At 39.5% G+C, this 72,089-nt stretch overlaps 1 protein-coding gene across 1 annotated transcript; it reads right to left on the bottom strand.

The window, feature by feature from the left end:
• Window positions 1–17,310: 17,310 nt before the first annotated feature.
• LOC128666936 (cytochrome P450 2F3) lies at window positions 17,311–68,863 on the bottom strand. The gene is made up of 9 exons (XM_053721757.1): window positions 68,655–68,863; window positions 67,175–67,337; window positions 66,697–66,846; window positions 62,222–62,382; window positions 61,718–61,894; window positions 61,067–61,208; window positions 24,949–25,136; window positions 21,679–21,820; window positions 17,311–17,644 (listed from the first exon to the last, which is right to left on the bottom strand). The coding sequence occupies exons 1-9, from the start codon at window positions 68,826–68,828 to the stop codon at window positions 17,463–17,465; spliced, it is 1,479 nt and encodes a 492-aa protein (XP_053577732.1). The 5' UTR covers window positions 68,829–68,863; the 3' UTR covers window positions 17,311–17,462.
• Window positions 68,864–72,089: the final 3,226 nt, after the last annotated feature.

Below are 72,089 nucleotides of genomic sequence, written 5' to 3'. Positions count from 1 at the left end.
ATGATGTGGTATGCGTCATATGACCGAGCTGTGCGTATTTCTCGCGAGATCGAGTGTTAGGTGAAAAAAGCGTGTTTGTTTGCTTTTCCATTGATCTCTATGGGAGACTGTCTAACGCGGGCATGATTCCGCGTGTGAAATACACGCGTTAGGAGTATCGTTAGAAGGTATTGTTGGAACTCTAAATACCGGAGTCAAACAATGCCGTGCGTTAGACATAAACCACGCGTAGCGTTAGCAACCCATCTACCGCCAAACTCCAAATCTAGCCGTTAGGATTTATTTTTATTTTACAGGCAAATTTCAATTTATTTTAACTAGGTACAATAGCTATTAAATAGTTATTAACTATTTAATAGCTACCTAGTTAAAATAAAGACAAATTTACCTGTAAAATAAAAAGTAACCTAAGTTACAATTACACCTAACACTACACTATCATTAAATAAATTATTCCTTTTTAAAACTAAATACTTACCTGTAAAATAAACCCTAAGATAGCTACAATGTAATTAATAATTACATTGTAGCTATTTTAGGATTTATATTTATTTTACAGGTAACTTTGTATTTATTTTAGCTAGTTAGAATAGTTATTAAATAGTTATTAACTATTAATTTAGTTAATAACTAACTAGCTAAAAGAAATACAAAATTACCTTTAAAATAAATCCTAACCTAAGTTACAATTAAACCTAACACTACACTATCATTAAATTAATTAAATAAGGCCTAGATTTGGAGTTTGGCGTTAGCCGTGAAAACCAGCGTTAGAGGCTCCTAACGCTGGTTTTAGGCTAACTCCGGTATTTGGAGTCACTCAAAAAAGGGTCTAACGCTCACTTTTCAGCCGCAACTTTTCCATACCACAGATCCCCTTACGTCATTTGCGTATCCTATCTTTTCAAAGGGATCTTCCTAACTCCGGTATTTAGAGTCGTGTCTGAAGTGAGCGTTAGAAATCTAACGACAAAACTCCAGCCGCAGAAAAAAGTCAGTAGTCTAGAGCTTTTTGGGCTAACGCCGGTTCATAAAGCTCTTAACTACTGTACTCTAAAGTACACTAACACCCATAAACTACCTATGTACCCCTAAACCGAGGTCCCCCCACATCGCCGCCACTCGATTCAATTTTTGTAACCCCTAATCTGCCGACCGCCACCTACGTTATACTTATGTACCCTAATCTGCTGCCCCTAACACCGCCGACCCCTATATTATATTTATTAACCCCTAACCTGCCCCCCACAACGTCGCCACCAACTACCTACACTTATTAACCCCTAATCTGCCGACCGCAAAGCGCCGCCACCTACATTATAGCTATGTACCCCTAATCTGCTGCCCCTAACACCGCCGACCCCTATATTATATTTATTAACCCCTAATCTGCCCCCCTCAACGTCGCCTCCACCTGCCTACACTTATTAACCCCTAATCTGCCGAGCGGACCGCACCGCTACTATAATAAAGTTATTAACCCCTAATCCGCCTCACTAACCCTATAATAAATAGTATTAACCCCTAATCTGCCCTCCCTAACATCGCCGACACCTAACTTCAATTATTAACCCCTAATCTGCCGACCGGAGCTCACCGCTATTCTAATAAATGTATTAACCCCTAAAGCTAAGTCTAACCCTAACACTAACACCCCCCTAAATTAAATATAATTTTAATCTAACAAAATTAATTAACTCTTATTAAATAAATTATTCCTATTTAAAGCTAAATACTTACCTGTAAAATAAATCCTAATATAGCTACAATATAAATTATAATTACATTGTAGCTATTTTAGGATTAATATTTATTTTATAGGCAACTTTGTAATTATTTTAACCAGGTACAATAGCTATTAAATAGTTAAGAACTATTTAATAGTTACCTAGTTAAAATAATTACAAAATTACCTGTAAAATAAATCCTAACCTAAGTTACAATTAAACCTAACACTATACTATCATTAAATTAATTAAATAAAATACCTACAATTACCTACAATTAAACCTAACACTACACTATCAATACATTAATTAAATACAATACCTACAATTAAACCTAACACTACACTATCAATAAATTATTTAAATACAATACCTACAAATAAATACAATGAAATAAACTAACTAAAGTACAAAAAATAAAAAAGAACTAAGTTACAAAAAAATAAAAAAATATTTACAAACATTAGAAAAATATTACAACAATTTTAAACTAATTACACCTACTCTAAGCCCCCTAATAAAATAACAAAGACCCCCAAAATAACAAAATGCCCTACCCTATTCTAAATTACTAAAGTTCAAAGCTCTTTTACCTTACCAGCCCTGAACAGGGCCCTTTGCGGGGCATGCCCCAAGAAGTTCAGCTCTTTTGCCTGTAAAAAAAAACATACAATACCCCCCCCCCAACATTACAACCCACCACCCACATACCCCTAATCTAACCCAAACCCCCCTTAAATAAACCTAACACTAAGCCCCTGAAGATCTTCCTACCTTATCTTCACCATACCAGGTTCACCGATCCGTCATGAAGAGCTCTCCCGATGTCCTGATCCAAGCCCAAGCGGGGGGCTGAAGATGTCCATGATCCGGTAGAAGTCTTCATCCAAGCGGGGCAGAAGAGGTCTTCCATCCGATTGAAGTCTTCATCCAAGCGGGGCAGAAGAGGTCTTCCATCCGATTGAAGTCTTCATCCAGGCGGCATCTTCTATAGACATCCATCTGGAGCGGAGCGGCAGCATCCTGAAGACCTCCGACGCGGAACATCCATCCTGGCCGACGACTGAACGACGAATGACGGTTCCTTTAAATGACGTCATCCAAGATGGCGTCCCTCGAATTCCGATTGGCTGATAGGATTCTATCAGCCAATCGGAATTAAGGTAGGAATATTCTGATTGGCTGATGGAATCAGCCAATCAGAATCAAGTTCAATCCGATTGGCTGATCCAATCAGCCAATCAGATTGAGCTCGCATTCTATTGGCTGTTCCGATCAGCCAATAGATAGGGGTTAATAAGTGTAGGCAGGTGGAGGCGACGTTGTGGGGAGCAGATTAGGGGTTAATAAATATAATATAGGGGTCGGCGGTGTTAGGGGCAGCAGATTAGGGGTACATAGGGATAATGTAAGTAGCGGCGGTTTACGGAGCGGCAGATTAGGGGTTAAAAATAATATGCAGGGGTCAGCGATAGCGGGGGCGGCAGATTAGGGGTTAATAAGTGTAAGGTTAGGGGTGTTTAGACTCGGGGTACATGTTAGGGTGTTAGGTGCAGACGTAGGAAGTGTTTACGCATAGCAAACAATGGGGCTGCGTTAGGAGCTGAACGCGGCTTTTTTGCAGGTGTTAGGTTTTTTTTCAGCTCAAACAGCCCCATTGTTTCCTATGGGGGAATCGTGCACGAGCACGTTTTTGAGGCTGGCCGCGTCCGTAAGCAACTCTGGTATCGAGAGTTGAAGCTGCGTTAAATATGCTCTACGCTCCTTTTTTGGAGCCTAACGCAGCCTTTATGTGGACTCTCAATACCAGAGTTATTTTTATGGTGCGGCCAGAAAAAAGCCGGCGTTAGCTACGCGGGTCGTTACCGACAAAACTCTAAATCTAGCCGTTAATTAGCTACAAATAACTACAATTAAATTCAATTAAATAAACTAACTAAAGTACAAAAAATAAAAAAAGCTAAGTTACAAAAAATAAAAAAAATAAGTTACAAACATTTCAAAAATATTACAACAATTTTAAGCTACTTACACCTAATCTAAGCCCCCTAATAAAATAACAAAGCCCCCCAAAATAAAAAAAATGCCCTACCCTATTCTACATTAAAAAGTTACCAGCTCTATTACCTTACCAGCTCTTAAAAGGGCCTTTTGCGGGGCATGCCCCAAAGAAAACAGCTCTTTTGCCTGTAAAATAAAAATACACCCCCCCAACATTAAAACCCACCACCCACATACCCCTACTCTAACCCAAACCTATCAGCCAATCGGAATTAAGGTAGGAAAATTCCGATCAGCCAATAGAATGCGAGCTCAATCTGATTGGCTGATTGGATCAGCCAATCGGATTGAACTTCAATTTGATTGGCTGATTAAATCAGCCAATAAGATTTTTCCTACCTTAATTCCGATTGGCTGATAGAATCCTATCAGCCAATCGGAATTGAAGGGACGCCATCTTGGATGACGTCGCTTAAAGGTACCGTCATTCGTCGTTAGTCGTCGGGAAGAAGAGGATGGCTCCACGTCGGCTCGTCTGAAGATGGCTCCGCTCCGCTCCGGATGGATGAAGATTGAAGACGCCGCTTGGATGAAGACTTCAATTGGATGGAAGACCTCTTCAGCGCCCCTTGGATGATAACTTCAATCGGATGGAAGACTTCTTCAGCGCCCCTTGGATGATGACTTCTGCCGCTCCAGATCTCCTCTTCGGTTCCATCGGTGGTCGGCTGGCTGAAGACGGCTAAAGGTAGGATGATCTTCAGGGGGGTAGTGTTAGGTTTATTTAAGGGGGGTTTGGGTTAGAGTAGGGGTATGTGGGTGGTGGGTTTTAATGTTGGGGGGGTTGTATTTTTATTTTACAGGCAAAAGAGCTGTTTTCTTTGGGGCATGCCCAGCAAAAGGCCCTTTAAGGGCTGGTAAGGTAATAGAGCTGGTAACTTTTTAATGTAGAATAGGGTAGGGCATTTTTTTATTTTGGGGGGCTTTGTTATTTTATTAGGGGGCTTAGATTAGGTGTAAGTAGCTTAAAATTGTTGTGATATTTTTGAAATGTTTGTAACTTATTTTTTTTATTTTTTGTAACTTTGCTTTTTTATTTTTTGTACTTTAGTTAGTTTATTTAATTGAATTTAATTGTAGTTATTTGTAGATAATTAATTTAATTAATTTAATGATAGTGTAGTGTTAGGTTTAATTGTAACTATTTTAGGATTTATATTTATTTTACAGGTAATTTTGTATTTCTTTTAGCTAGGTAGTTATTAAATAGTTAATAACTATTTAATAACTATTCTAACTAGCTAAAATAAATACAAAGTTACCTGTAAAATAAATATAAATCCTAAAATAGCTACAATGTAATTATTAATTACATTGTAGCTATCTTAGGGTTTATTTTACAGGTAAGTATTTAGTTTTAAATAGGAATAATTTATTTAATTATAGTGTAGTGTTAGGTGTAATTGTAACTTAGGTTAGTTTTTATTTTACAGGTAAATTTCTCTTTATTTTAACTAGGTAGCTATTAAATAGTTAATAACTATTTAATAGCTATTGTACCTAGTTAAAATAAATTGAAAGTTGCCTGTAAAATAAAAATAAATCCTAAAATAGCTACAATATAATTATTAGTTAGATTGTAGCTATATTAGGGTTTATTTTAAAGGTAAGTATTTAGTTTTAAATAGGATTAATTTAGTTAATAAGAGAAATATTATTTAGATTTATTTAATTAGTATTTAAGTTAGGGGGGTGTTAGGGTTAGTGTTAGACTTAGGTTTAGGGGTTTATAATTTTATTACAGTACCGGCGGTGTAGGGGGGGGCAGGATAGGGGTTAATAAATTTATTATAGGTGGTGATGGTGTAGGGGGGGCAGGATAGGGGTTGATAAATTTATTATAGGTGGCGACGTTGTAGGGGGGCAGATTAGGGGTTAATAAGTTTAATATAGCTTGCGGCGGGGTCCGGGAGCGGCGGTTTAGGGGTTAAACAATTTATTTAGTTGCAGCGAGGTCCGGGATCCGCAGGATAGGGGTTAATAACTTTATTGTAGGTGGCGGCGGTATAGGGGGGGCAGGATAGGGGTTACTAGGTATAATGTAGGTGGCGGCGGTGTCCGTGAGCGGCGGTTTAGGGGTTAATACATTTTTAAGAGTTGCGGCGGGGTCTAGGAGCGGCAGTTTAGGGGTTAATAACTTTATTTAGTTGCGGGGGGCTCCGGGGGCACCGGTATAGGGGGTAGAACAGTGTAGTTTAGTGTGGGTGCTTAGTGACAGCTTATCAATAAAGATGTAAAAAAGCCGAAGAGCAGCGAGATCAGATGAGTGATAACTATCACAATCCGCTGCTCATCGCCCCGTACTTGGTGCACGGCTTTTAGACAGCTTTATTGATAACTTTGGCGAGATTATTCAGGTCCGCGGCGGCGATGGTAGGCGAGCTTAGGCAGGCGTATTGGGGCTGGCGAAGGCAGGTAAGTAGATGGTTGATAACTAGAGGCCCATGGGTTAATATGTGTATTTTGGTGGCGGCAATGTTAGGGGCAGCAGATTAGGCGTTAATAACTGTATGTAGGTGGCGGCGATATCGGGAGCGGCAGATTAGGAGTTAATAGTTTTATTTAGGTGGCGGAGATGTTAAGGGTGGCAGATTAGGGGTTAATAACATTATGTAGGTTGTGTAGATGTTGGGGGCAGCAGATTAGGGCTGTTTAGGCGTGGTTTTTATGTTAGGGTGTTTAAAAGTAACTTTTTATTTCCCCATAGACATTAATGGGACTGCGTTACGGAGCTTTTGTTTCCGCGATTGCAGGTGTTAGGCTTTTTTTTGCCGGCTCTCCCCATTGATGTCTATGGGGAAATCGTGCACGAGCATGTCAAAGCAGCGCTTGTATTTGGGTGAAGCATGGAGCTCAAAGGGACACTGAACCCAAATTTTTTCTTTCGTGATTCAGATAGAGCATGACATTTTAAGCAACTTTCTAATTTACTCATATTATCAAATTTTCTTCATTCTCTTGCTATCTTTAATTAAAATGCAAGAATGTAAGTTTAGATGCCGGCCCATTTTTGGTGAACAACCTGGGTTGTCCTTGCTGATTGGTGGATAAATTCATCCACCAATAAAAAAGTGCTGTCCACAGTACTGAACCCAAAAAAAAAGTTTATATGCCTTCTTTTTCAAATAAAGATAGCAAGAGAACAAAGAAAAAGTGATAATAGGAGTAAATTAGAAAGTTGCTTAAAATTGTGTGCTCTATCTGAATCATGAAAGAAAAAATTTGGGTTCAGTGTCCCTTTAACGCCACCATATCGCCCGCACAAGCCGGGTTTTTTCAAACCTGTAATAGCAGCGCTATGAAAGGTGAGCGATGAAAATAACGTACACGAAATTAGCGAGCAGCCATAACTTGTAATCAAGCCTTTTGACTTTCCTATCGTATATTATAAAAGACAAGTGTTTGTCTGAAGCCGTCATGCGCAGTACAGACAAACACTTGGCCTTAGAAAGCGCACAGCTGATCGCACGCGCACCCACCCGACCTCGCACGCGCACCCCTGCAGGTGAAAACAGCAGCGCGAGGACCGGGCAAGTGAAAGAGCACAGCTGATCGCACGCGCACCCCTGCAGGTGAAAACAGCAGCGCGAGGACCGGGCAAGTGAAAGAGCACAGCTGATCGCACGCACACCCCTGCAGGTGAAAACAGCAGCACGAGGACCGGCAAGTGAAGGCGCACAGCTGATCAGACGCGCATCCCTGAAGAGAGAGAGAGAGAGAGAGAGAGAGAGAGAGAGATTAAATATGAAACAAATAACACGGCCCGTGTGAACGGGCTTTAGGACTAGTACCTTTAATAATAAACCAAGGAATTCTAGAAATGCTTTCAAGTTTACATTTGAAATTAATCTGTCCCTTGAAATTACATGTGATTATAATATTGTTATTTTACATTTTCTTTAGATAAGGAACGTGCACGTTTAACCACAGAGGAGCTGACCATTGCACTGAGGGAGATGCGAGAAACTCTCTACAACGACACAGAGCTTCATCCCCGATGTTTCCCCTTTGTCCTGGAAGTTTGGGGTATGCCTGTTCGGCTTAGAATCTTAGCGGCTCTGTCGTGCCCTAGCTCCTTTGGAGTTGGACCTTTGTCAGGGGTGTTCTCTTCCCTTTACAGGTTATTTTTATCCCTTGTGGTATTGTTTGTCTAAACAATTCTGGGGCTCGGGCCTTTGTCTGGATCATTCTGGGCCTAAGCCGGCTGCTCTGATTGGTGGTTAGCCCCATGGTTTAGCTAGCTGGATCCCGCTGTGGTGCGGGTACTTTTTCTTCATGGCATTATCTGGTGTTTTTTTAGATTTATAGATCCTGTGGCTGGTTCGGGAGCTCAAGTTCAGGACGTAGTGGGAGACATCCTATCTCAACAATCAGAGGAGCAGATTTTGACTAGCAAAGAAACACTTTAGAATCAAAAACAGAGTCAAGTGTGCAATAAAGAAAATTTATTTTACAGTATTTTTTTAATGTTATATTTTTGATATGTTTCAAACAAGTTTGAAAGTAAAAATTGCAGCACCCCAAAAGAAACATCTTTTGGATGAATGCAATAAACAAATATAACATGAAAACAATAAACTTATGTACAATACTCAATATTTAGATGATTATGATTATTGGCCAAATACTGCCTATATATGCTAATATAGTCAGCTCTAGCTGATGGGTGAAAAATTATTATCATACTCAGAAACATCCAAGTTATCAATTTCTAAATTTGGCATGGTGATGGCAATATTGTGAAGCATGCAACATATAAGAAAAATCAGTGACACTTTCTGTGGGGCATATTACAAACTGCGGAATCTGCTCTTCAATACCCCAAATATGCACTCTATGACACATCTAGTTGATATGTGAGCCTCATTATAGCACACTTGTTTGTCAGTTGTGGGATTATTGACTGGTGTGAACAACCATGGAAGACAGGAATAGCCAGAATCTCCTGCGTGCAAGAAATAGACAATTGATATTAGCAAGATGAATAAATTAATCCTATAATATAAATATATGAATATTTATAAGAGACATTTACCTAGTAGAATACCCTCTGGCATTTGTCCCTCCTGAAAACGATCATATATGGCCGAATTCCTCAGGATGATGGAGTCGTGAGAAGAACCGGGGAATAATTCTTAATTTTGCATCACAGATGACCTGGATATTCAGGGAGTGGTTCTGCTTTCTGTCCAGATATGCCTCCTCTCTTGCCTTGAGAGGCTGCATCAATATATGTGTGCAATCTATTGCACCTAATATGTTGGGCATCCCAGCAATTTTGTAGAACTGTAGTTTTAAATTATGCCACTCCCCCAGTGTTTGGGTGAAATTGACTTTCACGCCGCGCCGCTCTAGCCGTTGCTCGGGGCGCAGTGTCTCCTTCCCTGCTCGTTGCCTAGGGCTGTGTCGGGTCTGAAGGCGTGCAGAGCTGACGTCATCGCTTCACGCTCCTCTCCCTCTCTGATGCTGGTCAGATGCTTGTGGCGTGAATCCTGTGCCTATGTAAGTGTTCCTTGTATGATCTATCACTGCCCAAGTATAGGGGTTACTTTGTGTGCTCCTGGGTGTGATAGATCATACTTTTCTTACTTCCTTATTGTTATACCGCTGCTGAACTCTTCCTGTCTGACTACTCTGCCTCTAAACCCCTAAAATTGCTGGATTGATTATTGCTGCTGAACTTTGCCTGTTTGACTACTCTGCCTCTTAACCCCTAAATTGCTGTACTGCTTTACTGTTGCCAAATCCTGCCTGCCTGACCATTCTAGTAGTTTGCCCTTGGACTGCTTTACTGTTGCCAAATCCTGCCTGCCTGACCATTCTAGTGGTGTGCCTTTGGACTGTTTTGCTGTTGCCAAACCCTGCCTGCCTGCCTGACCATTCTAGTGGTTTTTCCTTGGACCGCTCTGTTGTTGCCGCTGGGGACTGCCCTGCCTGTGGTGAGTGCCACCTTCCTCATCTTACTAACTTTCTCTGCTCTGGGATATTCCCTATCTTTCCAGCTCAATGCCAGGATAACAAGACTACTGGCCGAGTTCGGTCTGATAGAGGAATATCCCACGAGCATTACATTGACATAATGTACTAGCCGCTGGTGCAAGGCATTAAGAACCACCTTTAAATGTCGGGAGAAGGTTGCCTGGCTCATCCCAACGACTAGGCTTTTCACTGCCTGGAAGAATCCTGCTGCCAGGAAATAGAGGACAGACAGGAGTTTCAGCATCCCAGGGATTGCCCTTGTCCTAGTTGTAAGGGGTTCTAGGGACTCTCTATAGAAACCCTATTGATCCAGATTCTACGAATAACCTCCCTATCACTGAGGGCATGGAGGCCAATTCTGGGTAAGAATACCCTGGGTACTCTTACGCATCTTTGTTGACGCTCTTGTGCAGCTTGGTTCATCAACCTCCTTCTTCTGCGTCAATGAAGGATCGCAAAATGAATGATATTCAGCATCTCCATCGTTGAGAACTATCTCCGAATCCAAACTTCATATAACTAAACCTTTCTGTGTTGTCAACCACACCCTTTTATAATGCAGTAACATCCCTTTCCATAGACAAGAATGACAAGTTCACCAGCTGTAAATGCAGGCGGACACACCATATTGATTGCTGCAATTAAAGTACTTCTGGCCACAAATTACAATTCAAATATAGAACAATTTAAAATCGCTATTTACCTCATCACGTAATTCTGCATTTCTATATAAAGAATGGTGTAAAATTCATTACTGTGTGTTTTTTTGTAAGGAGTTTGATTACTGCGTCGTGGAAGGAGCAGAACGTTGCTTGTTAAAAAGTGTTTGATTGATTCTGGTCATTGATATGTCTGTGAATGTAATCTGTACTTTTATTGAAATGCTAACATCCATATGACTTAGAATATACATTTTATATATATACTGTATATATATATATATATATATATATTTACTTTTTTTTTATAGTGGAGGTAACTCATCGTATGGAACCACCTACAACATCATCTATATTCTCTCAAGGTAACAAAATCAAGAAAACACTTTTATATTTTAAAATGTGCTCCCTTAAAGGGACAGTCTAGGCCAAAATAAACTTTCATGATTCAGATAGAGCATGTAATTTTAAACAATTTTCCAATTTACTTTTATCACCAATTTTGCTTTGTTCTCTTGGTATTCATAGTTGAAAGCTTAACCTAGGAGGTTCATATGCTAATTTCTTAGACCTTGAAGCCCACCTCTTTCAGATTGCATTTTAACAGTTTTTCACCACTAGAGGGTGTTAGTTCACATATTTCATATAGATAACACTGTGCTCGTGCATGTGAAGTTATCTGGGAGCAGTCACTGATTGGCTAGACTGCAAGTCTGTCAAAAGAACTGAAAAAATGGGCAGTTTGCAGAGGCTTAGATACAAGATAATCACAGAGGTAAAAAGTGTATTAATATAACTGTGTTGGTTATGCAAAACTGGGAAATGGGTAATAAAGGGATTATCCATCTTTTAAAACAATGAAAATTCTGGTGTAGACTGTCCCTTTAAAGGTACAGTCAATGTTATATTTGAATTTTCTTACAAACATCACTGTATTAAAGAACAATGTTGTTTATTAACATTCCCAAACATGATTTAGAAAGTAATCAACTTTCTAATTTAATTTTAATATCTAATATCCTTCATTCTCTTGATATCCTTTGCTGAAAAATGTCTAGGAATCAGGGTGTGCCCTACACATAATATTTTCAGACATCTAATACTGTACCATGAGAACAGCAGTTAACCATGTTAATATATTTTTGTATCACAAAAGGTCAAAGGGACATGAAACATTTTTATTATACTTCAAGATTCAGATGGTTTATCCTTCTTCTGCGTCAAAAAAGTATTGCAAATGTAAACATTTGCTGCATGTTCATTGTTAACTGTCTGCAAAGACAAACAGCATCGAACATAATCTTTCTGTGTTTTCAGACTCCCATTGATTTCGTGGTCTCAAAGGTGCCAGTTTGAACGATAGGTATGCTGCGTCGGAATAGACGCGAGCATAACTGTTGAATGTTTGATAACTTGGCAAGAGGGTCAAATAGAGTAAAATATAAGGGCGGATCATCAGTATTATGCTTGAATGACGCAAGCATCAATTTGCATCGGATTGATCTCACTGGAGCGTATATTACGTTGAACATTTCAACATTTGACAATGTTGACTCTGTGTTAACTACGGCGGATCAAATTGGTGTCCAGCATATTATCAATTGAAACATAGATTATTAATCAGCCCCTAAATCTATTAATCCTCAGTTTAGATTCATGCAGATCTCAAATATTATTGTATTCTATTTACTGTTTTTTCACCACTCCCTAATTGATAGCATGTAACCCACATCTGCAATATCTTTTGTAAAAGATTTATTATTTGAGTATCCAGCTTTTATCTAAAACCAAACCTTTCTATCTTCCAATGTCCTTAATCCTTTAACATATTTGAAGGGTTTTATTAAAAACTCTCATATAGATATGACTGGACTAAATTTACCTGCTCATGAACACTTGCATATTCAATAAAAACCATAAAATATGTTAAAGGATTAGTATATGAGGAGATAGAAATATCTCGGTTTAGTAGAAAGCTGGATACTCAAATAATACATCTAATGAGTAAACTTCTAAAAGCGCATGCTTATCTCATAGTTTCTGTCTCACAGTCCATTAGCACTAGGGTGGTCTTGTGAGAGTATCTTATCTTTGTACATGTGATTTTTTTTTTACTGGTGATAATACTCCATTGGATTGGCCTAATATCGCCAACATTTTTTGGTAATATTAGCAAAGCCTGGCTCCTCTCATTCATAGTGGGCATATATCCCTATTAGTAGTACCGGAAAATGACAGACTAACTGACCTTCCTTCCTTCCACAAGTTGACAGTGCACGCGGTTTCCTCAGCCATGTTGGGAAGGTGCACGTGACCAACCTCTAACAGCCACTCTAGTAGTGCACAGCTGCAGGCAGCTTCAGAAATTGCCTGAATTTCAGATAGTCACATACTAACTAGCTCAGCCTTACTCTGTACATAAATTTGACAGGCGCTGCTACAGCTGATACCCGCTGTGCACTCTTTAAAATAGAGTGCACAGCGGAAACACACTTACAATGTCTGTCTGTCAAGCCGCTCTGCCTGCATACCCTGAGAGGCCGTTGCTGTCTGAGCGGGCTGTGCAGCACAGTCACTTCCCATAAAACAAAAAAAACAGAAACACACTTACACTGTCTGTCTGTGAAGCCGCTCTGCCCGCATACACTGAGAGACCGTTGCTGTCTGAGCGGGCTGTGCAGCAGCCATCTTTCTTCAGGTCAAAGCTATTAATCTACTATGGAGAGTGAGGGCAGAGCTGTGCAGAAAAGGCAGATATGGAGCAGAGACACAGGCGCCCCACTATGGAAGTCAACTGTAGGCACATGCCTACTCTGCCTAATTGTTAATCCATCTCTGATGAAACGCCGTTCAGGCATAAAATGCGTCAGCTAAGTGGACGCTAAGTACTGTGTGTGTTGTGCCCTGTGATAAACTTTTTTTTTTTATCTACGAGGATCAAATAAAGTAACCTTTTAACTTTTTGAAGTTCTGACGTCACACTCTCTTTTTTCACTTTTTATGCTGTCTTCTGGAAAGTTTGCTAATTGTATATCCAGCCCTGTGTACAGAGCTTTCCCAAACCTCACAGGTCTCTTTATTCACATTTACAGAGCTTTCCTTACCTCACAGGTCTCTTTATTCACATTTACAGAGCTTTCCTTACCTCACAGGTCTCTTCTTCACATGTACAGAGCTTTCCTTACCTCACAGGTCTCTTCTTCACATGTACAGAGCTTTCCTTACCTCACAGGTCTCTTCTTCACATGTACAGAGCTTTCCTAACCTCACAGGTCTCTTCTTCACATGTACAGAGCTTTCCCAAACCTCACACGTCTCTTTTTCACATGTACAGAGCTTTCCTAACCTCACAGGTCTCTCCTTCACATGTACAGAACTTTCCCAAACCTCACAGGTCTCTTCTTCACATGTACAGAGCTTTCCTAACCTCACAGGTCTCTCCTTCACATGTACAGAACTTTCCAAAACCTCACAGGTCTCTTCTTCACATGTACAATGCTTTCCTAAACCTCACACGTCTCTTCTTCACATGCAGAGACCCTTCCTAACTTCACAGGTCTCTTCTTCACATGTACAGGGCTTCTCAAAACTCACAGGTCTCTTTTTCACATGTACAGAGCTTCCCAAACCTCACAGGTCTCTTCTTCACATGTACAGAGCTTACTAAACCTCACAGGTCTCTTCTTCATATGTACAGAGCGTTCCTATCCTCACAGGTCTCTTCTTCATATGTACAGAGTTTGCTAAACTTCACAGATCTCTTTTTACATGAACATAGCCTCCCAAACCTCACAGGTCTATTCTTCACATGTACAGAGCTTTCCTTAACTCACAGGTCTCTTCTTCACATGTACAGAGCTTCCCAAACCTCATAGATCTCTTCTTCACATGTACAGAGCTTTCCTAACCTCACAGAAGATACAGAAGATCTCTTCTTCACATGCACAGAGCTTTCCTAACCTCACAGGTATCTTCTTCACATGTACAGAGCTTTCCTAACCTCACAAGTCTCTTCTTCACGTGTACAGAGTGCTTGTAAACCTTACTTTACAGATCTCTTTTTCACATTTATAAAGCTTTCCTAAACATCACACATATCTTATTTTACCTCTTAAAGTAAAAATTCAACTTTTATGATTCAGAGAGGGCACGCAATTTTAAACAACTTTCTAATTTACTTTTTATAAAATTTGCTTTGTTCCCTTGGCATCCTTTGTTGAAAAGCATACCTAGGTAGGTTCATAAGCAGAAATGTACTACTGGAAGCTAACTGCAGATTGATGGCTACACATATATGCCTCCTATTCAGCTTGCTCCCAGTAGTGCATTGGTGTTCTTTCAACAAAGAGAATGAAGCAAATTTGATGATAGAAGTAAACTGGAAAGCTGTTTAAAATTGTATATTCTATTTAAATCACAAAACAAGCACAACATATGGGCTTCATGTCCCTTTAATAAAGTTTGTGGGTCGCCTAAATAAGTGGATTATCTTTTGTAAAATATTGTCTTATATTTTTGGATTAAAAACAAATGACCACCATCCCCCCAAGAAAAAAACAACAAAAACCTGTATGATAAAAAGGCAAGGGAAACATAACATAATACTCATGAATCACAAAGATAATACAAATAAATAAATAAATAAATGTACTGAAAGCTTAATACAATGTTAAGAGTCATGTTTAATGGATTTAATAGTCAGACAAATGTTAGAGCAAAATTATTCAACAATAGTGCTGTTTAATAAAGAGACAATCCCATAAAGTAACTTAATGACAGTGGTAAGTTTAATGGATCAAAGGGTAAGTCACATATAGGAATAAAGTGACTTAATAACAGTGGCATGTTTTTGTTTTTTTGTAGTCTTTATTTATATCACTATCCAGAACAAGCAATGACATTGTTTTAATAACAAGATTCCTATATCAGAATAATAAAATACAATCTAGTACGAGTTTAAGATAACAGTCTCTAATTTTCATTCTTTACCAGGTATAAAGAAAAATATTAAACAAAAGAAAAGCAAATAAAGAAAAAGAATGAACAATAAACAATGTGACAGTGCCTCCCCAGGGGTCCCCCCAAAACCTGCAGATCAGATATAGAGGTAGATTTATTAAGCAGCAGATGCTGCAATCTACCCCCGAAGTTTCCGGCACGCTGAAAACAGAAGGTAAGAAGCAGCGGCCCCCATGTCTTAGTTTGTCGTATCTATTAAGAAAAACAGTGACACGTTTTATGGTATAAAGCAGGGTTCTTCAAAAATGTTTTGCCTAGACCCCGTGCCATGATACCACATACCTGTGTGACCCTATTTTTGTGCTTGGTCTGAAAATATATGATATCTGACATTTTTGGCAAAGTGACTAAAATGTGTGTGTACTTTATTTCTGATTGTACTCAAACTTGAAAGTGTTGTAAACGGTAATAACACACACAGACCTCTAATACAAAATACGCACACCACACACTCTCATACAACACACACACACTCTCATATAACACACATCACACACTCATATAACACACACACACTCTCATACAACACACACTATCATAAAACACACACCACAAACACTCCCGTATATAACACACACTCTCAGTCAACACACACATAGCCATACAACACTCACAACACATACACTGTCATACAACGCATACAAACACCAAACACACTGTTATACAACACACATCCCTCATTTAACACACCACACCCTCTCATACAATACACACACACAGTCATACAACACATACACAGACCAAAAGCACTGCTATACAACACACATCCTTCATATAACACACCACACCCTCTCATACAATACACACACACAGTCATACAACACATACACAGACCAAAAGCACTGCTATACAACACACATCCCTCATTTAACACACCACACACTCTCATACAATACACACACACAGTCATACAACACATACACAGACCAAAAGCACTGCTATACAACACACATCCCTCATTTAACACACCACACACTCTCATACAATACACACACACAGTCATACAACACATACACAGACCAAACACACTGCTATACAACACACATCCCTCATTTAACACACCACACACTCTCATACAATACACACACACAGTCATACAACACATACACAGACCAAAAGCACTGCTATACAACACACATCCTTCATATAACACACCACACACTCTCATACAATACACACACACAGTCATACAACACATACACAGACCAAACACACTGTTATACAATACACATCCTTCATATAACACACCACACACTCTCATACAACACAAACACCACACACAATCATACAACACACATGACACACACACTGTCATACAACACATACACAGACCAAACACACTGTTATACAACACACATTCTTCATATAACACACAGCACACTCTCATACAAAACACACACACCACACACAGTCATACAACACACAAACACCACACACACTGTCATACAACACATACACACACCAAACACACTGTTATACAACACACATCCCTCATATAACACACCACACACAGTCATACAACACACACACACCACACACAGTCATACAACACACAAACACCACACACACTGTCATACAACACATACACACACCAAACACACTGTTATACAACACACATCCCTCATATAACACACCACACACAGTCATACAACACACACCCACCACACACACTCTCATTCAACACACACACCACACACACTCTCCTACAACACACACAAACCCCACACACTCTCCTATAACACAAACATACCACACACACACTTCTACAACACAAACACAAGTTGTCCCATGTAGGAGCAAAGTAACCTATAATAGTGAGATGTTTAATTAAGGTGACAGTTGAATTTAGGAATGAAGGGACATAATGACAGTGGCATGTTTAATGAATGAAATAAACAGTTTCATACATATCTAATATTATCAGGCACCCTGCTGCAATTTTAAAACCACCCAATAGAAAGAAATGAAAACAATTCCATATGATTTTTATTCAACTCCAGGTTCACCCAACTCATCGTTAACGAGGTATGAAGCATATTTTGTATGGCCGGGGGATGTTCCCTAATCCACTACTCTCAGGAGTGATGTCAATGTCTTTTGGATCCACAATTGGCTTAGTTTTGAAATTCTGGAGTATCGTGGTGAGGAAGATAAATAATTCCATTTGTGCAAGACCCTCACCAAGGCAGATCCGCTTCCCTGGGAATAAAAGATAAACTAATTAATCAGTTTATTTACAAGAAACACTCCTGTCTCAATAAAGTATGTACTGGGACCGATTCACTAACAACCTCTGCAGTCTTTTAAAGGTCCTATGTTATTGTATGCAGCCTTACACAACATTTGACAGTATTCTCAATTCTTTAGTGAGTGCAGTGTTCCCTCTAAGTCCAGTTCTGTGTGCGGCCCAGCAGTGAAACAGTTAATTAGGTAACCACACCCTGCAATTAGCAAACACTGCACAATGCAGGTGGAAAGGTATGGTTCTCTTGTTAACTGTTTCAGCCTGCACACAAAACTGTCCTTAGAGGGAACACTGAGTGAGTGTGATAAAAAAGGAAAAAAAAAGATATGCTTCTCAGCGATTGTGAATTATCCTCCCCCCTTGGTTCATCCACAACAGAAGATATGCCCTTGCACAGCCGTACTGCACAAATATGGTGGCAAGCTTTCCTTTATTACCACATTGTAGAGACTTTTTCTTAAACCCTGCCACCCTATTTGTGAAGGTAAATCCATACACTTACCTTATGCTGCTGTGAGCACTGTTTTGCTGGGAGGACACACAGAGGAGCCAGGCATAATGAATGTGGAGCCCTTCTTTAGTGAAACCAATACTGATAGCAGGGCCAGATGGGCCCTATAGTTTTTTCCACCCTCTCCAACTTCTTTTGTCACTACAGCTTCATCAATCCCTGTTATTTTTTTTCCAGATGATTCATCAAAGCTCCTTCCAGCCTCTAAATCTTCAAAGGCTTCACCAGTTCATATGTGAATATATCCATGGGATTCTTTAAAGCTCACTCCAACCTCTCTTTAACATCTCTAACAGTTCCTATGCTGTTCTAAGCACCTGATTCATCAAATCATTTTCCGGTCTCTCGAGCTTCAACAACCTCAAAAGTCTCTCTAGCTTTATCAGTCCTCAGCAACCTCTCCCCACTTACCAGACCCCATGTTAATTCTACATTGCAGGCTCACTACATATTTAGTACAGAATGAAGAGACTAGAGGGAGCTTTAGTTAACCAGCTGCATAGAATAACATTATAACTGGTGGAACTGGAGAGGCTAGTAGTGAATATACTCCCACAGTTTCTTTGAAGCCACAATTAAGGTTGGAGGAAAGGAGATTTAATCTACTGCAACAGAAACGTTTTTTCACTGTAAAATCAATAAAACTGGTCTTACAATAAAGATACATTTAAAAATTGTTTGGATACATTTCAGGCTCGAAACACAATTCATGGATACGATTGCTTGTTTTAAATGGGTCACCTTTTAGTGGAATTAATTTAAGCTCAACTTGAGCTTTTTTGTAAGTATATTAGATTTGTATAGGTTTAATTCGATAAACTTCTGTCTATTTTCAACCTCATCTACTATGTTACTATGTTAAAAAAGGGGTAAATATTGGCTTTAGATCATTCCACCAGGGAAATACTAGCGAGAATTATTTAATAATCTAAGCACAGAGACCTTTAGGTCCTCGGATCTAAGATTGCTAGCCATAGTTTTTATTGCCCGTGGAAAAAGCAAAACTGTGTACATTATGTATTAAAAACTTAAAAGAGCATTCTACAGGGGAGAACAGCAAATAAAGGCTGCCTTGCAACCTTACCTATATCCAATGTAATTTTTTAGGGAGTATACTATTATTTGAGTCATTGTTTAATAGTCATAAATTTAATATGCGGCTATTAAGGCTTTCACACTACGCGTCACCCATGTGCTAGGAAGTTGGCCATCACCGGTGTAGATGGTTTCTAAAAAGGGAGACACTAAATGGAATATAGTCACAGGGAACCCAAGTGCCGACAAATGAAGAGGATTCATTCCAGGATTAAAAATAAGATACCATTAAAAGCTAAACATGTAGAAAGCTCAAATAAAATGCTCAACATGTTTCAGGGATAAAACTTTCTTTTTCAAGAGCAAATACAATTTCAATGCAAGAGCTATAAATCTGTCTACTACAATCTCAATATATAGCTGTAAAGCTCTTGCTTACTGACTCCACATCTTTCATTTTGGAATCTGAAAAGAGCGGCCGGCAATATTAGTGATTCATGCAGTGGAAATTTTTGAATTAATTAAATAAAAAAATATTAAAAGTATAATGCTCTATTACGGGGTAGATTTATAAAGCAGCGGATGCTGCAATCTACCCCGAAGTTTCCAGCTCACTGGAAACTTAAGTTAAGACCGCTACTCCTTAACTTCTCCGCCACCTCTGAGGCAGCGGACTGCAATCATCCCGATCAGATATGCTTGTGCAATGTTAAATGCTGACAGCGTATGCTGTCGGCATTTAGCGATGTCGGGAGGACATGATTCGCTACAGCGACATGATTCGCTACAGCATAATTCCTTTTTTGTCATGAAACTTTTCAATAAAAATAATTAAAAACAAACAAAAAAAAATAATGAAAATAACTTAATTAAAACTTTTTCCATGGCAACCAAACATATATTCATTATTAAACCAATCATTATACATCTCTAAATTCAAATGAACAGAATACAAAATTGGCCCCTACATGTCATGTATAATTTAATTTATTTATAATAGGATATGAAAAGCTGGAGAGGCTGGAGGGATCTTTAGTGTATCAGATGGACACAGTAATATATATATATTAGGGATACCGGAAGGCTGATATTAAATTGAATAACATAGGAACTATCAAGACTAGAAATGTTGGTTAGGCCTGCTGGTAAACTTGACCCATGTCACTTAAGAGATCGGGGCCTAGTTATCAAGCCGTCAACCTCAAATACGCTGGAATTCCGCAGCGTATTTGTGGCGAGGCTGATTCGCCTTAGTTATCAAAGGCTAGAGACCGGCAAAAGTAGAATTTTGTGACGTAAACTTCGATCCGCCGGACTCAGTCCGACACAGATCGATTCTTACGTCACTCCAGATGTTCCGCACACAAGTGCGGCACAATCTGACTACTTTTGCTAGTTATCAAAAAACTAGCAGGTACGCTCGGCACTTTTCCGGCGCAGCGTACCTGGTTTTCAAACCGCCACCCTGGAGGACGTAATTATTAATTACATTGTAGCTATCTTAGGGTTTATTTTACAGGTAAGTATTTAGTTTTAAATAGGAATAATTTATTAAAGTATAGTGTAGTGTTAGGTGTAATTGTAACTTAGGTTAGTTTTTATTTTACAGGTAAATTTCTCTTTATTTTAGCTAGGTAAGCTATTAAATAGTTAATAACTATTTAATAGCTATTGTACCTAGTTAAAATAAATTGAAAGTTGCCTGTAAAATAAAAATAAATCCTAAGATAGCTACAATAAAATTATTATTTATATTGTAGCTATATTAGGGTTTATTTTATAGGTAAGTATTTAGTTTTAAATAGGATTCATTTAGTTAATAATAGAAATATTATTTAGATTTATTTAATTAATATTTAAGTTAGGGGGGATGTTAGGGTTAGTGTTAGACTTAGGTTTAGGGGTTAATAAATTTATTACAGTGGCAGCGGTGTAGTGGGGGGCAGGATAGGGGTTAATAAATGTATTATAGGTGGCGATGGTGTAGGGGGGGCAGATTAGGAGTTAATAAATTTAATATAGGTTGCGGCAGGGTCCGGGAGCGACGGTTTAGGGGTTAGTAACTTTATTGAGTTGCGGGGGGCGCCGGTATAGGGGGTAGAACAGTGTAGTTTAGTGTGGGTGCTTAGTGACAGGCTAGCAATAAAGCTGTGAAAAAGCCGAAGAGCAGCGAGATCGGATGAGTGATAACTCTCACAGTCCGCTGCTCATCGCCCCGTACTTGGTGCGCGGCTTTTTGACAGATTTATTGATAACTTAGGCGTATTTTTTCAGGTCCGCGGCGGCGAAGGTAGGCGAGCTTAAGCGGGCGTATTGGGCCGGCGAAGGCAGGAAAGTTGACACGTTGATAACTACCCCCATCATCTCTATGAAGTCTGTCTTCTTTATTGCTCACAGTTTCTCCACTAAAAAGAAGCTCCCACAACTATAAGATTATAATACCTGCTGAGAAGGCCATAAAACCCTCATTCTTCTTAAAGTTATCTTTCTCGTCCAGGAAGTGTGTTGGATCAAACGAGTATGGATTCTTAAACTTGGTGGGATCATACTGGGATGTGCAGATTAGTGGCATGATGTTCAGACCCTAAGAAAAAGAGGTTGCAGGAATTATAGCACCTTAAAGGGACAGTATACTATAAAATAGCTTTTCTCTTACTGTGTTTCCAATTACTTTTTTACCAGCTGCTGAGTATAAAATGTATGATATTTGCTGTTTAAGGTTTATTTGTGAATATTAATAAGCTGGTTTTGTGTTTTGAGGCCACAACCTAATAAAATGGGTTACGCTTGTTGGTATAATCAGATCTCATTACTTTATCACATTGTGTACATATACCTGCTTTTTATCTTATATATGTTCGTAAACCAATCACCAATATTTGGAGAGAACAATGGAAAATTAACATTTTATTACCTTATCTCTTCCATACCCCACTGGAAGTTACATTTCCTCTGCTGGCTGAGTTTACACAGCTTGGCCTTAAGGCCAAAAACTTTCATGATAGGTGGGGATACCACAGGATAAATCAACTAGTTCAAATGCCAACATCAGGGTAATGGAAATACTTGTAAATACACTCCAGCAGGTAAAGTGGGTCATTAGGAACAAATTAAAGGGGAGAATTTGTTTTAGTAAACTGTCCCTTTAACTTATTCACAGCAAATTTCTTATGAAAAATAGGATTGTAAGTAATTCGTGCTCAAACTGTCCAGTATTTCACCAGTAGAATTTGTACAAAAATATTAGACACTCTCCATTTAATGCTTTTTGTGTTACTGGAAGGCAAAAAACACACTGTTTTTTTGCGTGTTATGTGGAGCCACTGGGGTAAAAATCTATGCTCTTTGTTTTGTTTTTTTCAACCATTGTGGTGTATAAACATAGCTCTGTGCGTGCCACTGGCAGTTATGCTGGCCAGATCATTGTTATGTATGTATTAGTGACAGTGGCGGTTCTAGAACTTTAAATTTGCTGAGGCTAACAAAGTTGTGAACAAGTTGAAAGACTCAACACACATAAGATTGGAGCCCGTTGCACCTCAACAGGGGTTCTACACATGCATTTAGATGTGCAAAGCAACCTCCAGCACACCATGGGATAGAACCCTCACTGTTTAGAAATAAAAAATATATTATATGTGTGTTACTGACATCCAATGAAAAAAAACCATTGCAAATAAGTAGAGGGTCAAATATGGGGAAAAAGTAAAGCTTTGGGGGACTCCACCTACCATGGACAATGGACTTCTGTCTTTTTTTTAACCTCATCTACTATGTTACCACCCTTGCCTGGTCACTGGTAGGTTGACTAGTATTAATATGGAGGAGAGCTGGCAGCTCTAATTACAAAGTAGGTAACAGGTATACACTGATAACTGGAAGTGTCTACCTATAACACAGAGATCATCAGTCTTTATTGTCTTCAGAACACGTTGTCCATAATAAACTTTATTTGTTATGACGTGTTTGTTTGCAAAGTTATAGAGATGCAAACCCTGGCTTATGATAATTATATTTACACTGGATGTAATAAGTGTTTAAAGGACCATTTAACACAGTAGAATAGCATAATAAACAAATGCATAATAAAAAGATAATAGAAAAGCACTTGGTTTAAGTACTGCAGGAAGTCTGCCCGTATAAAAATAAAACGTTTTTTTGGCGGTCTGCCTACTGGTACTCCCAGTTTACAGGAAATTAGGCTTATTTTTTTTTAAAAAAAAATAATAAAATAACATTTTTTTTCTGTAGTGTAGCTGACCCCTCATCCCCCTCCCAGATCCCTTTACCGAAACACTATTACCCTCCCCCTCCTTCCTACTCACTAACTTCTGTAGGGTAGCGTAGCAGTCCCACCTAATCCAGCCCCTCCCACCCTCTCCCGCCCCTTTCATGCCCCCTCCCGCCCCTGGCACACCTCCTTCCTGCCCCTCCCACACCTATCCCCTCCCACGCCACCAACGATCAGCACCATCGCTGGCATATATGGCTTTTGGCATTGACAGAGTGGCCCTCTCTGCATAGTTTACTGCCTAAAGGATATTGCAGGAAGCCTCAATATTGAGGCATCGCTGCAATACCCTGAGAGCGGCTGGAAGTGATCCTTCCTGCGCTCATTTTGACTGAGGATGTGCTATGTACATCATTGGTCGTTAACGGATGATTTTTTGAGGACGTACATAGCGTGTCCTTGGTCATTAAGGGGTTAAGCAACCTCAGTGCAAAACACAAGTCTTCAAAAAATAATGTAACATTTACAAGCTTTTGAAAATAAAGAGCAGGGATAAACCATGTTCCTGGTCTTTTTTGCCGAGGCCAATAATGGACAGGTGTAAATGAGGTTGTGCTCTGCGGTAATAACGGTTCCGAATGTTGTAGGCTATGATACATTTCCCCATATTTAAAAAGACATGAAACCAAATCATTTCTTTCATGATTCAGGCAGATCATGTAATTTAAAAAAAACAAATAAACAAACAACTTTTCAGTTTACTTCTATTATCTAACTTGCTCATTCTTTTGGTATCTTTTATTGAAAAGCATACCTAGGTAGGCTCAGGAGCAGCAATGCACTACTAGGACTTTGGTGTGTTCACCTAACTCCTAGTAGTGCATTACTTCAACAAAGGATATTAAGAGGATGAAACAACATTTTACAAAAGTAAATTAGAAACTTGTATAAATGCTCTGTCTGAATCATGAATAAAAAAGTTTGAGTTTCATATCCTAAAATGGAGGCTCTCCAACCTCTTTTCAAGAAAGTGGAACAAGCACATTTGAAGTATTTACAAGTATTTTGCAATATTGTTTTATTTTTCTTAATCAAACACAGTGGGGCATATTTATCAATGTGCGAGCGGACATGATACGAAGTCCGCTGCACATCGATAAATGCCGACAACATAAGCTGTCGGCATTTATCATTGCAATAGCAGTTCTTGTGAACCGCTGGTTCAATGCCACCCCCTGCAGATTCGCGGCCAAATGGCCGCTAGCAGAGGGTGTCAATCAACCCGATCTTATTCGATCGGGTTGAATTCTGTCCGCGTCCTCAGAGCAGGTGAACAAGTTATGGAGCAGTGGTCTTTAAATACGGAGCTTACGGAGCATACAGAGCATATGGAGCTTGATAAATATGCCCCAGTAAGTTTAGATGTCAAATTTATACTCTCATTAAAGTCTTACTTCTTCTATTAAATACAAAAGATTTACCTCTGGAAGGTCATATCCTCGGAATTTGATATTCCTTGTTACAGTGTGAGGAACACTCATGGGAACAATGTCTGCAAACCTTAGAATTTCATAAAGGACCGCCTCGGTATATGGCATTTTGTTTCGGTCCTCCATGCATGGGCTTCGGTCCCGGCCAATCACATTGTCTATTTCCTGGTGAATTTTTTCTGAAACGATCAGATGGTTATTTTCACAGTCATATATATTCAAATCCCAGTTCAAGTAACAAGACTTACTTTGACCAACAGCAATCAGTAAACTTAAATTACGTGAAACTCAAATATTTTCTTTTTCGAAAAAAAAATCCCCTTCATTCCTACTGTATTCTTTTTTGAGAGATATCTAGGTAAGTAACATACACGTCTGTAGCACTACATGGCAGGAAAAAGCGCGGCCATCTAGTGATCTTGCAAATGAATAGCATACTTGCAAAACTGCTGCCATATAGTGTTGCAGGTATGTGCACACTCCTAAGCGGACCTCCCTGCTTTTCAAAAAAGGACACCAAGTGAACGAAAAGAAAAACTGATAAAAGAAGTACATTGAAAAGTTGTTTAAAATTACATTATCTATCTGAATCATGAAATAAATTTGGGTTTTATATCCCTTTAACTTCATATTTTATGAATAAAGACTGCTCTTTAGGCTCATTATATCAGAAAAGTTTCCAAAGAAATAAAGACATACTCAAGTTTAATGGTTCTATGGTATCAAATATTATTCAACCTTTTTGTAGTAAGTACACCAACAGGCATACATTTTTGTCCTAAAAACCGCAACTGTAACACATAACTTTTATTACATTAAAAAATGATATGCAAGCATGTGCATCCCAGAATGTAACACATAGGTATTAGACATAGTTTTCTATTTTATCGGCTAGATTACGAGTCTTACGTTAAGCTGAAAAAGCAGCGTTAACAGGTCCAAACGCTGCTTTTTCACTACTGCTGCTATTACGAGTCTTGCAGGTTTGGCCTTACCGCAAAACGACTTACGTAAACTTTGTAAACGCTTTTTTCTATGGGACTTCCATAGTGCTGGAATTACGAGTCTGTCCTGGGAGGCCAAAAAGTGAGCGGTATACCCTCTACCTCCAAGATCAGTAACGCATTCTAAAGTCAGTAGTTATGAGTTTTACATTACAACGCCGTAGCATAAAACTCATAACTAAAGTGCTAAAAAGTACACTAACACCCATAAACTACCTATTAACCCCTAAACCGAGGCCCTCCCGCATCGCAAACACTATAATAACATTTTTAACCCCTAATCTCTCGCTCCGGACATCGTCGCCACTAGAAGAAACATATTAACCCCTAAACCGCCGCACTCCCACCTCGCAAACACTAGTTAAATATTATTAACCCCTAATCTGCCGCCACCTACATTATACTTATTAACCCCTAAATCTAAGTCTAACCCTAACCCTAACACCCCCAACTTAAATATTATTTAAATAAATCTAAAGAAAATTACTATAATTAACTACATTATTCCTATTTAAAACTAAATACTTACCTATAAAATAAACCCTAAGATAGCTACAATATAACTAATAGTTACATTGTAGCTATCTTAGGGTTTATTTTTATTTTATAGACAATTTTGTATTTATTTTAACTAGGTAGAATAGTTATTAAATAGTTATTAACTATTTAATAACTACCTAGCTAAAATAAATACAAATTGACCTGTAAAATAAAACCTAACCTAAGTTACAATAACACCTAACCTTACACTACAATTAAATAAATTAACTAAATTAAAAACAATTAAATAAATTAAATTAGCTAAATCACAAAAAAACCCACTAAATTACAGAAAATAAAAAAACAAATTACAGATCTTTAAATTAATTACACCTAATCTAATAGCCCTATCAAAATAAAAAAAGCCCCCCAAATAAAAAAAAACCTAGCCTAAACTAAACTATCATTAGCCCTTAAAAAGGCCTTTTGTGGAGCATTGCCCCAAAGTAATCAGCTCTTTTACCTGTAAAAAAAAATACAAACAACCCCCCAACAGTAAAACCCACCACCCACACAACCAACCCTCCAAATAAAATACTAACTAAAAAAACCTAAGCTCCCTATTGCCCTGAAAAGGGCATTTGGATGGGCATTGCCCTTAAAAGGGCAGTTAGCTCTTTTGTGGCCCAAAGCCGTAACCTAAAAATAAAACCCACCCCATACACCCTTAAAAAAAACCTAACACTAACCCCCTGAAGATCGACTTACTGTTCTGAAAACCGTAAATCCATCCTCAAGGAAGCGGCAGAAGTCTTCATCCAACTGGGCCGAAGTCCTCAACAAAGACGGGAGAAGTCTTCATCCAAGGCAGACGAAGTGGTCCTCCAGACGGGCAGAAGTCTTCATCCAGACGGCATCCTCTATCTTCATACATCCGACGCAGAGCGGGTCCATTTTTAAGACATCCGACGCGGAGCATCCTCTTCATCCGGAGTCTTCTTAATGAATGAAGGTTCCTATAAATGATGTCATCCAAGATGGCGTCCCTTAGATTCCGATTGGCTGATAGAATTCTATCAGCCAATCGGAATTAAGGTAGAAAAAATCCTATTGGCTGATGCAATCAGCCAATAGGATTAAAGTTCAATCCTATTGCCTGATCCAATCAGCCAATAGGATTAAGCTTGCAATCTATTGGCTGATTGGAACAGTTAGGGGGTGTTAGGGTTAGGGTTAGACTTAGGTTTAGGGGTTAATACATTTAGAATAGTGGTGGCGACGTTGGGGGCGGCAGATTAGGGGTTAATAAATGAAGGTAGGTGGTGGCGATGTTAGGGATGGCAGATTAGGGGTTAATAATATTTAACTATTGTTTGCGAGGCGGGAGTGTAGCGGTTTAGGGGTTAATATGTTTATTATAGTGGCGGCGATGTCCGGAGCGGTAGATTAGGGGTTAAAAAATATAATGTAGGTGGCAACGATGTCGGGGGTGGCAGATTAGGGGTTAATAAGTGTAAGATTAGGGGTGTTTAGACTCAGGGTTCATGTTAGGGTGTTAGGTGTATACATACATTTTATTTCTCCATAGGAATCAATGGGGCTGCGTTACTGAGCTTTACGCTGCTTTTTGGCAGGTGTTAGACTTTTTCTCATCCGGCTCTCCCCATTGATGTCTGTGGGGAAATCGTGCATGAGCATGTACGACCAGCTCACCGCTGACTTAAGCAGCGCTGGTATTGGAGTGCGGTAAGGAGCACAATTTTGCTCAACGCTCACTTCTTGCCTTTTAACGCCGGGTTTGTAAAACCCGTAATACCAGCGCTGCAGGTAAGTGAGCGGTGAGAGAAACTGCTCGTTAGCACTGCACAGCTTCTAACGAAAAACTCGTAATCTGGCCATTGGAAATTTATTTTAAATGTAGTTTCAATTTTGGAAAAATTAGAACAGCAAATAATAAAGAAAGCAAGTTTAAGGGGCCTATCTATCAAGCTTCGTATGGGGCTTGAAGCCCCGTGTTTCTGGCGAGCCTTCAGGCTCCCCAGAAACACCAGTTATGAAGCAGCGGTCTAATGACCGCTGCTCCATAACCTGTCCGCCTGCTCTGAGGATGCGGGCAGAGATTGCGAGAAATCAACCCGATCGAATACAATCGGGTTGATTGACACCACCCTGCTAGCGGCTGATTGGCCGTGAATCTGCAGGGGGCGGCGTTGCACCAGCAGTTCACAAGAGCTGCTGGGTCAATGCTGAATCCGGAGAGCTTATTGCTCTCCGCATTCAGCGAGGTCTGTCGGACATGATTCGCAATGTTGGATCATGTCCGATAGGCCTTTCATAAATAGGCCCCATAGAGAAAAGACAAACACAACACCCATATAGTTCACTTACACTTGAAAATAATTATAATGAAGTAAATAATATTTTTTGTAACCACATTTCTGTGTCTAACTTCATCACATAACATAACATAAGCTCAGGCTTATAGAACACTTTACCTGGCACATTTTACATTGGTAGTGTAAAGCAGCTTGTCCACCGAAGTGAAATTAAGGGCCTTGCCCCATCTGAAAATCAGTGTATATTGAGGCAACTTTTTTCCAAGTTAAGGGGAGGACTTGTACTTGCTTTATTTAAATTCAGGGAGTTTGTTCTCTGCCTCTTTCTCCTTGGATCCTCTCCTGTGAGTTTACCCTACCTCCCTCCCTTTGTTTTGTTCTCTTTCAGGTTGGTGAGGGTCAGCTGTCAGCTTAATGGGTTGGTTATGAATACCCCATGATTGAGATGCTAAGGGGTTAACTTTCTGAAGTTTTGTGCTAAAAACAGTTGTTTGTTTTTTAAGAAGAACTGTCTTGCTGTGTTTATGTGGGCATACGATTTCCCTTTGATATGCCAGACCCCTCATAAATACTTTGTAGTATACACAGAAGAGACCTTTATGGCTCAAACTGTCAGCAGAGGGCATAATGGAACACAGAGCCTCAAACCAGGAACTACACTGGGATCAGTGATAGGACAGCCAGCTCTGTAAATAAGAGCTGTTATCAGAAATAATGTTTCAAGATCATAAAGAATGAAAAATATATGGTGCTTGGTATGAAAATACGCCTCACCATATACCTAAGGGATTGCCTCTCTGTATACATGCACTATATTTATCTAGCAGAATTTATAATGTGTTCTATCCTTTCAGGCAAAGACTTAGGGGGATATTTATCAAAGACTCAACTATGCTGCATTCGCCGGCACCAATACTTACATCGCCTAACATCGCCTAACATTGTGGCCGCGGACCTGAATACGATCTCCATATTTATAAAAAAAAGCCGGAAAAAGCCGCGCACCAAGTACGGGGCGATGAGCATTGGGCTGTTGTTAACTAGCAGTCATCGTTCTCGCTGCTATTCGGCTTTTTACCAACTTTATCTATACCCTGTCACTAAACGCTGCCACTATACTAAATTGTTTAACCCCTATCCCACTGCTCCCGGACCCCACTGCAACCTAAATAAAGTTATTAACCCCTATCCCACCACCCCAGGACCCCGCCATCACTAAATAAAGTTATAAACCCCTATCCCGCCGCTCCCGGACCCCGCCGCCACTAAATAAAGTTATTAACCCCTAAACCTCTGGCCTCCCACATAACTACCATTAAATAAACCTATTAACCCTAAACCGCCAGCCCCCCACATCGCCATAAACTGAATGAAGCTATTAACCCCTAAACCTAACAACCCGCTAACTTTACATTAAAATTGCAACATCCCTATCTTTTAAATAAATTAAAACTTACCTGTAGAATTAAAATAAACTTTATTAAACTATTTTTAATTAACCTACCCTAACTATTATAATAAAATTACATTAAACTAGCAATTAACTATATTATATATTAAAAAACCCTAGCCCTACTCAAATTATTTAAATCTACAATTAAAAATTACTAAATTACAAAAAAATAAATGCTAAGTTACAAACCCCCCCACTAAATTACGAAAAAAACTAACCACAGTATCAAAAATAAAAACAAAATTACACCTAATCCAATAGCCCTATCAAAATAAAAAAAAACTAGCCTACAATAAACTACCAATGGCCATTAAAAGGGCCTTTTGTGGGGCATTGCCCCAAATAAATCAACTTTTTACCTGTAAAAAAAAAAAATACAAACACCCCCTAACAGTAAAACCCACCAAACCAACCCCCCCAAATAAAAAGCCTATCTAAAAAACCTAAGCTCCCCATTGCCCTGAAAAGGGCATTTGTATGGGCATTGCCCTTAAAAGGGCATTTAGCTCTTTTACCTGTCCAGACCCTACTCTAAAAATAAAACCCACCCAAAAAAAACCCAACCAGCAAGAAGTCTTCATCTGTGCGGCAAGAAGACTTCATGGTCTCTTCCATCTTCATCCATCTGGCAAAGTCTTCATCCATGCGGCCTCTTCTATTTTCATCCATCCGGCGCGGAGCGGGTCCATCCTGAAGACATCCGGCGCAGAGCTCCTCTTCAATACGCCACCGTAAACTGGAACTTGAATGCAAGTGATGTCATCCAAGATGGCGTCCCTTGCATTCCTATTGGCTGAAAGGTTCCAATAAGCCAATAGGATTAGAGCTGCTAAAATCCTATTGGCTGTTCCAATCAGCCAATAGGATTTGAGCAGCTCTCATCCTTTTGGCTGTTCCAATCAGCCAATAGGATTGAGCTCTCATAACGGCGGCAACCGTATTAAAGAGGCGCTCCGCGCCGGATGTCCTCAGGATGGACCCGCTCCGCGCCAGATGGATGAAGATAGAAGAGGCCGTATGGATGAAGACTTTGGCGGATGGATGAAGATGGAAGAGGCCGCCCAGATGAAGACTTCTTGCCAGCTGGATAGATCCTTCAAGCGGAACTTCAAAAACTGTAAGTTGATCATCGGGGGTTAGTGTTTGGTTTATATAAGGGTTTTTTGGGTTGGATTTATTTTTAGAGTAGGGTCTGGGCAGGTAAAAGAGCTCAATGCCCCTTTAAGGGCAATGCCCATACAAATGCCCTTTTTATGGCAATGGGGAGCTTAGGTTTTTTAGGTAAAAGGGATATTGTATATCTGTCCTGAACAGAAGGGAATAATGCACAAAACGTTCTTTCCCAAAAACAGTTAAAAAGTAAATGCTGATTCCCAGTAGTAATTATATGTGTGCATACACATAATATATATATCCAATGGATTTGTCAATACTCTGCTGTAAATAGAGTTAATGTAGGGTAAATAACTTCATAAAAAGAGTTAATGTGTTAGAAGTACACAACTATAAGATATAGGTGAATAACTTAAAAATACACAAGACTTCGATTAATGTATAAACTGGATAAAAAATGTATTACAAAGTGTGGCTTTTTGGCCCATATGCAGATAATGACAAATAATTAATGGCATATAATGACACCAGTGTCAATGATGCAACAGATCCGTCTTGATAAAGCCAACCGGCGAAACGCGTAGACGTAACCTATACAGCTCATATATCCCCTGCAGGATCTCAATCATCATTTGAGTACAGGGGAAGAAGAAAAGAAGCTTAAAACAAACGGCCGTTTGTACACTGAGTATCGGAGGAGCCGCCAAACACGCCGGAGCGTGTAGCGCAAGTACTTACCTGACTCGAAAGCCTGCTGCCAAAACTGACAGCCAAAGATATCCCGAACAGAAGGTACTGCACCATCAGAGCCACACAGACCAAAACAGGCTCCAAAGAACCAAGCTTACAGGCTAATCTTGTATCGTACAAGATTGGAGAGAGAAAAGGCATAAATATCTTCCTGGTAAGATAAACAAACAAACCGCCAGACACAGCAGGTGTCAGAAGACCCGGTAAGCTCATTAGAAATACTTGTTACAAATTGCATAAAAAAGACTGAAGTGTTACAAGGTTATCCCTCTAAGAAATAACGGAAGATTATTGGATTACAAAATATTTTTATACTGGAACTCTGCATATTGCTACAAAAGTTAGAAAAAGACTTTTAAACATCAAAGCATTTTTTATGAACATTTTAATCTGACAATTGGTCAAGAAAATATCTTTTTAAAGATACATTTTTAGATGTATATATAAGGTGGATTAAGGTGGTATACATAGCAATCATTAATTATTATAATAAATTAGCATGTTGTAATATTTAAGACATAAAGGTTAAGATACACGAGAAATTAAACCATTATAAAGTATATTGAATAAAAAGGGAGACGTCCCAAACCATAGTATATTAGCACAATTTTATTCAGATTATTCTGTCATCCAACCCTAGACTGATTATCTTGCTTACATTATTGTTTTTATGTATCTTTGATTTATATATGTTTTTAGATTGTCTACTAGCAATAAATATATGTGAAAATTATAATCTCCATATTGTCCTTCAAGCTTTTTTTAGCGCTCCCAAACTTCAATAATTGACTCTTGTTTGGTTTATACTAGAAAGTGGTAATCATAGGGAAGATTACCTGTGAGGGAGCTAAAGGATAATAACTTGGCACTTATCTTAAATTAACCCACACAATGATGCAACAGATACCATGCAAAATAATTGCTAAAACACTTGAAAAATATACTTTAAAAAAAATATATATATATAATCGGTATCCTGACCGATATGAGTATAGTAGGATGTATGAATAAAAACTTACGTGAAATCTAAACAAGATGCATTTGTTGAATAAATTTGAACTTCACTGATGTGTGTAAAAAATGAATGGTGTTCTGTTACCATATGTTTCAAAAATGTATCGGATGTTTAAATGACTCTCCGTAAAAATGTATCCAAATGTTCATCAAATAGTGTTGTTTTATAGATATGTGAAGCACATTTGGCTCAAATGCTCATTTGAGCTTGATTCAGCGTTAATGTGGATGTAATACGTACAATTCAATATAGACTGTCCATATAGAATGTGAATCAATGGATGCAACAGATGCAATAATATCCTATTGTGTATAGGTGTTAGGGTTTTTTCCCTGTTGTGTTTGCCATGTGCTGCTGGCAGACATTTTACTCACCTCTCTTCCTGACTTGGTGCATTGTGGGGGATGCTGCTCATTGCCTGCACTTCCTTTTATGGCCAGACTGTTGTTCATCATCCATGTGAGACAGGATGCAGTCTCAGAATTGTGATGTCATCACTTATTATTTAAAGGGCCGCTGTTCAGTATGCTTTGCCTTTGCATTGTCTCAGACCTGTTTGTGAGAGCTCCTGTGTTTTACCTGGCTGTCTGACGTCCTTCCTGGTTCCTGATCCCTGGCTTGTTCCTGACTCTGCTGTTTTCCTTTGTCCTGATTCCGGCTCGTCTGACTATTCACTTTGGCTCCTGACTCGGCTCGTCTGACTACCAGCTCTGGTTTTGACTCCTGGCTTGTTATTTGACTTGTGGACTTTTTATTATTTTTTGCTATTAATAAAGGTGTGATTATTTTTACACTTCTCGTCTCAGTCTGATTCCTGGCACCCTGACATTACGCAAAGGCCATTAATCCTGATGGTGCTAATAATCCACCTTTACCTGCCATCATTTCCAGGATGGATGAACAGGATCACCGTTTGGATCAATTTGCACTAGCCCTGCAAACCCTGCTGACTCACACTGCACATTTGGACCAAAGTGTCCCGCAAGTTATGGCTGCTCCTGTTTCCGCTGCTGCACCTATGCCTACCAGGAGCATGTCCGGTTCTGCACCTCTACCTCAGCGATATGGAGGCGATCCTATTCAGTGCAGAGGGTTTTTGAACCAGGTGGGCATTTACTTTGAGATGTTACCTCAGGCGTTTCCCTCTGACAGAGCTAAGGTGGGATTTCTCATCTCGTTACTCTCTGACACAGCTCTTACCTGGGCTAATCCCTTGTGGGAGACTAATAAACCTGTGATTTCAAATTACCCTGGATTTGTGGCCTCCTTTTGAAGGGTATTTGATGTTCCGGCTCGCTCCTCCTCTGCTGCTAAACGACTCATGTCCATTCAGCAAGGTACACGATCTGTTGCTCAGTATGCTATTGAGTTCCGTATGCTTGCCGCAGAGGTAGGTTGGAACAATGAAGCCCTTGTTGCCGCCTTCTTTCATGGGCTCTCTGATGCGATCAAAGACGAAGTTGCTGCCAGAGATTTACCAGAGGATCTCGAGGCATTGGTGTCTATTTTGATCCTAATTGACATCAGACTCAGAGAGAGGCCCTCTTTCAAGGAGCACTTGTTTGACAAGGTGCGTGCCGGTACGTTGCCTCCTCACCAGTCTTACGATTGTGCCATAGACCTGCAACCCGGAGCCATTCCTCCTCAGGGACGGGTGTACCCTCTGTCTGTTGCAGAGAATTGTGCTATGGAGGAGTATGTTGCCGATGCTCTGTCGCGGGGGATCATCTGCAAATCCTGCTCTCCTGCAGGGGCTGGCTTCTTCTTTGTGAAGAAAAAGGGTGGCGAGTTAAGGCCATGTATCGATTATAGGGGTCTTAATCGTTTTACCATTAAGAATGCTTACCCTATTCCGCTTATTAGGGAACTCTTTGACCGCCTCAAGGGAGCTACTGTCTTTACTAAACTTGATTTGAGAGGGGCATGATTAAGGAGGGCCAGGAATGGAAAACAGCATTTAACACCAGGAGTGGGCATTATGAGTATCTTGTAATGCCCTTTGGCCTATGTAATGCTCCTGCTGTTTTCCAGGAATTTATTAATGATGTCCTACGAGATATGTTGCAACAGTGTGTTGTGGTGTACTTAGACGACATCCTCCTACACTCACCCACACTTGAGGTTCATCGTTCGATGTTACACGGGTACTTCAGAGACTACGTGAGAACGGCCTGTTTTGTAAACTCGAGAAATGTGAGTTTTATCAGACTCAAGTAACCTTCCTAGGTTATGTTATCTCTGTTGCAGGGTTCTCCATGGATCCTGACAAGTTATCTGCAGTTCTGCAGTGACTTCGCCCAGTTGGTCTTCGGTTTATTCAACGTTTTTTGGGGTTCGCCAATTACTATAGAAAGTTTATTAAAAACTTTTCTTCCTTGGTCAAACCTATCACAGACATGACCCGTAAAGAGAATGATCCACTCCATTGGTCACCTACTGCCATTAAGGCTTTTGATAGTCTTAAGACTGCCTTTGCTGCTGCTCCAGTTCTGGCTCATCCTAACCCTGTCCTGCCTTTCGTTCTTGAGGTTGATGCATCTGAGACTGGAGTGAAAGTGTCTTAGTAAATGGAGTTCATTCAACAGAGGGGGCTGTTACTAGTGGTGTTCCTCAGGGATCAGTTCTGGGGCCTGTTTTGTTTAACATATTTATCTGCGATATCAGCAAAGGGCTACAGGGGAAAGTATGTCTCTTTGCAGATGATACAAAAATTTGCAACAGAGTGGATGTTCCAGGGGGGGTAGACAAAATGAGAAGTGATATACAACAATTGGAGGATTGGACAAACGACTGGGATCTAAAGTTTAACACAGCAAAGTGTAAAATAATGCATTTAGGGAAGAAAAATCCAAATGTTAATTACAGACTCAATGACACTTTACTGACTGTTACAGATGAGGAACAGGACTTGGGAATTATTATTTCAGATGATTTAAAACTTAGTAAACAATGTAGTAATGCAGCGAGTAAGGCTAGCAGAATGCTTGGATGTATTGGTAGAGTTATTTGCAGCAGAAATAGTAAGGTTCTTATGCCACTTTATAGATCATTAGTTAGGCCTCATCTTGAGTATTGTGTGCAGTTCTGGAGGCCATATCTTCAGAAGGATATTAACAAACTTGAATCTGTGCAAAGGAGGGCTACCAAAATGGTACATGGTCTAAAAAATAAAACTTACCAGGATAGGCTCAATGACCTAAATATGTATAGCTTAGAGGAGAGAAGGGAAAGAGGTGATATGATAGCAACTTTCAAGTACATTAAAGGGTTTAGTAAAACTGAGGCTGTGGGTATTTTACATAAAATGGAAAATTCAAGAACAAGGGGTCATGAGCTCAAGCTAAAGGGTAGTAGATTCAGGAGTAATTTGAGGAAGCACTTCTTTACAGAAAGAGTGATTGATTTATGGAATAAACTTCCTCAAGAGGTAGTAGCAACAAACACTGTGGGGGACTTTAAAAATGCATGGGACAAGCATAAGGCTATCCTACGAACTAGATAAGTTTATACTGTTAGGTAAGGTCGGGCAGACTTGCTGGGCCTATGGCTCTTATCTGCCATCAATATCTATGTTTCTATGTTTCTATGAGTAGTTGCCCTCTTGTCTCAACGTCCTATGCCTGATGGTTCTTTGCATCCGTGTGGTTTCTTCTCTAGGAAATTGTCTCCAGCGGAGTGCAATTATGAAATTGGCGACAGGGAATTACTGGCTATAATTTTGGCACTTAAGGAATGGAGGCATCTTCTCGAGGGTACTAGCGTGCCAGTGCTCATTCTTACTGACCACAAGAATTTAACTTATCTATCTGAAGCAAAACATTTGTTGCTCCGACAGGCCAGATGGGCACTATTTTTGTCTCGGTTTAATTATGTGGTCTCCTACCTGCCTGGTAGTAAGAATGTTAGGGCTGATGCCCTCTCTCAACAATTTTCACCTCTTTCCAAGGAGGAGTCTGTACCTACTCCTTTTATACCTCCTGACCATATTTTTGGCTACCATACGTACTAATTTGACTTCTCCCTTGGGGGAGGAGATCCTGGCTGCACAAACCAATTCACCTCCTGAGAAACCTAGTGGTAAGTGTTTTGTTCCTGAGAATCTTCAAACTAAACTTTTGCATATTTACCACTATCCTAAAGCCGCAGGTCACCCAGGCAAGAACCAAATGATTTGGTCTGTCACTCGACAATTCTGGTGGCCAGGTCTTCGTTCTGATGTTGCTGTGTATGTTGCCTCCTGCTCAGTTTGTGCACAGAATAAGACTCCTCAACGTCTTCCTGTGGGTCTTCTTCAACCTATTGCTAATGGTGAGCGTCCTTGGACACATCTTTCCATGGATTTCATTGTCAAGCTCCCTGTTTCCAATGGCAATACTGTTATCCTTATGGTGGTTGACCGTTTTTCTAAAATGTCACATTGCATTCCCTTGATGAAGCTGCCTACCGCTCAGGAGCTTGCTTCAATTTTTGCCCAGGAGGACTTCCGTTTACATGGGTTACCCAAGGAGATAGTGTCGGACTGGGGTAGCCAGTTTGTCTCCAGATTTTGGCGTTCCTTTTGTGCTCAAATGGGGATCCAGCTTTCCTTCTCTTCTGCATATCACCCTCAATCCAATGGGGCTGCGGAACGGTCTAATCAAGCTCTGGAACAGTTCCTCCATTGCTATGTCTCAGATCACCACAATAAATGGTCTGAACTGTTACCTTGGGCAGAGATTGCTCGTAATAATGCTATTAATGCTTCCTCCAAGTTATCCCCGTTCATGGCGAATTATGGGTTTCAACCATCCTTGTTGCCCGATTCATTCATGTCTCAGGGTATTCCGGCTTTGTGGGTGCAGATTAAGGATTGCCTTCATCGTTCTATGCAGCGCCAAAAGTTCCAGGCTGATCGTAGGCGTCTCCCCGCACCTTCCTACCAGGTTGGTGAGAGAGTTTGGCTGTCCTCCCGCAACTTGAACCTTTGTGTGCCTTCCAATAAATTGGCTCCCCATTATGTTGGTCCTTTTTGAATACTCCGACGGGTTTATCCTGTGGCCTACGCTCTAGACCTTCCTCCTGCTTTGCGCATCTCCAATGTTTTTCATGTCTCCCTCTTGAAACCATTGGTTTGTAATCGGTTTACCACTGTGTTGCCTCATCCCTGTCCTATCCTTGTTGACAACCATGAGGAGTATGAGGTCAGCAGCATTATTGACTCTCATATGTCCAGGGGCCGTGTACAGTATTTGGTTCACTGGAGTGGCTACGGTCCGGAGGAGCGCTCTTGCGTTCCCTCCTCTGATGTTCATGCTCCTGCCCTCCTCCGTGCCTTCCATGCCCGTTTCCCCAATAAGCCTTTTGTCCTCCCGCGGGGGAGGGGTCGTTGAGGGGAGGGTACTGTCAGGGTTTTTTCCCTGTTGTGTTTGCCATGTGCTGCTGGCAGCCATTTTACTCACCTCTCTTCCTGACTTGGTGCATTGTGGGGGATGCTGCTCATTGCCTGCACTTCCTTTTATGGCCAGACTGATGTGTGTAAAAAATGAATGGTGTTCTGTTACCATATGTTTCAAAAATGTATCGGATGTTTAAATGACTCTCCGTAAAAATGTATCCAAATGTTCATCAAATAGTGTTGTTTTATAGATATGTGAAGCACATTTGGCTCAAATGCTCATTTGAGCTTGATTCAGCGTTAATGTGGATGTAATACGTACAATTCAATATAGACTGTCCATATAGAATGTGAATCAATGGATGCAACAGATGCAATAATATCCTATTGTGTATAGGTGTTAGGGTTTTTTCCCTGTTGTGTTTGCCATGTGCTGCTGGCAGACATTTTACTCACCTCTCTTCCTGACTTGGTGCATTGTGGGGGATGCTGCTCATTGCCTGCACTTCATTTTATGGCCAGACTGTTGTGCATCATCCATGTGAGACAGGATGCAGTCTCAGAATTGTGATGTCATCACTTATTATTTAAAGGGCCGCTGTTCAGTATGCTTTGCCTTTGCATTGTCTCAGACCTGTTTGTGAGAGCTCCTGTGTTTTACCTGGCTGCCTGACGTCCTTCCTGGTTCCTGATCCCTGGCTTGTTCCTGACTCTGCTGTTTTCCTTTGTCCTGCTCTGACTATTCGCTTTTGTTCCTGACTCGGCTCGTCTGACTACCAGCTCTGGTTTTGACTCCTGGCTTGTTATTTGACTTGTGGACTTTTTTATTATTTTTTGCTATTAATAAAGGTGTGATTATTTTTGCACTTCTCGTCTCATTCTGATTCCTGGCACCCTGACAATAAGTAATCTTCGGCCGATTGGCCCAAAAAAAAAGTACCTGGATTTTGATATTGGTTGTTATTCCGTGTTGAATACTCACAGTGCACTGTGGTGGTGTGCCAGAATATACTCTGGTTCCTTAAATGTCCCGATATGATGTGCCAGTATTGGCCTCTGATGAAATTATGTCTTTTATTCCTTTGCTTCTGTTATCAGTGATAACGATCAATATAAATATTGGTAAAATGCTTTCTTGTTAGCCTCCGGATCCTCCTTGGAGTGCTCTTCAATTCAGCCTTCGGTTCTTCTGTGAAGTACTATTATTTCAGCCTCCAGTATCACAGGGCGATATTACACTCTGCTCTCCTTGTAATCCAATGTTCAATCGATCAGTCTCTCAGGTTTTACGTGTTTCGGCTGGAAGCCTTTTTCAAGATACCTGATAGAGTTGTCTCTTAGCTTTTTAAAGCCCATTTGATGTACACCCATTTTTTCTTAACCCTTTCGATACTTGGTTGAATCTGTTCAATAATATGGCTTATTATTATTTGATTCTTTAATTTTGTTTTTATGTTCATAAATATGTCCAATTTTCTTGCATGAGTTCTTGCATGAGTTCATATATAGAAGGCATTTATATTTTAATAATTTCCAAAAAAAATTCAGATTATGTTATTTTTCAGATTTGTTTAGCATCTTCTTGTGCATAGTATTAATACAATTCTCACGTGACTTATGATTTGGAAATAAACATATGCAGTTAATATTAGTTAATATAGTTATTCACCCATATCTTATAGTTGCGTACTTCTAACACATTAACTCTTTTTATGAAGTTGTTTACCCTACATTAACTCTATTTACGGCAGAGTATTGACAAATCCAGTGGATATATATATTAGGTGTATGCACACATATAATTACTACTGGGAATCAGCATCTGTTTGCGCCACCTATAGCCTGTGGAAATATTAGCTTTGTTTTTTTTAGATAGGCTTTTTATTTTGGGGGGTTGGTTAGGTGGTGGGTTTTACTGTTGGGGGGTGTTTGTAATTTTTTTACAGGTAAAAGAGCTGATTACTTTGTGGAAATGCCCCGCAAAAGGCCCTTTTAAGGGCCATTCATAGTTTATTGTAGGCTAGGGTTTTTTTATTTTGGGGGGGCTTTTTTATTTTGATAGGGCCATTAGATTAGGTGAAATTCATTTTTATTTTTGACACTGTGGTTTGTTTGTTTTCATAATTTAGTGTTTGTTTTTTTTGTAACTTAGCATTTTTTTTGTAATTTAGTAATTTTTTATAGTAGATTTAAATAATTTGAGTAGGGTTAGGGTTTTTTAATATGTAATATAGTTAATTTAATTGCTAGTTTAATGTAATTTTAGTATAATAGGGTAGGTTAATTAACAACCCTATACATAGCAAGTGTATTTTTAATGTCTGTACAATTGCCTGAGGAAACAGCCACTTTTAGGCTGAGAAACGCGTCGCTTTGGAATAAAGATTACTTTTATTATATACTTGCTTCATCGTTACTTTATATTGGTCTGTATGGTGTTTAACACTAATACATCACTGGATCTGGGCCTTTTTGGAACAAGTTTGTAGCTGCCTGCTGCTTGCTGGATCTGGGCCTTTTTGGAACAAGTTTGTAGCTGCCTGCTGCTTGCTGGTGTGATCAGTCAGCTGGGCATCTGTGAAGTCCCAGTCTGCTGTTATTGCACCTGGAGGTGCTTTACTTCTGGTAAGTGCAACCAACACATTTCCTTTTACCCTTGTCTCTATGTTACTTGTGCTATGGTGTTTGCTTTTTATTTCCACATAGGTGCTAAGAAGGCTTCCCCAAGGGATTTCTGACCGGACACCATTGTTGGTTCTATTAAGTGAGCTGGACCACTGTGAAGTTCCAGTCTGCCCTATTAGCACCATTGGGTGCTTCACCTTTGTGAGTATTATTCTGACATCTTGCAACATTATCATACTGTGTCGGTGGTACTAGGCCATAGTGGTGCCTCTGTTCCTCTTTTTTCTTTAGATCACCGTACATTCACATTTGACCATCCTCTGACAGAGTGCTGCCGCCTTTTGGATAACATTGGACATTTGTGTTCGGCTGGTGCATGGTTTTTATATATATATACACTATTATTATATATATTTTATATTTCAATGTTTATTTATAGTTTTTATTGTTTGTAGATCTAGGATTGGGGAGCGCCCCCTTTGGGCTTGTGTATACCTAGGTACACTCATACCTTTTTTTTCTTATAGGTTAATTAATAGTTTAATATAGTTTATTTAATTCTACAGGTAAGTTTTAATTTATTATAATATAGGGATGTTGTAATTTTAATGTATAATAAATAATTCAGTTATTAAGTTTTTGCATTTGTCTAATATTTGAACCACATTACTGAAAGAGACTGGTAGTATTGGTATTCAGTTATTACGTTTTTGCATTTGTCTAATATTTTAACCACGTTACTGAAAGAGTTCTGGTAGTATTAGTACTGTGATTTTAGGTTATTTTTTGCTAAATTGTAATCTGGGATTTAATTTGTAATTTTCTGGGTTTTCCTTAAGATTTCCCATATATATAATCTTAAGTGGTGGCAGCTAGATATAGCTTTAGTTTAGTGTGGGTGGCATTAAAGGGGATTTTGGGCATTTATTTCACGTCTTGAACAGGCTAGAGAGTGTGGTTAACCCTTGCACCCACTGAACTAAGTCACAGCTACTATTATTTTTAAGGTGCTTTTTAGTAAGATAGGCCAGAGCTGATGTTTTTGCTTATACTTTATCATTGTCTCAATGTTTTGTTTGTCTGTCTTGCCTAATCTTGGGCCAAGGATAACAAACAGTTATTTGTTGTATTTTTCTCTTTGTACCAAAATAGACTAGGTATGCGCATGGTTTCCTGTGAGCTAGGCAAGTATACAGAAACTAAGTCAGATCTATATTATAGCTAATTTACACCTAGATTTAGAGTTCTGCGGCCAAAGGGCTGCGTTAGCTACGCGTGTATTTGTCCCCCCCGCACCTTTTAAATACAGCTGGTATTTAGAGTTCACAGAAGGGCTGCATTAGGCTCCAAAAAGGGAACGTATAGCATAATTTACCGCCACTGCAACTCTCAATACCAGTGGTGCTTACGGCGCAGTCAGCTTAAAAAACGTGCTTGTGCACGATTCCCCCATAGGAAATAATGGGGCCGTTTGAGCTGAAAAAAAACCTAACACCTGCAAAAAAGCAGCGTTCAGCATTTAACGCAGCCCCATTGTTTCCTATGGGGAAACACTTCCTATGTCTGCACCTAACACCCTAACATGTACCCTGAGTCTAAACACCACTAACCTTACACTTATTAAACCCTAATCTGCCGCCCCCGCTATCGCTGACCCCTGCATATTATTTTTAACCCCTAATCTGCCGCTCCGTACACCGCCGCAACCTACGTTATCCCTATGAACCCCTAATCTGCTGCCCCTAACCCCGCCAACCCCTATATTATATTTATTACCCCCTAATCTGCCCCCCCCAACATTGCCGCTACCTACCTACAATTATTAACCCCTAATCTGCCGAACGGACCTCACCGCTACTCTAATAAATGTATTAACCCCTAAAGCTAAGTCTAACCCTAACACTAACACCCCCCTAAGTTAAATATAATTTTTATCTAACGAAATAAAATAAATCTTATTAAATAAATTAATCCTATTTAAAGCTAAATACTTACCTGTAAAATAAACCCTAATATAGCTACAATATAAATAATAATTATATTGTAGCTATTTTAGGATTTATATTTATTTTACAGGCAACTTTGTATTTATTTTAACTAGGTACAATAGCTATTAAATAGTTAATAACTATTTAATAGCTACCTAGTTAAAATAATTACCAAATTACCAGTAAAATAAATCCTAACCTAAGTTACAATTAAACCTAACACTACACTATCATTAAATAAATTAAATACAAATACCTACAAATAAATACAAATAAATACACTAACTAAAGTACAAAAAATAAAAAAAGAACTAAGTTACAAAAAATAAAAAAATAATTTACAAACATTATAAAAATATTACAACAATTTTAAGCTAATTACACCTACTCTAAGCCCCCTAATAAAATAACAAAGCCCCTCAAAATAAAAAAATGCCCTACCCTATTCTACAATAAAAATTGTAAAGCTCTTTTACCTTACCAGCCCTTAAAAGGGCCTTTTGCGGGGCATGCCCCAAAGAATTCTGCTCTTTTGCCTGTAAAAAAAAACATACAATACCCCCCCCCAACATTACAATCCACCACCCACATACCCCTACTCTAACCCAAACCCCCCTTAAATAAACCTAACACTACTCCCCTGAAGATCTTCCTACCTTGAGTCGTCTTCACTCAGCCAAGCCGAATTCTTCATCCAATCCGGGCGATGTCTTCATCCAAGCGGGGGCTGAAGAGGTCCATCATCCAGCTGAAGTCTTCATCCAAGCGGGGGTTGAAGAGGTCCATCATCCGGCTGAAGTCTTCTATCAAGCGGCATCTTCAATCTTCTTTCTTCCGGCTCCATCTTCATCCCGCCGACGCGGAACATCCTCTTCTCCCGACGAATGAAGGTTCCTTTAAGGGACGTCATCCAAGATGGCGTTCCTCGAATTCCGATTGGCTGATAGGATTCTATCAGCCAATCGGAATTAAGGTAGGAAAATTCTGCTTGGCTGATTGAATCAGCCAATCAGATTCAAGTTCAATACGATTGGCTGATTGGATCAGCCAATCAGATTGAGCTCGCATTCTATTGGCTGATCGGAACAGCCAATAGAATGCGAGCTCAATCTGATTGGCTGATTGGATCAGCCAATCGGATTGAACTTGAATCTGATTGGCTGATTCCATCAGCCAATCAGATTATTCCTACCTTAATTCCGATTGGCTGATAGAATCCTATCAGCCAATCGGAATTCGAGGGACGCCATCTTGGATGACGTCCCTTAAAGGAATCTTCATTCGTCGGGAGTTCGTCGTGGAGGAAGGATGTTCCGTGTTGGCGGGATGAAGATTGAGCCGGAAGAAAGAAGATTGAAGATGCCGCTTGATAGAAGACTTCAGCTGGATGATGGACCTCTTCAGCCCCCGCTTGGATGAAGACTTCAGCCGGATGATGGACCTCTTCAGCCCCCGCTTGGATGAAGACTTCAGCCGGATGATGGACCTCTTCAGCCCCCGCTTGGATGAAGACATCGCCCGGATTGGATGAAGAATTCGGCTCGGCTGAGTGAAGACGACTCAAGGTAGGAAGATCTTCAGGGGGGTAATGTTAGGTTTATTTAAGGGGGGTTTGGGTTAGAGTAGGGGTATGTGGGTGGTGGGTTGTAATGTTGGGGGGGGTATTGTATGTTTTTTTTTACAGGCAAAAGAGCAGAATTCTTTGGGGCATGCCCCGCAAAAGGCCCTTTTAAGGGCTGGTAAGGTAAAAGAGCTTTACAATTTTTATTGTAGAATAAGCTTTGTTATTTTATTAGGGGGCTTAGAGTAGGTGTAATTAGCTTAAAATTGTTGTAATATTTTTATAATGTTTGTAAATTATTTTTTTATTTTTTGTAACTTAGTTCTTTTTTTATTTTTTGTACTTTAGTTAGTGTATTTATTTGTATTTACTTGTAGGTATTTGTATTTAATTTATTTAATGATAGTGTAGTGTTAGGTTTAATTGTAACTTAGGTTAGGATTTATTTTACTGGTAATTTTGTATTTCTTTTAGCTAGGTAGTTATTAAATAGTTAATAACTATTTAATTGCTATTGTACCTAGTTAAAATAAATACAAAGTTGCCTTATATATTAATCCTAAAATAGCTACAATATAATTATTATTTATATTGTAGCTATATTAGGGTTTATTTTACAGGTAAGTATTTAGCTTTAAATAGGATTAATTTATTTAATAAGATTTATTTTATTTCGTTAGATAAAAATTATATTTAACTTAGGGGGGGTGTTAGGGTTAGACTTAGCTTTAGGGGTTAATACATTTATTATAGTAGCGGTGAGGTTCGGTCGGCAGATTAGGGGTTAATAATTGTAGGTAGGTAGTGGCGACGTTGGGGGGGCAGATTAGGGGTTAATTAATATTATGTAGGTGTCGGCGGTGTTAGGGGCAGCAGATTAGGGGTACATAGGGATAATGTAGGTGGCGGCGGTGTGCGGTCAGCAGATTAGGGGTTAAAAAAATTTAATAGAGTGGCGGCGATGTGGGGGGGCCTCGGTTTAGGGGTACATAGGTAGTTTATGGGTGTTAGTGTACTTTAGAGCACAGTAGTTAAGAGCTTTATGAACCGGCGTTAGCCCAGAAAGCTCTTAACTCCTAGCTTTTCTCTGCGGCTGGAGTCTTGACGCTCACTTCAGCCAAGACTCTAAATACCGGCGTTAGAAAGATCCCATTGAAAAGATAGGATACGCAATTGGCGTAGGGAGATCTGCGGTATGGAAAAGTCGCGGCTGGAAAGTGAGCGTTAGACCCTTTCCTGACTGACTCTAAATACCAGCGGGCGGCCAAAACCAGCGTTAGGACCCCCTAACGCTGGTTTTGACGGCTAACGCAGAACTCTAAATCTAGGCATTAGAGAGTATGCTATTTTTATAACATTTTGCTTAAATGTAAACTAACTAGCTAAATTGTTCCTTATTCTTGTAAATTGTAACAGGTATAGGAAATCTGTATGTATTAGAACAGATATATTGCCCAGTAAACAGAAAAAATGTATTTGGGGTCAGTTTATTAAATGCCGGGCAGACATATGTTTGCCCGGTATCACTAAATGCAGACAGCATAAGTTGTATGTGTAAACAAAAAGGATCAGCACAACACAGTTCAAAAAGTCATATGATAAACACAAAGAGTCCTGGTGCAACATCTGACAGCCCCCCTTTACTGGGGCCCAGGGTAAACTTCAAATTAGACACATAGGTGGCACTCAGAGTGGGTAACAGAACTTTTTTTTATTAAGGTGAGCAACGTTTTGAGGCTCCTGCCCCTTTCTCAAGCTGAAAACATGTGCATGACAAACAACATTTATAGACAGTAAATGAAACAGAAGTGACTAATCAAATGCTATGCGGAGGGATAAACCAATGATGAGGTCACAACTGACATCATCCAAGGCTAATTACAATTAATTTTTTAACCCATTCCATCCCAATGTAGAGAGTGTCACCTCATTAAAAACAAGTGCAGCAAGTTGCTATATATACCAGGGGAAAGCCCCAAAAAAGACTTACAGTATATAACCTTAATAAATACATATATTAATTCACATATCTTATAAGAATGGGCTCCTATTACTTTAAATAAATGGAAGCACATCAAATTCCCTGTTATGTCCTTTTGGTTACATAGTATCTAAACACCATATCCACCTGGCTTTCCTATTTAAAAGATCTTTGGGCAATGTCACCCCCTCTTATATATTTGGGTGCATGGTTGATAACCATGAATCTAAGCTGACTAGCTTGGTGGCCCTTTTCTAAAAAATGAGCAGGTACTGGGAGGTGTGCACTTTTTCATTTCTGATGGTTGACTTATGCTGCTATACGCAGTAGGCACTTAACATTGCACAAGCATTTCTTGTGAAATGCTTGGGCAATGCTGTCCCCTGCACATTCGCCGCCAATTGGCGACTAGCAGGGGTGTCACTCATCCCAATCATATCTGATCAGGATGATTGCAGTCCCCCACCTAAAAGGTGGCGGACAAGTTAAGGAGCAGCGATTATAGGACTGCTGCTTCTTAACTTCTGTTTCCGGCGAACCGGAAACTACGGGGGTAGATAGCAGCATCCTCTGCTTATTAAATTTACCCCTTTAATTCAAATATTACAGGTGGGCACACAATGCTCACATATTTTTTTATGTTTTTAATTTTCAGTATTTGTTTCTTTATTAACCTGAATATTCAGAATGAAACTTTTGTCTGAAATGACATTTTCTTGGCTGAACATCTCTACTGGTTATGTGGTCAGTGGGAATATAGGTGGTTGCCTATTACGTGGCAAGGTTCCTGTTACTTAGGGAACATTGTCCCAGGATTTTATCCCTCCCAACAGCTGATGGAAATTTGCAACCGCTCCCATAGAGGTGGTCGCACTCATGAAGAATATTACTATGATGGCAACCGTCTAACTGTTAAATCCTCTAAGAGTAAAAAAGTGGTGGCTGAGTTTCTCGCTGCATATAGTACTGGACTTCTGATGTACAAGCTTGATCTATTAGCGATTTGTTAGATGAAGTATTTAATCAAACAAATGCTATAGAATTACTCTCCCAGGAGCAGGTGCAAATTAGGCCATGCAAGATCTTGTATGGCCTAATTCCAGTGTCTTATTTCAAGTTGTTGCTGCAGAAGCTGCATGTCTCAACTACCCCAATCAGGCAACACACATTCTATCCAGTATGAGGATGTGTCATGTGTAAACGGAGAGGAAGAAATGGTGGAACTGTTAGAATTCAATTGCTTAGGGCTATTCAAGTTACTGATATATGATACTTTTTGTCGGCACTCACATAAGTATCAGAGGATGGATACCGGTGATGTAGCTCAGTTGGTAAAGGCCCTGGTTACAAAAAGCCTGTTTCAAAGATCCAAGGGCACAGGTTCAAATCCCGGCAGGGCTGACTCAGCCCTTTATCCTTCCGAGGTCGATAAAATGAGTACCATTAAATTGGGTAATAATAACAACTGTTACTATTCAGCTGCCGATTTGGTTAGTTCCGAGAGGGAGCATTGAAAAAGCACTTTGAGTCCCACTGGGAGAAAGGTGCTATCTAAATACTAGTTATTATTACTGTAAAATAATGGAGGTAGCTACCATTATTTTTGGGGGGCTTTTTAGTCAGCTGATGTTTTGCTTATGCTTTATCATTGTTTCAATGTTTTGTTTGTCTTTCTTCTCTAACCTTGGGTCTAGCAACTATCTGTAGGGTAACAAACAGTTAAATGCTTTATTTTTCTCTTTGTACAAAATTAGACTAGGAATGCGCAAGTCAGGTCCTTATTATAGCTAAGTTAGAGAGTATGCTATTTTTCTAACATTTTGCTCAAATGGAAACTAACTTGCTAAATTGTTCCTTATTCTAGTAAATTGTAACAGGTAAACGGCTAGATTTAGAGTTTTGTCGGTAAGGACCCGCGTAGCTAACGCCGGCTTTTTTCTGGCCGCACCATAAAAATAACTCTGGTATTGAGAGTCCACATAAAGGCTGCGTTAGGCTCCAAAAAAGGAGCGTAGAGCATATTTAACGCAGCTTCAACTCTCGATACCAGAGTTGCTTACGCAAGCGGCTAGCCTCAAAAACGTGCTCGTGCACGATTCCCCCATAGGAAACAATGGGGCTGTTTGAGCTGAAAAAAAACACCTGCAAAAAAGCCGCGTTCAGCTCCTAACGCAGCCCCATTGTTTGCTATGCGTAAACACTTCCTACGTCTGCACCTAACACCCTAACATGTACCCCGAGTCTAAACACCCCAAACCTTACACTTATTAACCCCTAATCTGTCGCCCCCACTATCGCTGACCCCTGTATATTATTATTAACCCCTAATCTACCGCTCCGGACACCGTCGCTACTTACATTATCCCTATTTACCCCTAATCTGCTGCCCTAACATCGCCGACCCCTATATTATATTTATTAACCCCTAATCTGCCCCCCACAACGTCGCCTCCACCTGCCTACACTTATTAACCCCTAATCTGCCGAGCGGACCTGAGCGCTATTATAATAAAGTTATTAACCCCTAATCCGCCTCACCAACCCTATAATAAATAGTATTAACCCCTAATCTGCCCTCCCTAACATCGCCGACACCTAACTTCAATTATTAACCCCTAATCTGCCGACCGGAGCTCACCGCTATTCTAATAAATGTATTAACCCCTAAAGCTAAGTCTAACCCTAACACTAACACCCCCCTAAGTTAAATATAATTTACATCTAACGAAATTAATTAACTCTTATTAAATAAATTATTCCTATTTAAAGCTAAATACTTACCTGTAAAATAAATCCTAATATAGCTACAATATAAATTATAATTACATTGTAGCGCCTCTACCATTATATTGTTTGTCCTCTTTCCACACATTTTTTACAGAGTTAGGGGTACTCTGTTCCAATATAGAGGCAGCACGCTAGATACACACGGGCCGGTCTAATCTACCATACACCCAAAAGACACACATCCTAGATTTTAGCGCAGGTGACCTCTTTCACGTTCACTTTCTACCTAGGTTACTTTTTAGTAACTAACCCTAACCAGCGGCTTATTCTAGGAACATCTTTATTTCATCCAAACCAACCAATCACATATAAATTTCTCCCTTCACTTCCTATTATGGAAACCAATAGTTTTGAATATGGGAACTATTTTGACCCTTCCACTAAAATTAAAAAATTATCTATCAATTTAGAGGAAGACAGTCAAAAATTGTTAGAACAAAGTGCAGACCCCAGGGAAATTTTTGACAAATTGGAAAAATTGAGCAAAAAACAACTCATGAATTGGTATGACAGTATGAATCTTGAAAGATATGTTAAATACAAAATTATCCCTAGGGGTCTGAAACTTTACAAATCCTCAATCTTCGATCAGGAAGATGTAGAGTATTTAACTGAATGGGACACGGCACTAGAAGAAGCCTCCTATACTCTCATACACATAGCGATTAGATACAGAAACTTCAAAGTAGAAAAAATCACATCAGAAATAAAAGAACTTAAGAAAAATCTAGAGTCAAACAAAGGAAACCCAATTTTAAAGGAACTAGATGAAAGAAACAAAGAAAAATTGAAGAAATTTGAACAAACTATAGAACAAAAAAAGAAGAAAAAATTCATCAGGGATTATCTAGATATGCAAGAAATCACAGATGATAATAAAAATGATAATGACACTGACAAAGACAATGAAGTATGGGAAGACATAAAAACTCCAGATCCCTCCACAAGTAATTCTTTCAACTTCACTAACACAGGAAGGAGAAACAGTAATAATGTATCACATAATCAAAACCAGGGTCCTCATCCCAATCACAATTATAAAAACAGATCCAATTATGTACAATCTCATACAAGACCACTTCCACATCATAATAGAACTAGAAGTAGAAACTCAGAAACCTCACAAGTTCCTGATGGCAGACACTATCAAAATAGAGGCCAGCACTATAATCACAATACAAATCAAAATACATGGAATAATGATGGCAGACACTATCAAAATAGAGGCCAGCACTATAATCACAATACAAATCAAAATGCATGGAATAACCAACATAAACAAGTCACATGGGATACCAACACTAACAAGCCCAATAGAAATTTCCAAAATTATAATTCTCACTGGCAAAACTCCAGAAAACGTGGAGACAATAGAAATATGCATCAAAATCAACACAATTCTTCTAATTATAATACAAATCAAAACTTTCGCAACCCTTACTACCAATATCAAGTTGCAGACTCACAACAACAAAGACAGCAATCACATAATTCAATGCATACACTAAAAGCACAAGGAAAACAAGGTAACCCACACCATTTTTTAGAAAAAGGACAGGCAGAAAACCATGCATGAACAAATACACCAAATTCTACAAGGATAAAACCAAATATAGATCTAGAAAGGGAAAACATTATGTTAAGACCACAATGGTCCATAAGAACACCACTAAAAAGAAAAGGACCAGAAGAGGTACCAGAGGAGGAAGAATTTTGGGAGCTAGACGGAAGAGTAGAAGAAAGAATGAGCCCAAAGAGGGGCAGACAGGGAAACAACTTTTAAAAATATTTAATTTATCTTCACACTCATTTACCGATCTAGAATTACAAGTTCTGTCAAGAGGTTTGAACTTTGCACCAACCAGAGGCCCTAACCCCTTCAACCTCTTTATAGACTTTAATAAGTTCATACGTAAACTTACATTATGTAGACATTTTGAAAAATTAAATGCCAAAGATAATGTAGAATTTCTTAAAGACATTTCAGACACAGACCTAGAACTCTTAAACACTCTAGAAGAACTCTACATTGATCATGAAAACAGTGATCAATCTCAGAGAGACAATATCAACCTGAATAGAAAACATTCTAATCTTAAACCGTCATCTATTTTTTTCCCTACCCAGTCCAAAGGCAACGCAATACCAACCTTTCAGGATTTAGTCCAAAAGGACTTACAAAGTCTGTGTGAAAATTATACCATTAAAAATGATAATTTCAAAAGAGATGAAAAAATAGCATTAGACCACATAAAAAATTTGAAGGATATTGTGTTACGTGAGGCTGATAAAGGAGGAGGCCTAGTAATACAAAATAGAAAGGATTATGTATTAGAAGCAAACAAACTACTTGATGATCCTAAGACATACATAAAACTGAAAGGAGATCCAACTAGTACCTTCCAAAAACTCTATGACTCTCTTATAGATACAGCTCATCATCTAAATATTTTATCAATAAATGAACATAAATATTTACGTCATACATACCCGAAAATAGCTACTTTTTACCACCTCCCCAAAATCCATAAGGATCCAATCAATCCCCCAGGACGTCCCATAGTGTCTGGGATCGACTCACTAACCGCCAGAATTTCAGAATATGCAGATTATTTCCTCAAACCCCTAGTATCCAACTTAAAATCATATTTAAGGGACACAACTGACACAATCTGCAAATTAGATAATATTATCTGGCAAGAGAACTACCATTGGATGACACTAGATGCATCATCCTTGTATACAAATATCCCTCACGACCTAGGGATAATGGCCATGAAACAGGTTCTTAACAGTATAGACCTATCTAATGAACACAAAGAATTTCTAGTAGAATGCATTAAATTTGTATTGGAGAAAAATTATTTCAAGTTCTCCAATCAATTTTATTTGCAAATAAGTGGTACTGCAATGGGCACGACCATGGCCCCCAGCTATGCAAATCTTTATATGGGCATCTGGGAAGACACTTATATTTACAACAATAATCCATACAAGGATAATATAGTTTGGTGGGGCAGATACATCGATGATATCATACTTATATGGAATGGGGATGTATCTGCCTCAACCAATTTCGTGGAATATATAAATAATAACACCTTTAATTTAAATTTCACCTCAAAAATAGCCAAGGAAAATATAGAATTCCTTGACCTAATTCTGTTCAATGAGGATCATAAAATATGTACCAAACTATTTCGTAAACCAACTGACTGTAATGGCTATTTACAAGCAGATAGTGGACATTACAAGCCATGGCTCAAAAACATACCCTACGGGCAATTTCAGTGGATTAAAAGAAATTGCTCTAAAGACAGTGACTTCCACAAGGAAGCAGCCCTACTCAAACAAAAATTTGAACAAAAAAAGTACCCTAAAAAATTGATAAATGACTCTCTCATAAAAGTACAAAACATTGAGAGAAAACAACTTTTAATACCAAATAAAGAAAAGACTAAATCAAGTCAAAAAATCAGACAGAACACAATAAGTATGATAACAACATTCAATGAAGCAGCCCCCGAAATAAAGAAAATACTTAGAAAATATTGGCCAATACTAGAACAAGACAAACTCCTTAAAAATAGTATAGGACCCACACCCAAGATTACATTTAGGAAAAATACCTGTTTAAAACAAATTTTGGCTCCAACAAGACTCAAAGAGATAACTCCAACTTCCAATTGGCTCACTACCAATACAAAAGGGTTCTTTAAATGCAATAGAGCAAATTGCAAAGGATGTGAGCACGCATACAATACCAAGCCCACAAAACAAATATTCTCGCACACTTTTCCACACAAAAAGTGTACAATCAATGCCCTGACCAATTGTAAAAGTTCCTTCGTTGTCTACTTATTAGAATGCCCTTGCCACCTACAATACATAGGTCGCACCAAACGCCCATACAAGACAAGGCTATTAGAGCACTTAAAAAACATTGAATCAGGATACAAAGGACACAACTTATCAAAACACTACAAAAAAGTACATAATATGGACCCCAATACAATTAAAGGTACAATTTTGGAACTGGTCTCAGTCCCCAAAAGAGGAGGGGATAGATTCCAACTTCTAAGACAACGTGAGACCTACTGGATCCATTTTATGGGCACAATGAGTCCAGAGGGTCTAAATGTAGACATCGATCTGGCAGCCTTTTTATAATTAGGTACACATAAAATTACCTTTAGTTTTAGAACTTCATAGTTAGAATACTAATTTATGCATTCATAATTATATTTATAATTATATTTAACATCCAGTAGTCACATTACTTGTATATCATCTCTTTTGTCCCCTTTTTTCCAATTTTGATATAGTTTTAATCCATATGATTAAAATAAATAAGTCATTTTGCATCATTTTAGGTTTTTTATTACCATATACACTTTCGTTTTATTAAACATGAAAGGATAAACAGCATCATGTAGAGAGACAGTAGCAGAATAATAATATTGCTCGCCTTAAACAAATAAATTAATGATGTAGTTGTTTCCATTTGAAAAGGACAAGCATTTTAATCCTTTTAAAGTTCAGTTCCTTACGTTTGACTCTTAGACATGACTACAAGGTTTTATCTCTAAGCTCCATTTACAATCGTGTAATAATGCTAACTAAGTTAATTACAAATAGCCGATATACACTAAATATCGCAAACGGCATGGTTTCCATAACAACAGAAATAACAAAGAAGTTACACTTCACAGAAGTTTTACACGCAGTGACATCATCACGTTCATCGTAGACTTTACGTTTCACGTCACGCATACGCACGCAGGCCCGAAAAGTAATCACGCCCACTAGACATACCTTAAATACGGAGCCATCTCTACCTGTCCACTCACTTTCTACCTCTGAAGAAGAAGTCACGATAGACTTCGAAACGCGTAAGGTTACACACAGTGGGCGGACAGGGCCTGACAACTTTTACCAAGCTTTTATTTTATAATATTGCTTTTATCAGTTGATATTATTTTTATTTCAAGAGGCATTTATCTCTTGTCAGGTCTAGCAAACACTTGGGACTACTGAGCGTACAGGACTTTTTACTCTGTACAACACACACCCCAGGGCATTGTATTTTTTGTATTTTTTATTATTATTTCATTGCATACTCGATACCAGCAGTGTAAAGCCAGGGCACTTCACGCCCCTCTGCCCTTTTCACCCTATCCTAGACCTATATACATTGGTAGTGGGGTCTAACACATAGCCCTGTAACGCTGCCAGTTAAAAGAAGATAGCGGTAAAGAGCATTATCGCCTGCTTTACACCTGCACTTGTGGGAAGTTCTTTCAGCCATACACTGTTAAAGATTTTATATAAATCATTTGCTGTGACAATACACAGTATATTTATCCAGATCTAGGACTGGCTTATAATTATCAAGTACCAGAATCCTGTGATCATCACCATCTTTATCACACCTAAGGATACAGCTCTTTGCGAGGAGTATTTACGTTTATAACTTACCTCATACTGATTGAGGGATTTTAATGTAAGCGCATATTAACATTCAATAAATTTTCATTTTGTGTAAAAACAATATTATGCTATGTGCTTGTGTTTCTTTCTTTTTATGAGCAACGTCCTGACTACACACTGAGGAAAAGGGGATTCTCACCACCTAAAGGCTCTTCCACCTAAGAAATCTCATTAACAAGAATCAAGTATTCCTACCACCATCCAAGAAAGATACAGAAAGACAGATTACAGTCTAATATCCAAAGAGAGTCCAGGATCTTCATTCCCAGAATGAAAGGGCCATCCTAGCCCCACAGCACTCCAAGGACAACAGCAGGATACAGAAAACTCCTATAGTGGATCATCTTTATCCCAGAGCCCATACCTTACCTCATAAGATTGGGGTAACATCTGGTAAGCAGTAATTCTTCATTTGACACCACCTCTGTGATATTATTCACCAACAAAAGACTTATATTTAATGAAACAATTGTTAGCTGAGCGCCTCTACCATTATATTGTTTGTCCTCTTTCCACACAAAGCTAAATACTTACCTGTAAAATAAATCCTAATATAGCTACAATATAAATTATAATTACATTGTAGCTATTTTAGGATTAATATTTATTTTACAGGCAACTTTGTAATTATTTTAACCAGGTACAATAGCTATTAAATAGTTAAGAACTATTTAATAGTTACCTAGTTAAAATAATTACAAAATTACCTGTCAAATAAATCCTAACCTAAGTTACAATTAAACCTAACACTATACTATCATTAAATTAATTAAATAAAATACCTACAATTACCTACAATTAAACCTAACACTACACTATCAATAAATTAATTAAATACAATACCTACAATTACCTACGATTAAACCTAACACTACACTATCAATACATTAATTAAATACAAAACCTACAAATAACTACAATGAAATAAACTAACTAAAGTACAAAAAATAAAAAGTACTAAGTTAACAAAAATAAAAAAATATCTACAAACATAAGAAAAATATTACAACAATTTTAAACTAATTACACCTACTCTAAGCCCCCTAATAAAACAACAAAGCCCCCCAAAATAAAAAATGCCCTACCCTATTCTAAATTAATAAATGTAAAAGCTCTTTTACCTTACCAGCCCTGAACAGGGCCCTTTGCGGGGCATGCTCCAAGAAGTTCAGCTCTTTTGCCTGTAAAAAAAACATACAATACCCCCCCAACATTACAACCCACCACCCACATACCCCTAATCTAACCCAAACCCCCCTTAAATAAACCTAACACTAAGCCCCTGAAGATCTTCCTACCTTGTCTTCACCATACCAGGGTCACCGATCGGTCCTGAAGAGCTCCTCTGATGTCCTGATCCAAGCCCAAGCGGGGGGCTGAAGATGTCCATGATCCGGTAGAAGTCTTCATCCAAGCGGGGCAGAAGAGGTCTTCCATCCAATTGAAGTCTTCATCCAGGCGGCATCTTCTATCGACATCCATCTGGAACGGAGCAGCAGCATCCTGAAGACCTCCGACGAGGAACATCCATCCTGGCCGACGACTGAACGACGAATGACGGTTCCTTTAAATGACGTCATCCAAGATGGCGTCCCTCGAATTCCGATTGGCTGATAGGATTCTATCAGCCAATCGGAATTAAGGTAGGAATATTCTGATTGGCTGATGGAATCAGCCAATCAGAATCAAGTTCAATCCGATTGGCTGATCCAATCAGCCAATCAGATTGAGATTGCATTCTATTGGCTGTTCCGATCAGGACTTGGATCAGGACATCGGAGGAGCTCTTCAGGACCGATCGGTGAACCTGGTATGGTGAAGACAAGGTAGGAAGATCTTCAGGGGCTTAGTGTTAGGTTTATTTAAGGGGGGTTTGGGTTAGATTAGGGGTATGTGGGTGGTGGGTTGTAATGTTGGGGGGGTATTGTATGTTTTTTTTACAGGCAAAAGAGCTGAACTTCTTGGGGCATGCCCCGCAAAGGGCCCTGTTCAGGGCTGGTAAGGTAAAAGAGCTTTTAACTTTAGTAATTTAGAATAGGGTAGGGCATTTTTTATTTTGGGGGGCTTTGTTGTTTTATTAGGGGGCTTAGAGTAGGTGTAATTAGTTTAAAATTGTTGTAATATTTTTCTTATGTTTGTAGATATTTTTTTATTTTTTGTAACTTAGTTCTTTTTTATTTTTTGTACTTTAGTTAGTTTATTTCATTGTAGTTATTTGTAGGTTTTGTATTTAATTAATGTATTGATAGTGTAGTGTTAGGTTTAATTGTAGGTAATTGTAGGAATTGTATTTAAATAATTTATTGATAGTGTAGTGTTAGGTTTAATTGTAGGTAATTGTAGGTATTTTATTTAATTAATTTAATGATAGTATAGTGTTAGGTTTAATTGTAACTTAGGTTAGGATTTATTTGACAGGTAATTTTGTAATTATTTTAACTAGGTAACTATTAAATAGTTCTTAACTATTTAATAGCTATTGTACCTGGTTAAAATAATTACAAAGTTGCCTGTAAAATAAATATTAATCCTAAAATAGCTACAATGTAATTATAATTTATATTGTAGCTATATTAGGATTTATTTTACAGGTAAGTATTTAGCTTTAAATAGGAATAATTTATTTAATAAGAGTTAATTAATTTCGTTAGATGTAAATTATATTTAACTTAGGGGGGTGTTAGTGTTAGGGTTAGACTTAGCTTTAGGGGTTAATACATTTATTAGAATAGCGGTGAGCTCCGGTCGGCAGATTAGGGGTTAATAATTGAAGTTAGGTGTCGGCGATGTTAGGGAGGGCAGATTAGGGGTTAATACTATTTATTATAGGGTTAGTGAGGCGGATTAGGGGTTAATAACTTTATTATAATAGCGGGGCGGTCCGGTCGGCAGATTAGGGGTTAATAAGTGTAGGCAGGTGGAGGCGACGTTGTGGGGGGCAGGTTAGGGGTTACTAAATATAATATAGGGGTCGGCGGTGTTAGGGGCAGCAGATTAGGGGTACATAGGGATAACGTAGTTGGCGGTCGGCAGATTAGGGGTTAAAAAATTTAATCGAGTGTCGGCAATGTGGGGGGACCTCGGTTTAGGGGTACATAGGTAGTTTATGGGTGTTAGTGTACTTTAGAGTACAGTAGTTAAGAGCTTTATGAACCGGCATTAGCCCAGAAAGCTCTTAACTACTGACTTTTTTCCTGCGGCTGGAGTTTTGTCGTTAGAGTTCTAACGCTCACTTCAGCCACGACTCTAAATACCGGAGTTAGAAAAATCCCATTGAAAAGATAGGATACGCAATTTACGTAAGGGGATCTGCGGTATCGAAAAGTCGCGGCTGAAAAGTAAGCGTTAGACCCTTTTTTGAGTGACTCCAAATACCAGAGTTAGCCTAAAAGCAGCGTTAGGAGCCTCTAACGCTGGTTTTCACGGCTAACGCCAAACTCCAAATCTAGGCCATAGGAAATCTGTATGTATCAGAACAGATATGTTGCCCACTAAACAGATAAAACGTCTTAAGTCCAATATAACAGGTGGGCATGCATTGCTTACGTAACCTATGTATTAAGTTAAAACTGACTGTCGGACTGCCCAGCTTCAGAATTTGCTGTGTGCATAATTCTCCCCTATATTGGGTGTGCATGATCAATAAGCAAAATCTCTTCAAAGAACGTGGTGTATTCCTTGACTGTGTGTCAGAGAAATTAACGACACCTATGACGAACCTTATAATCACAACCTTCAGATGTCTATAAGCAGACAGATTCTGAGGATTTCCCTACCTTACAGCTAGATTACGAGTTTTGTGTTATGAGTCAAATAGCATCGTTATGGCTTATAACTCTTCATTTTCCCTAACGCTGCTATTACAAGTCTTGTCGGTATAGGTCTACCGCACACCTTTTAGCCAGTCACGCAATGTCAGTACCTTTTTCAATGAGACTCCCATAGCACCGGTATTACGAGTTTGCCTGGGAGGCCAAAAAGTGAGCGGTAAACTCTATAACCACAAGATCCGTACCGCCATCTAAAGTCAGTAGTTATGAGTTTTACGTTACAAAGCTGTACCATAAAGCTCATAACTAATGTGTTAAAAAGTACACTATCACCCATAAACTACCTATTAACCCCTAAACCGAGGCCCTCCCGCATCGCAAACACTATAATAAAGTTATTAACCCTTAATCTGCTGCTCCGGACATCGGCGCCTTTATTAAAATGTATTAACTCCTATTCCGCCGCTCCCCGACATCGTCGCCACTATAATAAACCAATTTACCCCTAAATCACCGCCCTCCCGCATCGCAAACACTATTTAAATATAATTAACCCATTTGCATTTGTATGGGCATGGCCCTTAAAAGGGCATTTAGCTCTTTTACATGCCCAGACCCTAAACTAAAAATAAATTCCACCCAAAAAACCCTTAAAAAAACCTAACACTAACCCCCAACGATCCACTTACAATTCTTGAAGTCCCGCTTGAAGGATCCATCCAGCTGGCGAAGTCCTTATTAATGCGGCAAGAAGTCTTCATCCGGGCGGCCTCTTCCATCTTCATCCAGCCGGCAATGTGGAGCTTAGTTTTTTTTAGATAGTTATTTTATTTGGGGGGGGGTTGGTTGTGGGGATGGTGGGTTTTACTGTTGGGGGGGTGTTTGTATTTTTTTACAGGTAAAAGAGCAGATATCTTTGGGGCAATTCCCCACAAAAGGCCCTTTTAAGGGCTATTGGTAGTTTATTGTAGGCTAGGGGTTTTTTTTTTATTTTGGGGGGGCTTTTTTATTTTGATAGGGCTATTAGATTAGGTTTAATTCTTTTTTTTATTTTTGATCATTTGTTTCTTATTTTTTGTAATTTAGTGTTTGTTTTTTAATGTAATTTAGTTATTTTTTATTTTAGTAATTTTAGTGTTTTTTTGTAATGTTAGGTTTTAGTGTAAGGCAGGTTAGGTTTTATTTCCCAGGTATGTTTGTATTTATTTTAACTAGGTAGTTATTAAATAGTTAATAACTATTTACTAACTAGTCTACCTAGTTAAAATAAATACAAACTTACCTGTGAAATAAAAATAAAATCTAAGCTAGCTACAATATAACTATTAGTTATATTGTAGCTAGCTTAGGTTTTATTTCACAGGTAAGTTTGTATTTAGTTAATAATTGTAACGTTAGTTTAGCTCTATTTTAATTATGTTAAAGTTAGGAGGTGTTAGGGTTTACGTTAGGGTTAGGGTTACGTTAGGGTTAGTATTAGGTTTAGGGGTTAATGGATTTATTTAGTGGTAGTGATGTGGGAGGCCAGAGGTTTAGGGGTTAATAACTTTAATATAGTGGCGGCGACATTGGGAGCGGCAGATTAGGGGTTAATAGTTTTATGTAGGTGGCAGCGATGTTGAGGGTGGCAGATTAGGGGTTAATAACTGTATGTAGGTGACGGCGATATCGGGGGCAGCAGATTAGGGGTTAATAACTGTATGTAAGTTGCGGCGATATTGGGGGCAGCAGATTAGGGGTTAATAACTTATGTAGGTGGCGGTGATGTTGGGGGCAGCAGATTAGGGGTGTTTAGACTCGGGGTTTATGTTAGGGTGTTAGGTTTAAACATAACTTTTAATTTCCCCATAGACATCAATGGGGCTGTGTTACGGAGCTTTTCATTCATCGCAGGTGTTAGGCTTTTTTTTCCCTGTCTCTCCCCATTGATGTCTATGGGGAAATCTTGCACGAGCATGTCAAAGCAGCGCTTGATTTTGGTGCGGTATGGAGCTCAATGCCACCATATCGCCTGCACAAGCCTGCTTTTTTTAAACCTGTAATTGGAGCGCTATAGAGAGGTTAAATAACGCTGCTTTTGAGGCGGTCGTTAAAATCCCTATAGCGCTCAAAATTCGTAATCTAGCTGTTAGTGAATTAGTCAAATTAAATAAGCAATTGACCAGCAAGACAGGAAATAAAATCCAGCCTGTTAGGAGTCTTTCAGGGTAGAACTGAGATTTCTAGGATACATTAAATATGTACATTAGCTGCATCAGGGCAATTATGCCAATGATCATGGTAATCCCAGGTATATGTGCACCACATCTTAGGAAACAAGGGTCTATAAGACTGATACATTTTGTTCTTATAAGTCTGAAGGACATTGCTCAGATATCTTACCTTCCACTTCTGGGTACTTTAGTAAGATTAGGAAACCATATCTCAGGGTTGACCCCACTGTCTCTGTACCAGCAAAAAATACATTGACTGTGGTTTTAAGCATTGTCTCATAGTTAAAGTGAGAGTCTGGATTTTTCTTTTCCTGGAAAAGAAGTCATAATGTTATTTGAGATAAGTGTCATGATCTGTTTTCTAACTGATTAATTGTATGTTATGTACATCTATGCATGGCTACCTGACACCAGCTAGCTCCCAGCAGTAAATTGCTGCTCTGGTGCTGACTTTAAACATGTGTTTAAATCATGTACAGACTACTTGTCAGACTTTTTTTCTTATAGAGGAAATTCCTTTACAACCATTGAAGCTTAATATTTATAAAGATAAAAATGAAATTATGCAATTAATATTTAGAAATATATTTACATGTATTTTGTAGCCTAGTGGAACACTAGTGAAGGTGGTTAGTGCAAGACAAGTTTTTTTTTGTATCAGTGGGTTTCAGATTCTAAGCAACATACTCTGATATTTTCTTCTAAAAACTGCCAAGTTGCTGAAGTATTAACTACTACAAAGTAAATGACCTAGGAAACGAGGTGCCTATTTTGAGCTTTAAGCAATATGATTAATTTAAAGACATTTCTACTTTTTTACCTGCTCAATTTTTATGAGGAAACAATCTATGAAATCCCGTGGGTTAATGGGATCAAGAGTTTCTTTGTTCATCTTTAGTCTTTTGGCCACAAAGGCTCCAAGCTTGAGGTAGTTCTTGTATATCTGTCTGTGTGGCCCTGGGATAAGTTTCATGATCTTTGGAAAGACGAAGAGCAGCTGGAAAGAAAAAGAAAGAGAGTAAAAGAAAGAGAAAAAAACAAAGAAATATTTTTTTTTTAGAAAGAAAGAAAAAAAAAAAAAAAGAGAAACAGAAAATGTAACATATTTCAATATAATATCTTTATTTTATCAAAATACTGAGAAACATAATAGGTGTTTAAAGGGATGGGCTACAAAGCATGATCTGGTATTACATGGCATATATCCTGTGGCTTGGCTGATTAATGGTGTTAAGGCACATAGGAAGACATCACAGCTCTCTAAAATAAGAATAACAAAAATTGTCACATAAGGGCATAATGATCATAATCTGTGTACACTTACTTGACCCCAAGTGGAACTCATCAAATGCCAGCTATTGTTTATCAGGTACAGTAAGTTGAGAAATTCCTTATCCCGGTAATCAAACCGATCTCCAAACACCAAAGAACAGATAATGTTTGAGCCAGCTGAGCTAAAGCCAAATGTTGGGTCTATGGGCTTTCCTAGAAAGATAGATACCTTTATTGTATTTGTAAATCCCCTTTTAATCAGTAACTGTCTATTTCCATTAGTTGGTTCTTGTAGTCCAAACAAACCGAGTTTGTGTCTAAAAATGTCAGTGATTTAGCTAAATAATGGATCAATTTAAGGGACTAAAGTTTGTGATTGGTTAGCAATTGTTCTTTTGTTCTGGGGGACAAAGAAATCAGTGAAAAGAACAAGCATTAAACAATATGCGTGTGTGACAAAAAAAATACATTATTCATTTTAAAATGCTTCTCTGATATCAAGGTACATTGTCATACAACTTACTATTTGTGTTTATTGTCCCATTAAGTTGCTTAACTATGAATTAATAGATGTATCAATTAAACAAACAAAAACAAAAAAAACAGAAAAGGGCACATTACATTTCTTACCATGCTGATACTGGACTGAACATAAACAAACTAAATTTAATTGCAAAGGGTAGAAGTAACCTTTTTACCAATTTGGTAACTTAAAGGGGCACTGAACCCAAATTTTTTCTTTCGTGATTCAGATAGAGCATGAAATTTTAAGCAACTTTCTAATTTACTCCTATTATCAACTTTTCTTTATTGTCTTGGTATCTTTATTTGAAATTTAAGAATGTAAGTTTAGATGCCGGCCCATTTTTGGTGAACAACCTGGGTTGTTCTTGCTGATTGGTGGATACATGTATCCACCAATCAAAAAGTGCTGTCTAGAGATCTGAACCAAAAAAAAGTAGATGCCTTTTTTTTCAAATAAAGATAGCAAGAGAACAAACAAAATTTGATAACAGGAGTAAATTAGAAAGTTGCTTAAAATTGCATGCTCTATCTGAATCACGAAAGAAAAAATTTGGGTTCAGTGTCCCTTTAATACTTAGGTCTCTTCAGTAGAGGACTTACGCAACAGATTGCCCCGGTGCAATGTTATTTTTTGGGCCCCCCTTACGTAACTCAGTAGTAAGCAATAGTAATAATATACATGCTGCTCTGCATAACAATATAGATAGATAGATAGATAGATAGATAGATTGATAGATGGATAGACAGACAGATAGATAGATATAGAAAAATGGATACATGTTCAATTACGCTAATAAAATTGTACACATTCTGCACAGCCTATATATAGACTGGCTGCTAAGGGGCCCCCAGCACTTGGGCACTAGTGCAACTGCACCTGCTGTACCAATGGTAGTTCCGCCCCTGGGTCTCTTTGTCAGAAGGGGAATGGGCAGGTTTTCATGATGTATTAATGTTTAAGCAGGTTGCTGATCAAAATAGCAAAGTCAAAAAGTTGCATTTGTCAAAATGCTAAATAAAATATTAGGACATAACCCAAAGTCAAGGTGGGTGCATCAGTTTGCACTCGTATTACGAGCAGTAAGTAAAAAGTTTGCACGCAAGCAGAACCCAACACGAGCAAAAAGCCTCTGTCTAGTGAGATCCCGATTGCATTAAGGTATACCCTATAGACTTCAATGGAAGGTGAAAACTGAAAAACGTAACACCCATACTCGCCCACTAACCCACATAGCAATAAGCCCCTTACTCTAATAAGCTCTAAACTGCTACAACCCCCCACCGCAAAATTACCCCACTAAACTATTAACCCCTAAACCAACATATAGCCCACCACAAAACAGTCCGCTACACTTTAAACCCCTAACCACCACAAAATACCCCACGAAAATATTAACCCCTAAACCACCACATTAGCCCACTGCAAAATGACCCCCTAACCTATAAACCCCTAACTGCCACATAGCCCACAGGAAAACACTCTGCTTACACTACTAACCACCAACTAAAACACCACATAGCCCACTGCAAAATAGGCCGCTACCCTATTCACTCCTAACCTACACATAGCCCACCGCAAAACAACCCGCTACACTATTAACCCCCTAACCGCCACATAGCCCACTGCAAAACACCATGCTACACTAATAACCCCTAAACCACCACACACCCCCATCGCAAAGTACCCCTTAAGATAATAACCCTCTAACCACCACACTCCCATCGCAAAGTACCCTCCTAACAGCTAACCCCCCCCAAACACCCCTAACCTAACACCCCTAATTTAAAGAAAACACTCTTACAGAATAAACAGCCATTACAGAAAATAAGAAACCTATCATTACAGAAGAGTAATAAAAAAACATTACCAAAAATTAAAAAAAAAAACAACCAGTAAGAACTAAGCTAAAACGAAAGTCCCCTTAAAAAGACCCCTATGCTAACACTAAAATGTACACTAAAAATTGCTCTGAGGAGGGCATTTGGTAGGGTATTACCCTAAAGAGATTATGACAGCCACACACTGAAGTTTGAATTCAAGGTTCCCCCCTTATATAGGAATGCCCTTGCATTCCTAATGGCTGATTTTCCAATCCAAATTCAAATTAGCCAATAGAATGAAAGAATGAAGAGGAAGTCGGCGATTGAAAGTCTGAAGATGAGAAGATGGATGAAGACCAGAGGACATCCCCAGCGGAGCATCACCATGGCTGAAGAGGGAAGAAGGACTACATTTTAATAGTAGCTGCACATCTAGGAGCCGAATTCAAGTTGGGTGAGGATTTTTTTTAAGTGTAGAGATCTTTATGCAAAATAGCTTTATCATTTTAGGGCAATGTCAGGCAAAATGCCCATATCAGGGCAATGTTTAGTGTAGGTTTTTTAAAAGTTAGTTTTTTTTTGGGGGGGGTGGAGTTACTTTGGTTTTAGGATTGGGTTTCGTTCTGCAAAAGAGCTATTCACTATGCACTGCCCGACAACTGCCCTTTTCAGAGCAATTTTTTAGAATAGGTTTTAGTGTTAGTTGAGTTTTTTTTTATATAGGGGTGGGCTTTTTTAAGGGGACTATAGATGTAGCATAGGTCTAACTAGTTGATTTTTTTTTTTAGTTTTGATATTTTTTTTCTTTAATGGTAGTTTTATTTTATAATGGTAAGTTATTTATTTTCAAACTTAAAGGGATAGGAAACCCAAAAGTTTTCTTTCATGATTCAGATAGAGGGGCATATGTAACAAGCTCCATATGGAGCTTGATGCCCCGTGTTTCTGGCGAGTCTTCAGACTCGCCAGAAACAGCAGTTATAAAGCAGCGGTCACAAAGCTCTGAGCAGGCGGACAGACATCGCCGGAAATCAACCCGATTGAGTACGATCGAGTTGATTGACACCCCCCTGCTGGCGGCCCATTGGCCGCGAGTCAGTAGGGGGCGGAGTTGCACCAGCAGCTCTTGTGAGCTGCTGGTGCAATGCTGAATACGGCAAGCGTATTGCTCGCCGTATTCAGCGAAGTCTGGCGGACCTGATCCGCACTGTCGGATCAGGTCCGCCAGACTTTAATAAATTGGGGCCATTGAATACAATTTTAAACAACTTTCCAATTTACTTCTATTGTTTAATGTGCTTCCTTCTCTTGTTATCCTTTGCTGAAAGGTTTATCTAGGCAAGCTCAGGAGCAGCACAGAACCTAGATTCTAGCTGCTGATTGGTGGCTGCATATATATATATATACACCAATTGTCATTGGCTCACCCATGTGTTAGAAACCATTAGTGTATTGCTGCTCCTTCAACAAATGATATCAAGAGAATGAAAGAAATTAGATAATAGAAGTAAATTAGAAAGTTGTTTAAAATTGTATTATCTATCTGAATCATGAAAGAACATTTTTGGGTTTCATGTCCCTTTAAGTGGTGTTAGGTTAGGGGTGTTAGGGAGTTAGCTGTTAGGAGGGATTAATAGGTTAGGGGGAAATTTGCGAAGGGGGTTGTGGCGGTGTAGAGGTTAATAGGGAAGTAGATAGTTTGCGATGGAGGGTGTGTCGGTTTAACGGTTGATAGTATAGTTTAGTGCAACTTTTTCCTCCGGCAAAACTCTTTATGTGAACTTTCAAGTTGCATAAAAATTTTGAGCATAAAATGTGATTGCGTTTCAAGTAATTGCAACTTGTAATGAAAGAGCACATTGCCGCTCAATGCCTTCAATAGAACATATAGGGATCATAAATTTCCGCAATTTCACCCAAACTAATTTGCGCTAATTTAAACTCTGCTTCCCTTGTAATGTTGATTTGTGTACAAAAAACACTGCAATCTCATGATTGCGTCTGTGCTTCTCAAGCTAACAATAGCAGGCCACTTGTAATCAAGTCCAACATAAGCAACGTGCCAACATTATGACATTTGGTGTTTTGAAGAAAGATACATTTTTAAAGCATACCTGTTACTACAACAGCAACTTATATTGATAGATGTTTATTCATTACAACAAATATTTAAACCTTTACCTTCACTTTGTCTGAATTCTGCTATTAAATACTGGGCTTCCTCTTTCACTCTTTCCTCCAAACTCCTTTTCCCCATGCCGAAATTCTTCAGTGTGGTGATAGCAAAACGTCTTAACTGCCTCCACCTCTCTCCAGTACCGTATACAATCCCTGCACGCATAGTTGAGGAATAAACAAACAGCAATGCTCAAAAGCAGGATTTAAAATTGCAGGTGATGTATTCATATAGTGGATCATATTTTTTATTGTGTAATGTGATAATCAGAGATTAGCTGGAGGCAGGCAATAGAATATGGGATACAAAGAAGGTGGCTGCAAATGAACAATTTAACCATTTTGTGGACTTTCATTTTTCATTGGCCACTACCAACCAGTACACACATTTTCTAAACATATAACCATCAATAATAAATAATAATAAAGTCATAGAGGGTTCTTTGGGATCAGTAAGGTTGTAGGATGTTGGGTAGTGGCTCACCATTTCCTTTGCTGTACATCTGCACAGCTGGGAATTCACCTCTTCCACTGAACTCTTCTGCATGGTCTATTAGTGCCTCCTTGAGAATTTGATGGCCACAAAGTACCACAGTAGGACGAGAGCCCAAGTAAAAGGTGTACATAGGGCCATACTTCTTGCTTAGCTGGTGAAGGTGAAGAAATCATAATTATATGTAATTAATATATACAGGTGCATGTGGCTGTACCATTAACAGTAGTGCAGTAGTGTCAGGATCCCCCTAACACACACTAATACACCATATGTACAGCCCAGGCAGCAGCAGTGGTGACTATCCCCTTACACACACTACTACACCATGATACATACACACAGCCCAGACAGCAGCAGTGGTGACCTTCCCCTTACACAAACCACTACACCATGACACATACACACAGCACAGACAGCAGCAGTGGTGACCTTCCCCTTACACACACTGCTACACCATGACACATACACACAGCACAGACAGTAGCAGTGGTGACCTTCCCCTTACACACACTACTATACCATGACACATACACACAGCACAGACAGTAGCAGTGGTGACCTTCCCCTTACACACACTACTATACCATGACACATACACACAGCACAGACAGCAGCAGTGGTGACCTTCCCCTTACACACAATACTATACCATGACACATACACACAGCTCAGACAGCAGCAGTGGTGACCTTCCCCTTACACACACTACTACACCATGATACATACACACAGCCCAGACAGCAGCAGTGGTGACCTTCCCCTTACACAAACCACTACACCATGACACATACACACAGCACAGACAGCAGCAGTGGTGACCTTCCCCTTACACACACTGCTACACCATGACACATACACACAGCACAGACAGTAGCAGTGGTGACCTTCCCCTTACACACACTACTATACCATGACACATACACACAGCACAGACAGTAGCAGTGGTGACCTTCCCCTTACACACACTACTATACCATGACACATACACACAGCACAGACAGCAGCAGTGGTGACCTTCCCCTTACACACAATACTATACCATGACACATACACACAGCACAGACAGCAGCAGTGGTGACCTTCCCTTACACACACTACTACACCATGACACATACACACAGCACAGACAGCAGCAGTGGTGACCTTCCCCTTACACACACTACTACACCAAGACACATATACACATCACAGGTACAGTACAGACAGCAGCAGTGCCAGCCTCCCTCCTCACACACATTACTACACAGTACACAGCACAGGTACAGCACAGACAAAAAGGGTGCCAGCATCCCTGTCACACACACTACTATAACATGACACATATACACAACAGAAGCAGGATCAATGACAATTAATACCAAGTTCTTTTGATATGTTTTTACAACTTCATAAAACATAAAGACATACTAATGTACAGATATATTCAGACCAACTGCACAGGTTAATATATGTCTTTTCTCAGACTTACCTCGACCAAGGATTTAATGAGATCAATCATCTTGACTTGGTGCATGTTTCCAATAAATGGAAGTGGTGTTGGCCCAGGGGGCAGTCGTTTGCCAGATCTTCTCCATTTAGACAAAAACACCAGGCAAGTTATTAGGAATATCAAGAGAAGTATTGTGGTGCCACTGAAATCCATAGTTTGTAACAGAATGAGAGAGCTGGAGGTTCTACTTGCCACTAATTATTGTTGAAGTTTTCAGGGAATTATATGATCCTTATAAAACCTGGACATTGCAACACTGCCTTTGGTAAACAGAATCCAGTTTATACACAAGTCACTGGGTCGTTGGCTTTGAGTAAGGGCCAACTCACAAAAACATTATTAAAGCTGGTCTAAGCTGGGAAAAATATATAATTTCTCCCCATGTAATGGAGAGAATGATCCAATGTGCTGCGGAATCTGTTGGTGCTCTACAAATACCTGATAATAATAATAATAATAATAATAATATGTTTCAGCAGAACATGCCTTTCTCATAGACCTATAAGTTAGGTATGCTCTGATAACACAATTAACCCTTTCAGTTACGGTTCATATGTGGTAGAATCTTTTTTTATACACCTTAATTTATATTTTTTACATTGATTATCTTGTTTCATATTTTTAGAGCTTCTGTTTCTTTATTACATTATTAGGAGCCTTTGAGGTTTTTTGATGGTTTGTCAAGAATTTGCTATTTTTTCTTTTTTTATCATATGTTTATTGAGTAACAAACAACATCCAGGGAATTATATTATTATTATTATTACTAGTCGATAAGCCTGCCCAAAGGGCAGTCTAATTTTTGTTTAAGTTACAGATGTAGAAACAACCTATTTTGTAACACTTCTTTTATATAAATAAGTGGGAAAGCCTGCCCAGAGGGCAGTATTTTGTGGTGACGGAACCACCCTGCCATTTTTGGAAGGGCGTTCTATTGTGGTGACGGAACCACCCTGCCATTTTCGGAAACCACCTGGATTAAAAAAATGGCAGGGTGATTAAACAACCAACCTGTGGATTCTTTCACCAACCTGCCATTCTCGGAATCCACCTGGATGCAGCATATGCTGCATCCAGGTGGATTAAAAAAATGGCAGGGTGGTGAAAGAATCCACCTGGATGCAGCTTATGCAGGGTGGCAGGGTGGATAAAGAATCAACCTGTGGATTCTTTCACCAACCTGCCATTTTCGGAATCTACCTGGATGCAGCATACGCTGCATCCAGGTGGATTAAAAAAAATGTCAGGGTGGTGAAAGAATCCACCTGGATGCAGCTTACGCTGCATCCAGGTGGATAATTTCACCCCCCTGACATCCAGGTAGATTCTTTCACCACCCCTTTTGCTCTCTCTCCCCCCTTATTTTTGCTCTTTCTCCCCCTCTCTTTTACTCTCTCTCCCCCCTCTCTCTTTCTCTGTCTCCCCCCTCTCTTTTGCTCTCTCTCCCCCCTCTCTTTTGCTCTCTCTCTCCCCTCTCTTTTGCTCTCTCCCCCCTCTTATTTGCTCTCTATCTCACCTCTCATTTGCTCTCTCTCCCCCCTCTCTTTTGCTCTCTCTCCCCTCTCATTTGCTCTCTCTCCCCCCTCTCTTTTGCTCTCTCTCTCCCCTCTCTTTTGCTCTCTCCCCCCTCTTATTTGCTCTCTATCTCACCTCTCATTTGCTCTCTCTCCCCCCTCTCTTTTGCTCTCTCTCCCCTCTCATTTGCTCTCTCTCCCCTCTCTTTTGCTCTCTCTCCCCTCTCTTTTGCTCTCTCTCCAGCTCTCATTTGCTCTCTCTCCCCCTCTCTTTTACACTCTCTTTTGCTCTCTCTCACCCCCCTCTCTTTTGCTCTCTCACCCCTCTCTTTTGCTCTCTCTCCAGCTCTCATTTGCTCTCTCTCCCCCTCTCTTTTACACTCTCTTTTGCTCTTTCTCACCCCCCTCTCTTTTGCTCTCTCCCCCCTCTTTTTTGCACTCCCCTCTCTTTTGCTCCCCCTCCCCCTCTCATTTGCTCTCTCTCCTCTCTCTTTTGCTCTCTCTCTCCCCCTCTCTTTTGCTCTTTCTCTCCCCTCTCTTTTGCTCTCTCTCCCATCTCTTTTGCTCTCTCTCCCCTCTCTTTTGCTCTTTCCCCTCTCTTTAGCTCGCTCTCTTCCCCTCTCTTTTGCACTCTCTCTTTTCCCCTCTCTTTTGCTCTCTCCCCCTCTCTTTTGCGCTCTCTCCCCCCCTCTCTTTTGCATTCATTTGCTTGCTCTCTCTCCCCCTCTCTTTTGCTCTCTCTCCCTCTCACTTTTGCTCGCTCTCTCCCCCTCTCTTTTGCACTCTCTCTTTTCCCCTCTCTTTTGCTCTCTCCCCCTCTCTTTTGCGCTCTCTCTCCCCCTCTCTTTTGCACTCTCTCTCCCCCTCTCTTTTGCTCTCTCTCTCCCCCTCTCTGTTGCTCTCTCTCCCCCTCTCTTTTGCTCGCTCTCTCCCCCTCTCTTTTGCTCTCTCTCCTCTCTCTTTTGCTCTTTCCCTTCTCTTTTGCTCGCTCTCTCCCCCTCTCTTTTGCACTCTCTCTTTTCCCCTCTCTTTTGCTCTCTCTCCAGCTCTCATTTGCTTGCTCTCTCCCCCCCTCTCTTTTGCTCTCTCTCCCCCTCTCTTTTGCTCGCTCTCTCCCCCTCTCTTTTGCACTCTCTCTTTTCCCCTCTCTTTTGCTCTCTCCCCCTCTCTTTTGCGCTCTCTCTCCCCCTCTCTTTTGCACTCTCTCTCCCCCTCTCTTTTGCTCTCTCTCTCCCCCTCTCTGTTGCTCTCTCCCCCTCTCGTTTGCTCTCTCCCCCCTCTCATTTGCTCTCGCTCCCCTCTCATTTGCTCTCTCCCCCTTCTCTTTTGCTCTCTCTCCCCTCTCCAGCTCTCATTTGCTTGCTCTCTCTCCCCCTCTCTTTTGCTCTCTCTCCCCCTCTCTTTTGCTCGCTCTCTCCCCCTCTCTTTTGCTCTCTCTCCTCTCTCTTTTGCTCTTTCCCCTCTCTTTTGCTCGCTCTCTCCCCCTCTCTTTTGCACTCTCTCTTTTCCCCTCTCTTTTGCTCTCTCTCCAGCTCTCATTTGCTTGCTCTCTCTCCCCCTCTCTTTTGCTCTCTCTCCCCCTGTCTTTTGCTCGCTCTCTCCCCCTCTCTTTTGCACTCTCTCTTTTCCCCTCTCTTTTGCTCTCTCCCCCTCTCTTTTGCGCTCTCTCTCCCCCTCTCTTTTGCACTCTCTCTCCCCCTCTCTTTTGCTCTCTCTCTCCCCCTCTCTGTTGCTCTCTCTCCCCCTCTCTTTTGCTCTCTCCACCCTCTCATTTGCTCTCACTCCCCTCTCATTTGCTCTCTCTCCCCCCCTCTCTTTTGCTCTCTCTCCCCTCTCATTTGCTCTCTCTCCCCCTCTCTTTTGCTCTCTCTCCTTTCTCTTTTGCTCTCTCTCCCACTCT

The sequence above is a fragment of the Bombina bombina genome, chromosome 7, assembly GCF_027579735.1.
Source record: "Bombina bombina isolate aBomBom1 chromosome 7, aBomBom1.pri, whole genome shotgun sequence".
NCBI classification, from domain to species: Eukaryota; Metazoa; Chordata; class Amphibia; order Anura; family Bombinatoridae; genus Bombina; species Bombina bombina.
Note: the sequence above shows the minus strand (reverse complement) of the source record. Positions and strands in the feature narration are given on the sequence as shown.

Bases quoted from the DNA above. Each gene is read 5' to 3' on its own strand.
- LOC128666936 (XM_053721757.1), bottom strand. From the start codon at position 68,828: ATGGATTTCAGTGGCACCACAATACTTCTCTTGATATTCCTAATAACT. The intron at 21,821-24,948 runs GTAAATCTTTTG...TCTTTTTCTTAG, and splicing joins GAGGATATGACCTTCCAGAG to GGTCTGAACATCATGCCACT. The intron at 17,645-21,678 runs GTATTATAATCT...TTTTATTCCCAG, and splicing joins TTTTATGGCCTTCTCAGCAG to GGAAGCGGATCTGCCTTGGT.